The following is a 72,089-nucleotide window of genomic DNA, read 5'->3' on the forward strand; positions in this document are numbered from 1 at the left end:
AGCAAGTCCTGTCAACTTTCTCTCCCCCATACATCTTGATCTAATGGGCTTCCCCTCATCTCCTCCACCAGCCTCGTCCAGGCTGCTAATATCTCTCTCACTCCTGCTTTGGCATCAGCTTCCCTTCGTCTCTTCCCTCTCCTCCCTGGAATGGTCTCTTTTTAAAACGTACGTCATTATCATTCCTCCTTCCAATGTTTCCGTGGTTTCTCATTGTACTTAAACAGCCCAAACTTCCCCCTGGGTCTCTGAGACCTCCTGGGGTCTGGACCCCGACTCCCATACACATCTTAGGCTACCTTGCTCCCAGGTCCTCCCTCGGTTCTTTGAGCAAACGCACATCTCCCCCACGTCAGGGCTGGATTCGTATCCTGGGGCTGCTGAGACAAATTCCCGCCAACTTGGTGGTTTAAAACAAAAGAAAATATTCTCTCACAGTTCCCGGGGGCCAGAAATCCAAAATCAAGTATTTCACAGATGAGAAACTGGGGTTTAGAGCAGGGCCCGCAGCTTCAAGGATGTGCCCTAGTTCCTGCCCTCAAAACTAAGGATCCACGTAAGATACCTTTTATAACAACAAATCCCTTTACAAGGGCAAAGGCCAGAGAACATATTTGTCATCTAGAGTCATTCAGTGAAGCAGCTAGACTAGACGCAGGTCAGAAAATCTCTGTGACTGCGAATCAGGTCGTGGAAATAACTGCAATGCAACGTCTGTGTATTTGTTGCATTTACATTATAGAAAAGGAGCATTTGAGATTGAGAACGTAGGGTGATCCGTAGGTATTGTGTCACACGAGGAGGATTTCCCTAGACACGTTTGAACCTCCACTTCTGTGTTTCCTTCTGAGTTTTGTCTGTCCCTGAGGCTTTAAAGTCGACCCAAGAGAGGGATTATGACTATTTATGACTCTGCCTATAAAACACCACGGGGCTTAACCTTGCAGCAGGCGAAGGGCCACCACATTTACACTTCAGTCTCCCTGCGGCTGCTTTGAAACGCTCTGCTTTTCTTCTCAGGGGCTTGGGATCTGGGCAGACACACACTCTGGAGTTCCCTCCTCTTAAGCAGATCATGCAAGATTAATTTATCTCAGTAAACACAGGGCTCCCAGAGAGACAGCCAATCACTTCCCAGGAGAATCAGAAAACCTCAAGGGAGAGAGAGAAGCCATCCCAGGCCTCTCCAGCAGGTCGACAGCACAGCGCCGGAGCCTCCCACAGGGGTTTGGGGTTGCCTGCGTCCCCCCTCACCTGACGCCATGGTGTGGGCGTGGCCTTGGGCAGGGAAGGCTCTTCTGGAGCTGTTTCTGCTGCCCTGGGGCCGGCACTTAGCTCACGGTGTGAAGCTGCAGAACAGGATTTCATGGTTTCCCAGAGCCCTCACCCATCCCCAGCCCTTGCCCTTCCAGGGCAAAAGTGCCTCAACCAGCAGCGGCTGGCCGCCTCGCACAGATGCGGTCCCACGCCACCCTTAGGATTGCTTTACGAGCAGCTAGTGGCCAACGTCTGCATCTGCTCGGTAGATATTTAGTCTTCAAACTTCTGTTTCCTCCGACCTCCTGCCTGGCCTCCTGTGCTTGACTAGATCAAGGATTTCTACTGGTTCAGGGATGGATACATCACACACAGTAAGAGTTCAGTGGGTCTGGGGGATTTTAGTTAAAGAAAATTAAGCCTGTCTGTACTACAGGGCTTCTCCGAGCCTCCAACAGGCCAAAATGTTCATTGCAAACTCCAAGAGAAGGGTATGGTGCAGGAATTTCCCAAACATATGTGTGTACACACATTATCTTGGGTCCTAAAAGTCATGGGTAGAACACAATTTGGGGAACCCCGTCCTGGGCCACATCGGCCTCTGTGCTCAGGAGGATGGGAAGAGAGGGCAGAGTATCTACAGTGAGTCTGTACGTGCCAAGAGCCGCGGTACTTTGGGCGGGCGTTGCCTCGGCATCTGTAGTCTCTCAACGACCCAGCGGGGCGGGCACGGCCAGCTCCGCTCACTAGATCTGAGATGACGCCGTGTGCAGCCACGGTGGGGCCCCAGCACGAGAAGCCTCCGAGCAATACAACTTCCCCTGGGCTCCCCGGTGGCGCGGCGGTTGCGAGTCCGCCTGCCGATGCGGGGGACGCGGGTTCGTGCCCCGGTCCGGGAGGATCCCACGTGCCGCGGAGCGGCTGGGCCCGTGAGCCGTGGCCGCTGAGCCTGCGCGTCCGGAGCCTGTGCTCCGCAACGGGAGAGGCCACAGCAGTGAGAGGCCCGCGTACCGCGCAAAAAAAAAAAAAAAACTTCCCCTGAAGGATAGCTTTATGGTCATGCATTTACAGAATCAGGCCATTGTGCTGAGCAAGGAGCCGTATGCCGTGGTGCATGGTGAGTGGCAGTGGTGTGCTCTGCCTGCTGGGCCCGAAGGCCTAGTCAGTGAGGTCATGGCGGCCTTGGCCGTGGGATACGGACAGGATGGGGGTGGGGATGCCCATGGACGAACACAAATAGTCAGAAGACACTTTGTGCTGTGAAAACCTCAGCAATTCACCCAACAAAAGTCATTTACAGTCAAACAGGAGCTACTGCGGAGTCCAAGGCTGCAGGGGAAATTCTGGAAGGAAAGGAGTGTCCAGAGCCAGCCAGAGCTCTCAGAGGCCTGGGAACCAAGGAAAGGAGGATGCAGATGAATTTCCAGGTTTGGGAAAGAGAACTGATCAGCAGTATTCTTGCTTTTTAGTTTTTAAATAAGCTTTTCATTTTAGAACAATTTTGAATTTCCAGAAAAGGTGCAAAGATAGTCCACAGCCCCACGTGCCCATACCCGGTGTACAGAATTATTAACATTTGTCACAGTGAATGAACCAGTATCGTTACATCACTAACTGAAGTCCAGATTTTATTCAGATGTCTTCAGTTTTTACCTAACGCCCACTCTCCTTCTGCTCCAGGATCTCATCCAGGACGCCGCATCACACTTAATCCTGTCTCCTTAGATTCCTCTTGACTCATCGGACTCTCCTTGTTTTTGATGATCTTGGCAGTTTTGAGGAGCACAGGTCCAGTATTCTAAGGAATGTTCTTCTAGTTGGGTTTGTTGGATGTTCTCCTTGTGGTTAGACAGGGGTTCTGCATCTGGGGAGGAAAACCACAGAAGTCAGGTGCCCTTCTCATCACATCACATTGAGGGCAGGTACTATCAATGTGATTTATGTTGCCGTTGACCTTGAGCGCCTGGCTGAGGTAGTGGCTATCAGAGTTCTCCGTTGCAAAGTCGCTCTTGCAGGCTCCCCTTTCCATGCTGTCCTCTTGGAGGGAAGTCACTATGAAGTCACAGCCCACACTTGAGGGGCGGGAGTGATGTACCTCCTTGACAAGGCAGTATCTACAGGAGTCATTTGGAATTCTTCTGCCTGGGAACCATGTCTATTCTCCTCCATTTAAAACAATGTATTGGGATCAACAGATGAATGGATAAAGAAGATGTGGCACATATATACAATGGAATATTAGCCATAAAAAGGAACAAAATTGGGTCATTTGTAGAGACGTGGATGGACCTAGAGACTGTCATACAGAGTGAAGTAAGTCAGAAAGAGAGAAACATATTGTATGTTAACGCATATATGTGGAATCTAGAAAAATAGTACAGATGAACCGGTTTGCAGGGCAGAAATAGAGACACGGATGTAGAGAACAAATGTATGGACACCAAGGGGGGAAGGCGGGGTGAGATATAAACTGGGAGATTGGGATTGACTTATATACACTAATATGTAAAGAAGAGATAACTAATGAGAACCTGCTGCAGAGCACAGGGAACTCTACTTCACTTTGCTGTACAGTAGAAACTAACACAACATTGTAAAGCAACTACACCCCAATTAAAAAAAAAAAAGAAAATGGTGACCAAAGAAAAAGTGTTGGGGGAGGGGGTAAATTAGGGGTTTGGGATTAACATATACGCACAACTGTATATAAAATAGATGACCGACAAGGCCTTCCTGTGTAGCACAGGGAACTCTACTCCAGATTTTGTAATTACCTATAAGGGAAAAGAATCTGAAAAAAATATATATACATATATATATATAACTGAATCACTGTGCTGTACACTTGAAACTAACATGACATTATAAATCAACTATACTTCAATTTAAAAATGCATTCAATTATTAATTTATATCATGATGGACTCATGAATATTTACACTCTACTTTGTACAAATATGTGTATACAATATTACGTTATTTATTTTGTTGCTAAAATTACTCAACCTTGGTCACTGGGAACTCTTTCAGCAGTTCCTGGGTCCCTTAGATGAGCCCCCATTGGTGTGTGTGTTGGCTTATTTTGGGGGAGTTTTGTTTCTTTAGCCCATCCTTGTTTGTTAGCACTCCAAAATGCTCTAAGCTCATCTTGTATATTTCCTGCCCCAGCTCTTTCTAGAAAGAGCCGTTTCTCCAAGAAGCCCTGCTCCCTTCTATCAGAGAATGGCATTAGAAACCAAGACTAGGTCTTGTTGGGGGGCTTGTTATTCCTGGGGAGTCATTTCTTCTAGGACCTCCCAGCAAACAGAGCCAAAGAGCCTATGTGTGTGTACTCACCTGACCATGTGGCCATCTGTATCTACACTAAGCCACCCCACGTCTCCACCTCTGATCCAGCATCACATGGACTATTCTCGCCTCTGCTTCTTGCTGGTCCGTAACCGTACAACCCAACCGTGTGAAACCTGGCTCCCGCCCCCTCCTGGACATTCACCTCATGATTCAATTCCAGTTTACACATCTTGTGGCTTCAGAATTCTTAAGCCACATCCTCATGGGAGACAACTTTCCACCTAGAGTCCTGTGCTTGTGAGCAGCTCCCTTTGCCTTTGGTCTTAGAGTCTCCACTCATTCCCAAAGTTACTTGATCACCGTTCCTCCAACCCCCTCCAGGGAAGGTGTGTCATACATTCGTAGCACAGTTAGATTCTTTTGTCCCAGCCTGCCTTCCATCCTGGGATCCTCTGACCTCCTAAATGATTTTTTAAAATTTATTTTATTGAAGTATAGTTGATTTACAATGTTGTGTTAATTTCTGCTTACAGCAATGTGATTCAATTATACATATACATATTGCTTTTCATATCCTTTTCCATGAGGGTTTATCACAGGATATTGAATATAGTTCCCTGTGCTACACAGTGGGAACTTGTTGTTTATTAAATGATCTTTTAAATTTGCATATACTAAGGTTAACGCTGTGCCATGAACAGGACAGTTTCGACAAATGCATAGCGTGATGTATCCGCCATTAAAGAATAGTTTCACTGTCCTGAAAGATGCCTGTGTTTCACCTATTCCATTCTCCTCCTGTATTTTTGTTTTTCCCTCCCATTTTCAAGTAAGCAGATATTTTAGATACCAAATAATGTTACATGTCATGTAATTTTTAATTGCTTGACATCAAGTAGTTACAAGAAATAACAGGTTGTTTTAGAATCACACTATTATCAAATATGTTTGTTTTGCATTAGACCCATGTAACTTATTAGTCACAATAATTTAGAGGTGCAAACTTTTTCTTTTAGGTCACTGTGCACTTTCAGAGTTGAGAAAGCTGAATTCCAGAAATTTCACTACCCCTCAAAAGGTCAGGGTCTGGCCATGCCCAGGAAGCCATCGATACTGTAGCAAGTGCAGAGCCAGTGTTGATACATGGATTCAACTTCCCACCTGACCACGTCGTCACCTTTCAGAATTTTCATAAATCCGGGGGCTTCAAAACTTAGCGAGGACCTTCTTTTCGCCCAGCAACCAGCCCTTGCCCGACCCCATTTTCTTAAAGTCTAAATCATGTCTATTTACAAACTCCAAGTTTTGCCACAAAGGCTTTACTATGCCCACTTTGCAGCCAAGATTGGAGCAAAATGCAGAGACGGATTTCCTCACCCCGTGCTTGCAGTCAGTCGCTGCTTGTCGTTGACTACAGCTTCATGATCTCAAGAGCACATGTCGTGGAGGTAAAACTTTATGACTTCCATTAATTCCATGTCCTCGGCTGTCATGTTTCTCAGCTTGCTGTCAAACCACAGAAGTATATTTTTAGGATATTTCGAAGGGAAGCAGTGTGAGGACTTCTCAGACAAAATTTATAGCAAGGCTTCCTGAGAGACTGAAGCAGGTGGATTCTGCTAAATACACACATGCGTGCACACACGCAGAGAAACAAACGCACAGACACACGCACACACACGCAGAGACACGCGCGCACATGCTGCCTTGCACATAGAAAGGATAGGAGATGCATTCTTTGGGACCTCAGCTACATCACAAGAACGTCCTTCTTTGTGTGTTCTGATTCCTGGGGCTGCGTTTTCCCTTTCGGTGTCACCTCAGGCGCAGGGAAAAGCATGCCACAGTAGTAGGGAAGGAGGGAAACCAGGAGGGAGGGAGAGAATAGAGCGAAAGGACAGGAGGAAGGAAGGGGAGAGAGAAGGAGAGAGACACGGAGAGGCAGGAGACTGCTGAAGTCCCATCAGTGATGCCAGAAATGGGCAGAGGGAACGCTGATGGAGGGAATCGGGAAACAACTTCTCCTTTCAGTGAAGAATCCGCAACAAGCCTCTCCCCAGGTGGCCAATCGTCTCTCTCCAAGTGACTTTTTTTTTTTTTTTTTTTTTTTTTTTGCGGTACGCGGGCCTCTCACTGCTGTGGCCTCTCCCGTTGCGAAGCACAGGCTCCGGACGCGCAGGCTCAGCGGCCATGGCTCACGGGCCCAGCCGCTCCGCGGCATGTGGGATCTTCCCGGACCGGGGCACGAACCCGTGTCCCCTGCATCGGCAGGCGGACTCTCAACCACTGCGCCACCAGGGAAGCCCCCAAGTGACTTTTTTTTAAATAACGTTATCAAAATGTTCTGCCTCTAGCAAATCTTCTCCTGATCAGAGATAATAAATATGCAACTTTGTTATTGGTTTATTCATCACTAACCCAGAACAATACCGATGGCCCGGGGCTCTTTGGCCTTCAAAGGACCTTCCTTCAATAAAAAGATTATATTTTATAACTGTTTGGGTATAAAGATGAATATATTGATAATATCTATTAACTTTTCATTTGGCCTAAAATTGTGTATTTTTTTCTTCTGGTTTTAAATGAAATTAGGACATTTTTGTGGGTTCTGGGCACACAAAAGTACTACGGGCCCTGGACACCGTCCCCACTGGGTACGTTGGCCCTCACGATACCCTTTTGTCCATTGGTTGGTGCAGTTCACGTACGTCACCACGTGGTCCCCGGGTCCTGACCCCAACCTGGGGTGCGGAGTTAACGCCATATGCGATCCGGGTGTGAGTTTGTATTGCCAAGCGCCAGTGGTTGAATTCAATTGTTCTACATTCACTAAGTCTATTCTTAAAAATCAGCAGAAAATATGTGCATATCTGTACTGTAAAGTTGACAAAAGCAGCACTCATGTGATAGAGAGGGACTGAGTTTACTCAGAAAGATGAGTTTCGTCCTGCTCCACCGAGAGCTCGTTTCTGTCCTGTGGACCCACCCAGAGTGGAGGAAAGTGACCTGGAAAAGGTAAGGTGTCAGGAGGAGAGGTTGTCATTCTTTTCTGGGTAAAGATTCTGAGGGCATAGGCATTAAAAAACAGAAAAAAAGAAAGAAGATAAGATAAAAGGAAAAGCAAATTCCAAAGACTCTCCTGTTCGTCTTGAGCATTAGATACTGTCCCTCAAGTCTTTCACAATTTTTAGGATTTGTTCTTAGGACGGTTTTCAGAATGAAGTAAGGCATTTCTTTGCCAAATTGATCTATTGTCAAAATATAGTGTTTACACTTTTGTAACTCAAATCGCTAGAGAACGTCACAGAGGAACCTTAGAGGAGCTGTTTTTTAAAGTCCCAAACAGCCTCTAATGCAGCCACCACATAGGCTGTGGGAGTGAATGGGGGCCTGTACAGCGAGTTCCCCTAAATGTGGACACACCAGGCAAGTACAGCAGAACCGTCAATTCTTTTGCACTTAAATTGCATTTTTTGTAGACCATTTCTCCCAGGTCTTTGCATGATTCATGTCTTATCTTTAAGGCCACAGCTCAGCTATTCCCCACTAGAATGAGCACTTTCCCGGCCACCCTGCTGTTCCTTATGCCACTTCCGTATTTTATTTTCCTGAGAATATTGGTGATCCTCAGAAATTACTTAGATATTTGTGGACTGGTGGTTGGTTCACTTGTGTGTTGTTTATCTTCCACTGCTAGAATTTAAGCCCCATGAGCGCAGACCACTTACATGTTTTGTTCGCTGTTGTATTTCCAGTGTCTGGAATAGTGCCCGCCACACAGTTGTGGAATAAACGGTTGAATGAATGAATGAATGAATGAATTTAAAGTCTCCTCCAGAGACAATTGGAAACAGACTTCTGAATATTTCTGGGAAGTAACAAGGAGTTAGAATCGGAGGTCCTGGATGGTCCTCTGACCTCACTCACTCATTTACAGATGAAGACAGTGCTGTGACCTAAAAACGTAAGAATTGCCCTGGCGGGACCACGCTGAGGTTCAGAGGCCCCAGCTGTTTCCAATTCCTGAGGCAGCCCTCAAACCACAACTTGAAAATAAAGGCACATGAAAATCAGACCGAGAACCAACCCAAGGCATCTTCTCTAAGATAAATAACGGTCTGTCTGCTCTCACGCAGCTGATATTAATCAAGGCGAGGCCATCGGACACCAAAACCAAACATGTGTCTCTGTCTCCGAGCTTTTAGCCCAAGCTCGCGATCTCTCGTTCCCATTCCCTCTCCTGGCTCCCACGTCCCTCACTCAAGGTTAGTAAAAATGAAAAGAGCTACAGCTTAGGAAGATTTCACCATATCCTGGGCATGACACTAAGTGTTTTATATTCCTCATCTCCCGGAGGAGACACCATTATCCCCAATTCATAGGAGAAGAATTTAGGCTTAAGATGTTAGACATTTGCCTGAGGTCACACAGCTAAGAATATGGGAGCTTGAGCACAGCTCAAAAAAATTAAATAATTTTTTGAATAGAGAATACATTCATAGTGTCCAAAATTTGAAAAATACGTATAAATTTACTAAAAAAAACCCCCACCCTCCTACTCATAACTACCCAGTGTCTCGCGCCACCCACAGACACAACCATCATAAGTTTCTTGAGGCTCTTTCTAGAGATACATTATGCATATACAAGTCAATAGGGGGTGTGTGTGTGTGTGTGCGTGTGCGTGTGCGTGTGCACACACACACACACATGGACATTCTTTTGTAACTTTTTGCTGTGGAAAACCATGAACATATACAAAACCAGACAAAATCCTATAATGGAAACCCATGTTCCCATCAACCTGCTTCAAGTAGTATCGCCTCAAGAACAATCCTGTTTCAACCACACCCGACCTGCCCCCTCCCAGACATCACGGCATTTCATCTATAAATATTTCTGGGTGTCTATCTAAAGGATGAAGACTTTTAAAACATAATCAAAATACAATAATCACAACCTAAAAATTAACAATAATTCCTTAATAACCTAAAAAATCTAAGCAGTATTCAAATTTCTAATGGCTTCACAAATGTCAGCCTTTTTTATCAGTCGCTGATACATCTTTTAAGTCTCTTTTATATATATATTTTTTACTTTTTATGTTTTAATTTTCATTTTATATTGGAGTATAGTTGATTACAATGTTGTGTTAGTTTCAGGTGTACAGCAAAGTGATTCAGTTATACATACACACGTGTCTATTCTTTTTAAAATTCTTTTCCCATTTGGGTTGTTACAGAACACTGAGTAGAGTTCCCTGTGCTATACAGTAGGTCCTTGCTGGTTATCTATTTTTTATATATAGTAGTCTGTATATGCCAATCCCATCTCCCAATGTATCCCTCTCCCCTCACCTTTCCCCTTAAGTCTCTTTTAATCTATAGATTCTCCCTCTACTTTTATTCTTTTACACTCCTTGCTATTTATTTGTTGACAAAATTGTTTGTTTGTTCTGTAGGATTTCTAACAGTCTAGATTATGTAAGGGGGAAAAAAATCCCTTTTACACAAATGGTAGCATAATATTCATACTGTTTTGTACTTTTTTCACTTAACAGACCTGGCTAATCCATTTGACAAATCCTTGTTGAGCACCTAAAGCTTTTCTGGGTGCTGGAGACAGAACAGTATGTAAAGCAAAGAGGCAAAGCAAACATCCCAGGGGATGGAGACGGGCGCACCTAAATAAAGGAAGAAAGAAATGGGCACAACATTGAACACGTATCATCAGGAGAATAAAGCCGGGAAAGGACAGCAACTGCGTGACGAGAACTTCAAGCCTCAACCATCTGAGAAGACGGCATTTGAGCCAACTCTGAAAGCAGATGAGAGCCTGAGTCAGGCGCCTCTCTGTGGGAACAGCGTTTTAAGTAGAGGAACAGCAAGTACAGTGGCTCCATGTACACTAGAGAAACAAGACTTTAGTCCAGGAGTTGCAAATATTTCCCCTTCAGTGTAGTTTTTCCCTTTTGCTTTTTGTATGGCGACTCTCACCATTTAGGAAATTTTGACTTTTAAAAATGTTGTCATCTGTAAATTTTCTCTTTTATGGCCCCTGGGTTTTGGGCCAGAGTTAAAAAAGAGCTTGGATTTTGAGTCACCGTGTTGTTTCACGGCCCAAGATGGCCTGGGTGTAACTACGGTTCTAAATAACCACAGAATCTCAACGGTTGAACATCACAAAGCTAATTTCTTGCTCACACCATCCATCCATCCAGGGCAGACCAGCTCAGCCTACTTTCACTCAGGGACCCAAGCTCCAGACGCGTCCACTACCGCTGTGTCAGAGGAGCTGTAGCGAACTGCACATCAGCACAGGCAGGCTTTCGTTCACATTTCATGGGCTAAAGCTCCACCTACAGCCCACCTGAGCTCCAGGTGGTGGGCAGTGCAACTCCAGGTGTGCCCGGCAGGGGAAGGGACCACGTGTGAACAGCCCAGGAGTGTCATTAGACCACCTAGCTCAAGTCAAGGTGAATGAGTTTTCTATTAACCCCATTTCTAGGACTTTCCCTAACCCAGTCAAAAGCAAAGTAGTACAAAACAGACACAGGACTAGACCCAGCTGATTGGTTTGTGTGGCCAGTTTGAGAATCTGTACAGGACAGGTGCCTCAGAGAGCATCACCTACTCACCCACAAAGCGCCACGGCTTCCACTGTCTTCCAGGACGAAGAGACTGTATCCTTCACACTTCAGGAGCCAAGAGGGCACGGTTACCCCCGGCGAGGTTAGCTTTTCTGGGTGCGACATCTGGAACCAATGCATAAATGAATGCTGGTTACTCTTAGATAAAAATAAATAGTCTGTCCCCTACAGACCCAGAGAAAGGTGCTGTTTGTTTAGATGATGGATTTTTTGCAGATTTAGTGAAGCCCATGGGTCTTGGAACTTTCAACATAAACCATGAGGAAACCAAAATAAACACTTTTACAGAGCAGAGGAGATAGGAAGCTTTTCTTCAGCACGAATCATGAGCTAATGACTGCTCCTAAAAATGTAAACAAAATTAATTTATGCTCAGTCAGCAGCTAGAGAAGAGGAAGAACCCAGTACCTGCCTCGTGTTCAAATAGAGACTATTTGGAGACAAGAGCTGTGTCTGAGTTTTCTGCCTGCTAGGATACAATCTCCAGTAACGGGGGCTTCTTTTGAAAACATATATGAGTTGTAATAGAAACGGGCATCTCATGGGAAACTCAGCCTAGAAACCAGTGGACACCAGACTTTGATGGACATGAAACGATACCCAAAGCATCCTGAGAATCTCGCCCAGCAGCAGAAGTGGGTGGGGTTCCACGTACAAGAACCTCGGGGGAAAGGGGGGACCTGAGCGTTAGTGCTGGTGCCTTGCTGGGACGGGTAGCAGTGAATCTGCTTCATAATCTGGGACAGAATGCAGTGGTAAAGGAGCTCATCGAAGTTCAGTTGCCTTTTGGGGATCCAGGCCACGCACTCACTGAAGAGACAGGGATGGTAAGGAAAGAGATGTCACGTGACAACCTCTTACTTCATTAGAACAGGAGAGCATGAAAAAGACAAATCCCTGTTTTGGATGAGTCGGTTTAAAGAAGATTTTAAAAAAAGACTGCGCCAGATGGTATTATTGTACTATTTATTCCAAATATTTGCTTTTCCTTGCTACTAGGCACATCCCTAGAGGCTCCTGCCTGGAGAGAGAACAGACATGCTGCCCACTGAGGTTCACTGTGTGACTTTCTTTGTCAAGTGGAATTTATACAATTGTCTGAACAGATGTTTTAAGAGCCCTGGCATGCTTCTGCCATTGTTTTGTTCCCTCTGCCACAAGACTAAGATAGGGGCCCCTCCTAGCCTGTATTGCAGAAGAATGCAGGGTGAAAGTTGATGTACCGCCAACACGTACACGAGCAAGAAATAAATATCCGATGTTGTAAGGCACTAGGGTTTTGGAAGCCATTTATTATTGCAACATAACATAGCTCAGGCTGATGGATATAGATATCAGGACCAGAACCGTAGTGCTGATCTAGCAAAGACCCTGACATATATAGCATGTTGCCTGCAATAAGAAAAATGGAGCAAATGAGCTTGTGGCTTTAGTTAAGAAGTGGGGAAAACAAAACATGGGTACCATGAGTTTGCTTTTATTGCCTGCATTTGACAAGGAACTACAAGAAAGAGATAAGCTCCAAAGAGATTTCCAGTTTGAAAGGAGAACTGAAAGGGAAATACGGGAAATCCCGATATCCCAAAGTTAAGAGAGTCAGAACAGGGGGGTGGGGAGTAAAGATGGGATAAGGGAAAGTGGGTGAAAGCTGTCTCAGAAGTAATGGGTCTCTAAGTCTCCTTGTCCCTCCCTTGTTCTGGGCCACTTCTTCCTTGCCTCCCTGGAGAGGGTAGAACTGCAGGTCAGGGGACTGGGACATGGCAATCATAGTGGTGGGTACAGGTAAAGTATGTCTATTGAACGTTTGCTGCAGAGATATTCCAGCCTTTTTCTCCCATTCAACTCCCAGATCACTGGTGGCCATACCCTTCCTCTCCAGCCAGGAGATGAAAAGACTCCCGATGGAGAATCTCACCAGCCCGACAGGAAACATTCTAAGATATTGACATTAGGGTCCCCCAACAGATGGTCACAATATAGTGTGAAAATCAACAAGTCCCAGTCAGGAACTCAGAGCTTCTAATCAGCCTTTTATTTCTCAGATCTTAAACTCTGCAGCCAGGACTGACTCACACACACACACACACAGACACACACACACACACACACACACACACACACACACACACATATACACAGAGTTAATATATTCAGAGACATAAGAGAAGATTTATCATCCATGACACAAGAATGAAGTTTTTTGAAAAGGGATCATTCAGACATTCAAAGTTCAAAAAAGAGCTCTTGGAAATTCAAATCGATTGCAGAAACGACGAAATCTCCCAGAGAGTAGTCAAAAACACAAAAAGATGAAAAATACAGTGAAAATAGTAAAATTAGAGGACCAGGTGGTCCAACACTAATATTTAATAGGCGTTCCAGAAATATACTAGAAAAAAAGAGATATGAAATCATCAATTCAATGGTTTAAGAATATTCTCAGAACTGAAGGACATGAGTGACCAAAGTGTGAGAGTCATTGAGATTCATATCAAAGCTCGACATGTGAAACGTCCACTTCCAGGAACCGTCAGGAGATCCTACAAGTTTCTAGAGAGGAAACACAGATCACACAAAGGGTCAGTATTCATGGCTTTAGATTTCTTAGGAAAGGTACTAGGGACTTCTCTGGTGGCGCAGTGGTTAAGAATCTGCCTGCCAATGCAGGGGACACGGGTTCGAGCCCTGGTCCGGGAAGATCCCACATGCCGTGGAGCAACTAAGCCCGTGCGCCACAACTACTGAGCCTGCGCTCTAGAGCCCGCGAGCCACAACTACTGAGCTCACGTGCCTCGAGCCCGTGCTCCGCAACAAGAGAAGCCACCGCGTTGAGGAGCCTGCGCACAGCAATGAAGAGCCCCTGCTCACCACAGCTAGAGAAAGTCCGCGTGCAGCCATGAAGACCCAACGCAGCCAAAAAAATATATATATATATATACTAGAAGCAAGAAGATATTCTAAAGAAAAATATTATCTGAACTATTCCTCTCTATCTGGCAAAACTTGAGCTTGAGTATGAGAGTAAAATAAAGACATTCTAAGACATGCAAAGCCTCCAAAATGTATCTCGTACACACATATAATTTTGCAGGAAGCTACTAGAAGTACTCCACCAAAATGAGAGAGCATGGCAAGAAAGAAGAGGTGTGGGGTGTGCAGGAACCGCCCCCACCCCCCCAGAGAGAAACAAAGGGCATCCCGAGGATGAGAAGGGAGGCCCCGAGATGACCCGACAGAGGCAACCCCATCCGGATGGGAGCCCAGTGACGCCATGGGTCATCAGAACACCCCCTGCTGTCTCCTGAAACCAGGCGCCCAGCTGAGCACCCACCCCGTCGAGCTCATCCGGCTTCTCCCGTCCATGTACTGATAAAGCCCCTTCTTCTCCTCTACAACCTACTGCTCCTGATCAGCTGAGACCCCCCATTTCACCCCCCAGAAATGTCCTTCTCTGGCAACTCCTGGGAGGCTCTGGTGACGTTAGACCCAGAAGTTCTGAGCAGCTGACCAGATCACATAGCCCCTGGGCCCAGAACCTGTTCCACAGCCAGGTACCTCAATGGTGTGAGCCCGGGGCTCCCCACGGACTTGCGTCCCAACATTTCCAGAAGGGCCTCTTTCTTTGCATTCAGGGAATCTCGACCCAGAAATTCCGTTGAAGTTACCTTCTCCTGGGAACCTAGGGGCAGTTTTTTAAAATTTATTTAACGTTTTTATTCCAGTTAATTTTGCATTTGCTACCCAATCAAAACTGAACAATGGACCCTTTGGGGATATACACATGGGCTGGAAATCTATTTTAAAAAGAAGAGGAATCATGAACACCAAAGTTTGGGTGTCAAGGGAAGGGGCTGCCATGAAAACAAGGAGCAGGGAGGGTGTTGGAAATGTTGTCGTGATTCTCCTTCAGAGCCTGAGACAGGAGTAGGCAGGGTTCATTTCATTCCTCTTCTTCTGATGGCCCATAAATGTTTTATATTCTATGATGTACGATACATTTCACCAAAAAATTTATTTTTTTTATTTAAAAGAGTCAGGTAGCAGTGAATGGCTTAAGCAACAAAAATAAGACTGCAGGTGCTCTGTACTGACGCAGGAGGATCGCTAAGGTATAGCGTCAGGTGAACGGAAGAGGGGCAGAACAGCCCGCTTAGGAGGCAGTCACTGAGTAGAGAAGTAAGAAAAGGAGACACCTACCTGTCCACCCCTGCCTGCGTATCCATCAAAATGTCCCTGTAAGGACACATTCGGGACAGTTAACACTGAAGTGAACACCGGACGCCGGGGGACCAAAATCGCAATTATCCTCACATCCTGCCCCTTCATAGTTTTGAATTTTGAGGTGTTTGAAGGTTTTGCTTACTCAAAAAACTTTGTTTATAAAAAGAAGTCTGACAGTACCAAACGTTATTGAAGATGCGGTGGGCCCATCGGGAAACCTCCTTGGAAAGCAATCTGGAAATACCTCAGAGAGCTGGGGCCAGCGCCAGTGCTTCCAGAAAAACCTCCCTCGCGTGTGTTCAGGAACATACACAGGAACGTTCAGAGCAGCCTTGTGTACAGTGAGCTAAAAGGGAAGAAAGATAGAAAGAAGGGTAGCAACCTAAAATCTCCCCCAAGAGGAAAATACATTTAAAGAAATTCCCACTGATCCGTACAACAGACCATCATCCCAGAGCAGAAATGAATCCACGAGGATCAAAACCCCCAATTAAATGTGGAAAGGAAGCAAGTGTGAAGATGATACACGCTCTGTGATACTGCTTATGTGGTGGTGTTCACACACATGAAAAAATTCTAGGGCTCCCCTGGTGGCGCAGTGGTTGAGAGTCCGCCTGCCGATGCAGGGGACACGGGTTCGTGCCCCGGTCTGGGAAGATCCCACATGCCGCGGAGCGGCTGGGGCCGTGAGCCATGGCCGCTGAGCCTGCGCGTCCGGAGCCTGTGCTCCGCAACGGGAGAGGCCACAACGGTGAGAGGCCTGCGTACCGCAAAAAAAAAAAAAAAAAAAAAGATTCTATGTATTTGTATGTAAAGTGCATGAGGAGGACCCAGGTGAATTTCCGGATAGATACTACCTCCAGGAAAAGATGGGAAATAAACTAAGGGAAAGGTATAGAGAGGCTTCACCTGGCTGGGTCGTGCCTTCTTCCTGAAGCTGTGGGTGGGCGCACGCCCTTTATTGTATTACCTGTTCTAACTTCTCGATTCTACGTTATACTTCATTTAAGTCAACAAAATACCTCACTCAGCGTACATTAGATTATAATAACACAAGATGAACAGAAAAGATCAATTCCAACAAGTCTGACCCTGCAGGGGTACTTTCACCATGTTGCGTCCAGCCAGATTCATTTGAACAGAAAAAAAAAGGTAGGAATAAAAAGGTCCTGGAGTTTTGCTATGAAATCATCAGATATTTGGAGCTGTGAGGAATTTTACCCATTGCATAGTCCAAGCCCCTCATTTTTATAGAAGAAACTGGGGCCCAGAAAGGGAAGTGACCTGCCCACGGGCATGAGACAGAGAAAGTCCATGATGGGACCTCGTCCAGGTCCCCGTCTCCTGGCCCCTGGCCCGGGGCTTTGTCCTGGACGCCGCATTCTTATCAGGGAAAGAGCAGTGATTTCCCAAGAAGGCGTGTAGTTCCTGGACCCAAACATTGGCCAGGCTGTCGCTTGGGTACCACACCAGTGAGCCTCTGCCCGGCAAATCCTGAGAACGGGATTTCCTAGAGGGAGCAAAGCAAACAGCCCAGTGCGTGAGTCAGATGTGAGTGCAGCAACCTTCCCAGGAGGTGGACTGGGTGACTCGCCTGCTAGCCTGCCCCTTGCACACGTGTTACAGAGTTATAGACGGTGGACTGTGTGCGTGTGTGCCCGTGCGTGTGTGTGACATCTAATATATAGTAAGTGCGCGGTGGTTGGTACCATTAGTATCATCCTTTTAGGAGAAGTCACAAGTTTTCAGGGCCTGAAAACAAGGCTACTTTGGTTCAGAGAAGAGAAAAAAACCCCACAAAACTGCCCTGGACCTAGTCCATCTGTCTCATGTTTGAAGTTTAAGGTGAACTAGTCTTTCCCAGCTTGCCGAAGCAATGCACGTGGACCTGGACGTGTGTTCTCCCATCCCCTCGGAGCGCCTCCACGGACACCCCAGGGAGGAGGGTGATGGCAAGAAAATAAGACAGTTGTCCTTTAACCACAGACACATCCCCTTGAACGTCTGGGGACCTCATGGGCGGGTCAACGGCTCTCAGACGATGCTCAGACCAGCCAGTGAGGCCACACCTCTCCTTGCTGGGCTGTGTAGCCACGTCACTGGCTGTATAAAGAAGCACGTCTGAATGACAAGTGACAGAGGACTTCAGAAGAGGAAAGGATCAGCAAAGCCTCCAGAGGGAGGGAGAGAGGTCCCAGCCTTTGAGAACACGGGTGGTCAAGGGCTCTGCGTCCAGTTCCGGTGTGTGTGTGTTAGGGGTCCTCACACCACCAGGCAGATCCGTGACGCCCGCTGGGTGTCCTACACTTCAACTCGGTTCTCAGGCTGTCCACCTGGAGGCAGGGTCGGGTCCCTCAGCGCAGGGGCTCGGCCCCAAAGACCACCCCCCAACCTCAGACGCCAGGCACAGGTGCAGACCGTGCCCTGGGCTTCTGACAAATGGCGGTAAACGGGAGGCTCCCAGGACCGGCCTCCTTGGGTACAGAGCTCAGAGAAGCAGCGTGTTGACTAGATCTCCACTTGATTATAAAAGGGTGTAAGGAGGACGGGCCAGATGGAGGAGACGCAGAGGACGGGCTCCGCGCCGTCCCGGGGCACAGCACCCTCCCAGACCTCCGTTGTCCACCGCCCCGCAGCTCTCCAAGGCCCAGACCACCGTTGTCCACCGCCCCGCAGCTCTCCAAGGCCCAGACCTCCGTGGTCCACCGCCCCGCAGCTCTCCAAGGCCCAGACCTCCGTGGTCCACCCCCCGCAGCTCTCCAAGGCCCAGACCGTGGTCCATGTACCCACAGCCCCTGCCCCCGGGAGACTCGGCCGTGAGCCCACAGGGAGCTGGACTCAGGAAACCCGGCTGCAGACAGCAAGCTGAACTCACACCCTCCCCGCTCACGTGCCCACCTTCCCCTCGCCTTTGTTGCCAACCCCCTGTTCTCATGTGAGGCTCCCTTGGTCCTCAGGATGTCTCCCCCTGGGAAGTGCCTTGACCGCTCACTAAAAAATAAGTCTGGGGAAGACCTGCCTTACCTGCTCATCCCTGGACGGTCTAAACCCCGCACACGTTAGCTCAAGCCGGGCGCCCGCAGACGTGCACGACCCCAGCCCGGGTCGGGGGACCAGGGCTCTCTCACTGTAGACAGCTGTGTCGCTGTTTGGAGTCAGGACTAAGGTGGTGCGTGTGCCCCCGCTGCCGGCCGGGCCGGGCGGTGGCACCTCTGTCCCGAGCGCCCAGCGCGTCTGCAGCCATTGTGGTTTCTGACGGTCAGGTCACCGCAGGGCCCCCGGTGGGAGCAGAGATGAGAAGTGAGCTCTGGACCCCACGGGCTGGGCCACCGCAGGGGCCTTTGAACAACGCAACGCTGTCCCGAGGGCCGGGGCTCTGCGCAGGGCCCCACTGGTGACAGTTTCTGTTGGGCCGCAGCAGGCCCTCCCTGTGCCTTTTGTGGAGACAGGGAAATGGGGTTTCTGCTTTGGGGAAAGATGCAGCGGAGAATATGCTTCTCATTACACTGCACGGAGACACGTGAGGAGGGTCAGGCCCGGGTCCCGGCGGCTGCGGCTTGAGCACCAATTTCCTCCCGCGGGTCAGCTGCCTGACTCACGCACTTTCCCGAGAATCTGACACTGTAAGACTCAGGGCATGGGAATGAGAGGCCAGGGGAGGCCAGAGTTTATCTCACTGGCTTGTTTCTTTCCTTCTCTCTCCATCTCCACCCTCCCTCGAGGCCCCTACGTCCCTGATTGTCTTCCTGCCTTCCAGCCGTGGAGACTCGCCCCGTCGCTGCCCCGCTTCCCACTCTGTCTCCGCGGCTCCGGCTTCCAGGCCCTCACCCCATCCATCCCGTCCGTGGCAGGGCTGCCCAGCGGGCAGACACATCAGAGGCGTCCCGGCCCGGCGTCTCCCCTTGCCCGTCGCGAGGCGCGGTCGCCATCTGCTTTCAATGAAGTGTGGGTTTTGGTACGTATTATGGAAACAGAAACGGAAAAACCATCGAGGTCCCTCCTGCAAAAACCATCATTATCCACCGAAAGGAGCTCTTAGCAACTTCCGGGTGGAGAGCACATCACTGTGAACGAAGAGGAATTCAGACAGGGATTCTGGCGGGGCTACACAGACGGGAGAGGGAGACGTGGAATGTTCTCACTCACCCAGCAGTCGGGGGAGAGCGCCTTAGCCCGGCAAACAGAGCGGTCCTGCAGCCACGGCTGCGCAATCCGACACCGGCCCGGCCGCCCGGTTCCTCTGTGACTCAGGAATGTGGGCTGGCAGGGCCGCCGCGGCCGGCTGAGTGGTGAGAGGAACACCCGCACCCCATCGAGGGCCAGCTCTAGCAGAGAGCAAATGCCATGTGCCCTAGGGCCCCGTGCACGGGACAGCGGCCCGGCTGCCCTTCCAGGAGGAAGTCACCCTCCTCCCCTCAGCCCACGTGCTGAGGGACTGCTGTGTGTCAGGCATCAACCTCAGCAAGTCTCCAGCTGAGCACGTGAGGACAGTGCCTGCCTGTGCCAGGCACTCGGGAAGCATCTGGAAGGAATGCAGTCACGACAGATGGGGCTGGACAACGTCCTCTGTCTTTTCTCTGACATGAGGAGAGCCAGCACGCCCCTGCCAGAGAGTGGCACAGATTTACGTCCTGCGTGAGATCCTGTGTGCGTGTGTTCGTGTGTGTTTCAGAACCCCGCCATCCCTCCACTCAGGGATGCCTGAAATTCCAGGCTTACAGACCTCTTTCCTTCTTCCGTCCTAAGATACCATTATCTCAGAGAGAATAACACTTCGAGCTTTATCAGTAATTGGCATCTTAGGGGAAATTAGTTCATCAGACTTTCCTCAAGGGAAAGTCTTAATGGAGGGAAAAGGGAAGAAAATGAGTGCTAAGTACCGATGTGGGGGCAGAGCACACAGAGCTAGATGGTCCCAGGGGTCCCGGCGGAGGAGGGCTGGGCTGGGCTGGGCGCGGAGTGCGGAGTGCGGAGTGCGTAGGTCTGACCTGCCCGCCCTCGGGGAGAGACACGCCCAGGGACCAGCGTCCACGCAGCACTACTCAGGGAAGAGTCTCTGCTGAGAGGGGCCGATCGCCGACCGAGGGGACCCGCTCTTCGGGATATCGTACTTCTCATCTGTCCACATCTCCACCGTGAGTTTCACTGGTTGGTAAAAGGAAGCAAGTGGGGCACAGCTGTCAGTCTGGGAACGTGGTCCCTCGAAGCCCAGCCCTGGCTCGGTTTCCTGAGCACCGCTGATGGGTGCACAGCTGACACACGTGCTCACGTGCACACACGCCTGGCTGCCACCACGTCTCAAAACCCAGGATGAGCTATTCACAACAGCCAAGACATGGAAGCCACCTACGTGTCCACCAGCAGAGGAATGGATACAGAAGATGCGGTACATACATAACAATGGAATGCTACTCGGCGGTAAAAAAAGAACGAAATAACGCCATTTGAAGCCACACGGATGGACCTAGAGATTATCATACTAAGCGAAGTAAGTCAGACAGAGAAAGACAAATACCATATGATATCACTTATATGTGGAATTAAAAAAAAATAATACAAATGAACCTATTTACAAAACAGAAACAGACTCACAAACATAGAAAACAAACTTATGGTTACCAAAGGGGAAAGGGGAGGAGAGAGGGATAAATTGGGAATTTGGGAGTAACATATACACACTACTATATATAAAATAGATAACAAACAAGGGCCTACTGTATAGCATGGGGAACTCTACTCAATATTCTGTAATAACCTATATGGAAAAGAATCTGAAAAAGAATGTATATATATATATATGTATAACTGAATCACCCTGCTGTACACCTGAAACTGACACTACATTGTAAATCAACTATACTTCAATTAAAAAAAATTAAAATAAACAAACCCCAGAGTGCAGCTTCCTGGGAATGAGTACCCAGATAGAGCCCTGGAGCAACAGTGACTATTGTCTACGAGACCGAGGCTTACAGCAGGGGTCCCAAACCCCCAGGCCGAGGACCAGTACCGGTCCGCGGTCTGTTAGGAAGCAGGCCGCACAGCAGGAGGTGAGTGGTGGGAGGACGAACGAACCTTCATCTGCCGCTCCCCATGGCTCCCCAGGGCTCGCGTGACCGCCTAAGCGATCCGCTCCCTCCCCGTCCGTGGAAAAATTGTCTTCCACGAAACCAGTCCCTGGTGCCCAAAAGGTTGGGGAGCGCTGGCTTACAGGACAGACAGTAACCTCAGAAAGTTCAAGGTCAGCTTGCGGCGGGCAGTGTCTTGGTGTGCGTGTACACGTTAGCTTAGCAGTTCCATTACAGTACCGCTCTCCTTAATTTTTCCAGCTAAGAGAAGGCACTGAGGCTGAGAAGGGGTGCCACTCCCCTACTCCCCCCAGCACTGCAGAGGGACAGGGGCTTCTCGTCGTCCTGGTGGGCGGGCTGTTTATTTACTCAGCTCTCTGGCAGCTTATGGACAGCATCCCAGTGTGGGCTTAAGCAAACCAGAGCAGGGTGGTGGCATGGGCTGGACCCATCACACCAGGTCTTTCCTGAGCTCAGAGCCACTATGTAGATCCCACGGCAGGAGGGCCAGGGTTCCAGGACCCCGTGTTGCCACACGCAGATCCAACCCAACAAAGACAAGAGGTGCTCCAAACCGAAGGATGGGCTCCAGCCGGTGGCAACCGGGCATCAGAGGTCCACCTCGTCTGTCATACAAAGTTAGTGACGTAGTTACTCATCACACGTCGGTCATCCTTCAGTCTATACTACTGACTGCTCGCCTTGGAGTTCTCTGTTATTTTGTGGTCTACACACCAGAAGGTTTCAAGCAGGGATTATTCTTTCTCATTTTTAATAGACATTCACATGCGTTGAAAGTGCTGGCCACTCATTGAAGCCATCTGGATATGAGGATCTGGGTGGGTGAAAGGATTGTGTGATGTGTCCAAAGCTACATGGGGAATTTTAGGAATTTAAAAGGCCAGAGCTACCTCTATACTCAAAATTCCTTCCCACGTCTGGAGGTACATTTAACTAGTCCAACCCCTGGACATGGTCTAGTAACTCTGGGTCAACTGGAACGAAGGGGCTAACCAATCATCTGGAGCTAAATGACCACATGGTGTGAATCTGATGGGTCGTTAGCATGGCTGGAACTAGTAGGGCTGAGTCAGTTTACAGGCAGAGCCTGGAGATGCTGTGGGTTCGGTTCCAGACCACCGCAATAGAGCGAATGTCTCAGTAGAGCAAGTCACACAAATGTTTTGGTCTCCCAGTGCATATAAAAGTTATGTTTGCACTAAGTGTGTAATAGCACTGTGTCTAAAAAAAACGATGTACATGCCTTAATTAAAAATCCTTTACTGCTGAAAAACGCTGTAACCATCACCTGAGGCTTCAGCGAGTCATGGCCTTTTTGCGGGTCGGGGGGTCTTGTCTTGCTGTTGACGGCTGCTGACTGGCCGGGGGGGACAGTCACTGAAGGCTGGGTGGGGTGACAATTCCTTAAAATAAGACAGCGGTGAAGTGTCCGCACCCATTGACCCTTCGTGTCACTGAGCACTTAGAGGCCGTTGCAGGATGATTAACGGGCCTCATTTCAATATTTTTGTGTCTCGGGCAAGAGGGAGGCCCGAGGAGAGGACGAGACTGCGGGGTGGCAGTCGGAACACACACAGCATTTATGTTTGCCGTGTTCTATGGGCGCAGGTGGCAGCACCTCAGAACAGCTACAATAGCAGCTGCAATCAGTAGTCAAAGCTCACCGGTCACAGATCACCGTAACAAACATGATAATAAGGAAAAGTGTGAAATACTGTGAGAATTACCAAAAGGTAACAAAACGCTGGGACAACAGCACCGACAGACTTGCTTGACGCGGGGCTGTCACAAACCTTCAATTTGTTAAAAGCACGGTATCTGCGAAACGCCATAGAACGAAATGCGACAACACAAGGGACGCCTGTACTTCGGTCTGAGGCTCTGACCGTCCTCTGCTTAATGACCGCAAGCCAGGAGTTCTGAGGAAGTGAGGTAACCTCCGTACCACAGTCCGAACAGATAACACACAGACAGGGCCTGCCCTGCGCCGGACGTTGTTCCGAGCGCCTCGCGAGTGTTCACTCACTCAGTCCTCAGATCAGCTTCCTGACGTCAGCTCTATTATTGTCCCCAGCATGCGGATGAGGAAATGGAAGCGCGGGGAGGTGATTCTCCCAAAGTCACCAACGGTGAACTGGGCCACGTACACACCAGGTCCCCGGCTCACCTCCTACACTGGGAATTGCCAACCAGGATCACTCATGAACCCTGGACAGCTAATGCCGTGGACCTGCCCTGGCTGGATCTGTGCTGCCACCATGATTGGGAGAACTCACGCTCCAGCCAGGGCGGGGAGGAACTCAGGCACCAGGCCGATGTAGGCGGAGCTGGGGTCCAGGTCTCTGCTCCAGACCACTCCTCCCAGCAGGGGCCCTGGCGAGCCAGGTGGAGAAGCAGAGTCGGCCTTGCCTGTGGGCTGCAGGGCATGAAACTGGGGTGCAGGGCCCAGGTTCAGAGGCCGGGGCCAAAGCGACACGAAAAGCCAGGAGACCGTCCAGCTTGGTCATGTGTCCGAAGGATTAGACAGATTGGAGAGATGCAGGTGTGAGTCAGCGAGGTGCAGAGCACGGGCCCAGCGTGGAGGCGGAACTCGAGAGAGGTGGGGACAGATACGGGACCAAGCCCAGGGCTGACCGCACGCTCCCAGCTGCTTCACACCGGCAACTGCAGGCCGCGGTGGCTCCCGGGAGGGGGTGGGGGAAGGTTCTGGGCCTCCTGCCCTCCCTGGCTCGATCCGCTCGGTACTGAAGCTGGGATACTGGCCAGTTTCTGGTAAGTTCTGGAAGGACAAGGCCAGGAGTCCCTGCTCACCCCATGCCCACCACGCTGGATCCAGAGAAGCAAGACGGGAGAGTGGGCAGGGGCAAGGCTTTGGAGTCAGTGACCCCTGGGCTCAGACCTCTGCTCAGCTGTGGCCTTGGCCTCTAAGCCTCCGTCTCCACGCTGTAAAATAAGGCTCACGATAAAACACGCACCTCCCCAGGTGGGTGGGTACGAACAGGGTTGCGCAGGGACCACGGCATTGATGTGCGTTCAGCGGTCCCTCTCAGCGCTGATGGATCGGGGCTCCATTTTCTCCCCTAACTTCTAACTAAGTGGGTATCTGCCCTTCCAAAGGATCCCCCCCTTCCCCTGCCCCTCAGAACCCTGGGCGTTTACCGGGACCTAAGGGTGGTGGGGTGGAAGGTAGAGGAAGGGCCAGGCTGGGGGTAAGGCGTTGACCCACATAGTCAGCAAAGCTAAGCCATCTCTGGTTTTAAGACCATGTTCTCAGAAGAGTCCTTCTGGCCCTTTCTCTGCTCGATCCTGTATGCTTTCAAGGCCCCGGGAGCATCACGCTCCACGAGGCAAAGCCTGCTGGTCCACGGTTGTTTCCATCCTGGCCCTTCTGGCCGCATCTCAGTCTTAACAGCCTCCCCGGCCGTGAACACCCCGTCAGCTACACGCATCAGCCACTGCGTCTCCAGCCTTTTTGCAAAGCACTGCTTAAGCTTCCATCTTCTAAACCACGAGGTCAAAATCTGTCTTCATAGGTGGGGACAAAGCAGTCGTCCTCTTCCATAGATGTCGTACCGCCAGTTGAATGATAGGACGTGGGTCCCACACTCACCCACTGAGACCTTGAGCCCCAGGTGGGAAAAGCTCCTCCCCCAGACACCTCCCCCTCCCCCCAGGATGGCCTTCCACCCGTCGAGGGACAGCTGGGATGTCCAGGAGAGCTGGCCGCCGGGCCCGTGGCTCACATCGCCCCTGCCTGGCCGGGCCCGAATGACTTCAGGATACAGCAGTTAACAAAGGAAAATACGAAGGGAGCCGGATTTTCCCAGCTGCCTAAGAGGGGAAAGGAAGCTGGCCTCGGTGACTCATACAATGGCATCGAAACAATTCAAGGAACTGTCCGGAGGAAGTGACCATGACCAGAATAGCCGGGCGATGGCTGCGTGCTGGTGGGGTGGGGGAGGTGGAAGCCGGGATCTCTGCAGCACAAGAGGGAGGTTCAAAGAAGAGGAGGAAATTTCCCGGGGCGGGGGAACTGCCCTCCGGAGGCATTTACTGAAATGAAGCTGTCTGCCGACTCCCAGGCCCAGGAGGAGAAGGTCCACGGGGGAGCGCAGAGGAGAAGGCTGCAATGCTGGGGTCTCCCCAGCTCAGGGGCCGCGCGGGACGGGGCAGCTCGCCACGGAAAGCGCGCCCCTGCCGTGGGAGCCAGGAAGGGACCCAGCGGGTGTCACGCAGGGAAAGAAGGGCCCTGGGCGCAGGCTGTGTGGTCCCCGGGGAGAGGGCCTTGTCTGCAGAGAAGCTTGGATATAGATGCTACGTCCCGAGGTCGTCCTCCCCTCCCCCTGCTCTAAGCGTCAACTCCGAAAGCCTCTCTCAAGGGTGAAAGAGGTTCAAAGTTCTCTAGAGCCAGCTAACTAAACACGGAGCCCAGGAGAGGGTCAACAGCTGTCCGCGGCCACACTCAGGATCCTTGGCTTCAAAGGACTCCGACGTGATTACAAAAAGAACACGAGAGTTCTCTGTGTTTATTTTAAAGTAAGGCCTTTAATAAACAGTCTTTTTTTTAAAAAAAAAACAACAACCCCAAATAACACACAGGGGAAGCAACCTTCTTTCTCTCTTTCATGCATCAGTCAGAGCATCACACTCCCCTTGGCTTTGGCTTAAATGAGTTTGGTTTCTTCGCAGAAGTTCACCGTTTATAAAATACATACATTTTATGGACTTTGTTCTCCCCACTGGTGCAGCTTGGGGTTGGTTCAAAGTTCTACAGAGTTAAACAAAACCACATGGGACCGGGCAGCTCACGTTGGCCAGTGTCCACAGAGGCAGTGTCAGCGAGGTGGGCGAGGCCCGGGGGGGAGGGAGGGGGACCCACACAGGGGATCTCAGTGATGCTCTCGCCTCCCCTCTCCTGTCTCCCGCCCAGGGCGCGCTGGCCCCAGGAGAGAGAGGTGAGCAAACTTGGCCCAGGGTCACCCGGCGGCGCGCGGAGGTGAGGGGAGAGCCAGCCAAGCTGGCTCTGGTCAGGGCCCCTGTTTCTAATCCTCCCAGGCCTGGGACACTCTGATGAAAATGCACATCGTGGAAGTTTTGTTTGTTTGATGTGTCTCCTTTCTTTTTTTTTTAAGTTAAATTAAATTTATTTATTCTTATACAGCAGGTTCTTATTAGTTATCTATTTTATACCTATTAGTGTATACATGTCAATCCCAGTCTCCCAGTTCATCCCACCACCAGCCCCACTTCCCCGCTTGGTGACCATATACATTTGTTCTCTACATCTGTGTCTCTATTTCTGCCCTGCAAACCAGTTCATCTGTACCGTTTTTCTAGATTCCACATATATGCGTTAATATACGATATTTGTTGGTTTTTTTTTTTAGAAAAGGTAAAAACCACACCCCTTAATTACAGGAAGTCAAAAGTACAGGCATTTAAAGTCTGTGCATGTGTTTAGGTAGGTAGGTATGTAGGTAAGTAGGTTGAAGAGAGACAGATGATAGATAGATGATAGATAGATAAGCAGATAGATGGTAGATAGGTTTGTATCTATCCATACATAGATAGATAGATAAATGATAGATAGATAGATAGATGGGCAGATAGATGATAGATAGATGATAGATAGGCAGATAGATAGATGGTAGATAGATAGATAGGCAGATAGATAAATAATAGATAGATAAATAGATGGGCAGATAGATAGATAGGCGGATAGATAGATAGAGCAGGCATGACTGTTACAGTAAGGTAGAGACTTATGATAGTGAGTTTAGTTAGGAAAACAGAAATCACACCAGATATTCCAGAGATGTTTTAACAACACAGGGAATTGGTGACACAGGTGATAGGAAGCTGAAACTGCAACATGAGATGTTAGAGGAGCCCAGAGACCAAGAATTACAGAAGCTGTCCTGGAAAGTAACATGGAAGAGGTGGTGTCACCAGCTGTGAGCTGGGATGAGGGGCCTCGTGGAGCTGTTGGCCTCCAGAGCAAAGTGTTGTCCCACTGCTGTCCAGACACGTGGAGACAGGCAGCCACCACAAGTCTCTTCTGCCCCCTCTTCCACCTTCCAGATCCCCTCTAGTGCTGACGACTAACACACCTGGTAGGAAGCTGGCGAGGGAGCCTGGGAAATGTGGCTGGCAGTCTCAGCCCCCGAATCTCAGAGCAGCACAGAGAAGCATGGTCGCAGCGCTAATGGACAATAGGTAAAAATCAATACCTGTTTGGCCAGCAACTACCATACACAGCCCTCTACCTTACTGGAGATTTCCTGCAACGATGACGACTTGCCTCTGTCCTATCAGATGCATCAATCTGTCCTACAAATGATGACCCTCTCCCCTTCTCCCCCAGAAGGTGAAACATCGGGTCCTAGGGACTTCCCTGGTGGCACAGTGGTTAAGAATCCGCCTGCCAATGCAGGGGACACGGGTTCGAGCCCTGGTCTGGGAAGATCCCACATGTCATGGAGCAACTAAGCCCGTGCACCACAACTACTGAAGTCCGCATGCCTAGAGCCCATGCTCTGCAACAAGAGAAGCCACCACAAGGAGAAGCCCGTGCACTGCAACGAAGAGTAGCTCCCGCTCGCAGCAACTAGAGAAAGCCCACGCGCAGCAGGGAAGACCCAACACAGCCATAAATAAATAAATTTATCTATTTAAAAAAAAAAAAGTTGGGTCTTACCTGTCCTCTCCCTATCTCAGATTTTCATGAACTCTTCTAGCTCAGTCACAATCCCACTTGAACTTCTGTAACCTGGAGATGAAATGAAAAAGCTATCCATCAACAGCAAGGCTGATGTGAAATGATGTGATGACAAGCAAAGAGGACAAAGCATCGCTGCTACAGTCTTCATTTCTATACAAGACACAGGTCATTGCTGATTTCTGTAACTTCCTTCTTCCCCTTCCTCACAGACAGACAGCCACTAGGTCAGTCCGAGTTCTCTACTTTGCTTCTCCTACTTTCATTCCTAAGGGACTGAATCTTCTACAGTCCTACTGTTCTTAGGTTACTAGAATTTTCCATCAACATTTGTTACAGGACTTCATGGGACCAAGAGCTGCCCCCAGAGGATCCCCCAACCTCCAGACACAGTCCTCCCAGCCCCTGTTGTGTAGCGGCAGCCTCATCTTCTGCTACGTAATCAGGATCAATCATCCCAGCCAGAGGGCAAACGCTTCTTTGCCTATTGGTTCGGTGGCGTGAAAGCCCAAATGTCCAGGTAGAAGTCCCAGCTTTCAATTTGATGGAAGCATTGTGTGCCCTGCTGGAAGCACTTGTTGTCACTAAGAGCTCTAAACCCAAAGTTGCTGAGATGTGAAGGCAGTTTCTCCAGGGGATTTACTAGTGATAGGAGCCAAGTTCATCTTCAACCCTTGATTTCTAGACCCTTCAGCTCCGGTTATGGGGGCAACCGCACCACGTTTCCATTACCACACACTGCAGAGCGGCGTCCAGCATCTCAGGTGTTGTCCCTCACCTTGCAGTATAACTACTTCCTCTGAGGGCCACTCTTCGGTTCTCTGAAGCCACATGCTTCTGGGTGATGGGACACATGGCAAGACGAAGCAGTCCACCAGCCTAAGCCCACGGCTGCATTTCTTTGGCTATGAAATGAGTTCTTTGGCCAGAAGTGAGGTTGTGAGGGACCCCATGACAGTAAATAACGTAGTCTCTATGCCCATGGATGGTGATGGTGCAGAAGTATTTCAGGTGAAAGGAAAGCCCCCATCTAGAATAAGGGCTTATTCCCATAGTATAAATTGCTTCTCCCTCCTTAATAGAATAGAAGGGACCCAGTGGGATCACTCTACCTGCAGGTGGCCTTCAGGAGTGATGTCACGTCCAGGGCTCCACATGTTTCTGCTGTTGGCAGGTCAGGCACTCGCCACCAGGTCACCCGCAGGGAGGAGAAGTCCGTGTCACCACGTGGAGGAGATGCAGGACTTCCATCGCTGCCACTACGGCCGCGCCGTACATGGACCCACTGACGGAGCACCAGTGTATTGATAGTTGTGGGGAAAGCTGGCCGACACTGCAGAGGGTCATGGGATTCATCGGATTAGTGCGAGCCTCTTGCAAATACCCCTCGGTGAGAACTCATATAGGACAGAAGTATCCTCGCACTTGGCACCATTCTAGGATGTCACCCTATTCCTCTTCTCTAGTTTCTAGGGTGTTCAGCGCTCAAGAGCAAAGGGAAAGAGAAGTTGCTGCATTTTGCACCTCCTAAAAGTAGGAGTAGCTTCTATGACCATTTGTACCCTACACACTGTGTGTGCTTCTACCAGGCAATAGAGCTCAAAGCCTAAAGGTCTGAGCCTGTCATTTTCCCTCTGTAAGTTCTCTTGTGTAGGTAGATGTGGCCATCTGGTTTCTTCAATGGCCACTTTGCTGCAAGCACCACAGCTAATATGAATTGGACTGGTGATTGGACTGGTGATTTGGGTTGGCTTAGCCCTTCTACCAAACTGCTTGCTATAAAGCTGTCCTTATAACTTACACCACGGCAGCAGATGACGACTGAAAAATAGGCTCATGGCTTCAGATGGCTCCTAGTCTGTGCCACCGACAAAGAGTAAAGATCTCTTCCAGATCCCCTAGAGGGAGCGTGTACATTATCAGGCCAGCTGGAAATTTAGTTCTACCACATTATCTCTTTAAGAGAATGGAGGAATTTTTAAGACAGGCACTGGTCACAGGTCACGTCTTTTCCTAACCAAAACTAACATCCATTATTTTTAGTTAGAAACCCTAAGCTCAGATGAGAGTGTTCCAGGTAGAAGAAAACTGCATGAGTGCAGGCAGAGAAGTTGGAAAGAATGGTGGAGGGAACTTCAAGTTTAAGATCATAGACCGAGTGTGAATTAACTTGCTGTCTCTTCCCAAAATCCCATTGAAATGATAAGAAATGACACTTTTAAAGAAGAATAAACCCATTACAATGTTGAGAAACAAGAAGGGATGTCATAGGCAGACCAGAGTTTATCATAAGGTTTTTTAAAAATAAAATTCCATTGTAATTCACACTAATTATAATAAGTGAAATGATACACAGATATTTAAAGAAAAAAGTTAATCTCCCACCTACCTCTCTAAGACAACCAACGTTTACAACCTGATGTGTACCTTTCCTGCTCTAACTCTCTTTTCCATATATACACATACACACGTACATATGTAGATAGATGATAGAGGATAGATAGATAGAGGATAGGTAGATAGATAGATGATAGGTATTTAGATAGAGGGTATGTTTTGTTTTGATACAAATATTGCCTTATACAAGGTGAATTTATACTATACTTTTATTCTACAACTGTTTTCTTACTTAACAATATACCATGCATATCCCTTCAATTCAATGCAGAGAGATCTAACTCATTATCTGCAGTTGCTGTGTGGTAGTCCGTGGCATGGATGTGCCATAATTTCTTTATCATATTCTCTTGCTGGTGTTTCCAATTATTTGTCACAATAAACAATGAAACAACAAACAGCCTTATACTTTCATTCTTATGTGTTAATATATTTATTTTGTAGTATAAGTTTGCAAAGATGAACTTGCTAGGCGAAAATGTCTGCATACGCTTTATCTCTATTTATAAGTATAATTTCCGTGTTTGCTCTACTACTTGGCAATTCTCCCCTGAATATCATGACCATTCACCCCTAAATATTTTAGCATGCCTCTCTAGGAGTAGAGAGCATCTTCTAGATAGCTACAAAACCACTGTCCTACCTCAGATAATTAGGAATAATTTCATCATGTCAGCTAATGTTCAGTCCACATTCAAATATCCCCCCAGCTGTCCTAAGAATGTCCTTTATACTTTCTTTCTTAGCCAGAAGTCGATCTGAGCTAATGTACTGCATTTAGTTTTTGTACCTCTTTGGTCTCTTTTAGTGAAGAAGAGTTTGTCACTTTTTTCTTGAGACATTGGTGTTTAAGGTGTCTGGCTAAGTTATCTTGTAGAGTGTCCCACATCCTGGATTTCTGACTATTTCCCTCTATGGTATTATTTAACTTTTCCTCTATTTCTGGTATTTCTGAAACTGGAAGTTAGGTCTAGAGGCTTGGCTAGATTCAGGTTACACATTTCTGGCAAGAAAAACAAGAACAAACGTATATCACATGTGATGTTGTATAACAAATATATATTTTAACTTTAATAAATTTTGTCAGATTACATCTCCCAAAGATTGTAGCACTGTACACTTCCACCAGCAGTGGCTGCCCTTGCATTTTAGCTGCTCTAAATATTATTGCTTTTTTAATGTTCGCAAATCTGATGGATTTTTAAAATGGTATATTTGTGGTTTAATTTGCATTTTCTTGACTGCTAGGGAGGTTAAAATTTTAGTCATATGTTCAGTGGGTATTGCGCCATTCCCTCCTGTGAATTTTATGTTCATATCCTGTATTTGTTAGGGTAGTGCTAGCCTTAATAAAAAAGAAACCTCAGAGTTTCAGAAGCATAAGATAATACACTTATTTCTCGTTCATGTAACTGTCCAGTGAGTCTGGAAGGCAGCCTTCCAGATGATTCAGGGACGTGGACTTCTTCCATCTTCTGGCGCCACCATTCCTTAGAGCTGTAGGAAGAGAAGATGGAAAACTGACGCCTTTCCTTCACTTCCTTGACCCTAGCAATGACACAATCACTTTCATCAGTGAGAACTAGTCACATGATGTCATTAGATGCAAGTGGGGAGGGGCTAGGAAATCTGGTTCCTGATTGGACAGCTGCTTTCCAGAAACAACTCTAAACTAGGACCTGAGAATATGTGGCCATCTCTGTTGGGTTGTTTGTCTTTTATTTGTATGATTTCTCTATATAGAAGGGATTACCGTATATATGTTTATATATTGCACAGGATCACCATATGTGTATATTATATTTTCCCTGGTACATTAGTAATTGTCTTTGGATTCTATTCAGTGTGTCTCTGGAAACTATTTAGTGTGTATTTTGCTTTATAATTATTTTTAAAAATAAACAAACAGCTCATGCAGCTCAACATCAAAAAAACAAACAACCCAATCCAAAAATGGGCAGAAGACCTAAACAGACATTTCTTCAAAGAAGATATACAGATTGCCAACTAACACATGAAAAGATGCTCAACATCACTAATCGTAAGAGAAATGCAAAGCAAAACTACAATGAGGTGTCACCTCACACAGGTCAGAATGGCCATCATCAAAAAATCTACAAACAATAAATGCTGGAGAGGGTGTGGAGAAAAGGGAACCCTCCTGCACTGTTGGTGGGAATGTAAATTGATACAGCCACTATGGAGAACAGTATGGAGGTTCCTTAAAATAATAAAAATAGAGCTATAATATGATCCAGCAATCCCACTCCTGGGCATATATCTGGAGAAAACCATAATTCAAAAAGATACATGCAGGCTTCCCTGGTGGCGCAGTGGTTGAGAGCCCGCCTGGTGATGCAGGGGACGCGGGTTCGGGCCCCGGTCTGGGAAGATCCCACATGCCATGGAGCGGCTGGGCCCATGAGCCATGGCTGCTGAGCCTGCACGTCCGGAACCTGTACTCCGCAATGGGAGAGGCCACAACAGTGAGAGGCCCACGTACTGCAAAAAAAAAAAAAAAAAGATACATGCACCCCAAAGTTCACTGTAGCACTATTTACAATAGCCAGAACATGGAAGCAACCTAAGTGTCCATCATCAGAGGAATAGATAAAGAAGATGTGGTACATATATACAATGGAATATTACTCAGCCATAAAAAATGAATGAAATAATGCCATTTGCAGCAACATGGATGGACCTAAAGATTGTCATACTGAGTGAAGTAAGTCAGACACAGAAAGACAAATATCATATAATATCACTTATATGTGGAATCTAAAAAAATAGTACAAATGAACCTATTTACAAATCAGAAATAGAGTGATAGATATAGAAAACAAAATTATGGTTATAAAGGGGGAAGGGGGGAGGGATAAATTGGAAGATTGGGATTGACATATACACACTACCGTCTATAAAACAGATAATTAATAAGAACCTACTGTATATACAGGGAACTCTACTCAATACTCTGCAATGACCTACATGGGAATAGAATCTAAAAAAGAGTGGATATATGTATATGCATGAGTGATTCCCTTTGCTGTCCAGCAGAAACTAACACAACATTGTAAATCAACTATAATCCAATAAAACTTTAAAATAAATAAAAAGATACATCTCAAAAAATTGTTTGTAGTCAAGTATATATGTATTTACATTCATGTATGTATAATTATATAATTATAGGTATTTTCTATCATGTTATATATTTTTGCTTTCATTCATTGCTTCAGTATTTACTGTCTTACTAAGAATATGGCTTACTTTCTAATATGGCTTGGAATCCCACCTTTGTGTATATTGTTTCCATATATTCATGAATCCAATATCAAACTCTATTTTCTTCCACTATTTTTAGACATGTATTCTTATATATGAACTATGTAATAATTTTATTTATTTCCAAAAAATGGAGAATCCGTTGAAATTACATTAAAATAACTTGGAATGACAGATCATATTTTTGTAATTATATCTTCCCATCTAAGAATATGAACTGCCTCTCTGTTTATTCAGGCTTTGTTTCATGTTCTTCAATAATATCTAACAGTTACATTCATAAGCATGCTGAGCCTTTTAAAAATTTATTTCTAAATATGTTATAGTTTTTTCTATATATGGATGGTACTTATAAAAAAATATAACTTCCAACTTTTTATTGTTATCATAAAGAAAAGGTTTTGATTTTGTAAACTTATATTGTATCTGGTTATATTATAAAATTCTTTTATTAATTCTAATATTAAGACTTCTTTAATTTTCTGGATCTACAGACCTATCATCTGAAATAAAAGTACAGTTGTTTCTTTTGCCTACACAACCATGGGGTCGGCTGTGCCCCTCCTCCTTCCAGTATATTCCCAATCACAAGTGACTAGGGCAATTTCTCCTGAGATAAAACTCAAGAATGAATCTGTAAGCAGAGTAAGCATCTTTCTTGGAAAAGAAGGAAGTTTCCAGCATGGACAATACGGTCATTGAGTGAAGGCTAATAGGGACCAGTTAGAAAACAAGGAGGCCAGGAGCAGTGGAATGACATCTTTAAAGACTGGAAGGGAAAAAGATGTCAACATTGAATTCTTTATCAAACTCAAGTATCCTTCCAGAGTGAAGGCAAAATAAAGACACTTCAGATTAAAAAAAAGAAAAGGAGAGTGAGAGAGAATTTTTTTGTCAGCAGACCTGGACAACAGTAAATGCTAAAGTAAGTTCTTTAGGATGAAAGGAAATGACAACAAATGGAAATTTGCATCTACAGTGGAGAAGACTGGAAATGGTAAATATGTTAAATAAACATAAGGCTAGTTTTCCCTCTTAATTTCATAAAAATGCATATGATTGTTCAAAGCTAAAAGAAAAACGTAGTTTGCAGTGCATAAAATATACAGACATATTACATATAACAACTGTAGCATAACAGATGGGGCTGGAAAGTGGGCTTCACACTTGCAAAGTTCTTACATTTTATGTGAATTGGTACAACGTTAACTCTCAATAGACCATAGAAAGTAAATGACCTATACTATAATCCCAACATAAACTCCTAAAAAGTAAATCAGAAAGCAGGGTTCTTTGTACAACCTTGAAGGGTGTAGGGGAAATAGACTATATTTCTCCTTCCCATAACCTTCATCCACTAATGTTGGGCTTGACCGCGCGACTTTCTTTGGTCAATGGAATCAGAGCAGAAGAACTAGTTCTGAACTTAGACCTTAAGACACATCACACTTCCACTTACTCCTCTGGGAGTTTCTGACCTTCGCCATGAGAATAACATGCTCCAGGCTGCTTACAGCCTCTCCAAAAGAATGAAACATCGTTGAACCTCAGCCTGAAAGATCTCTGCCCAGGTCCACCAACATACACATGAGTGAGAAACAAATACTTGTTGTTTTAGGACACTGAGGTTTTATGGTTGTTTGTTATGCAGCCAAAGTTGACTCCAATACAGTAGAACTTGGAAACGGGAATAGAAGTAAGTAATAAACACAACTGATACCACAAACATACAAAGAATCACAAGAGACTACTATGAACAGTTCTAAGCCAACAAATTGGATAACCTAGAAGAAATTGGTAAAATCATAGAAACATACAACTTAACAAGAATGAATCATGAAGAAATAGAAAATATAACCAGAACAATAATGAGTAAGGAGACTGAATGAGTCATCAAAAACCTCCCAGCAAAGAAAAGTCTTGGACCAGATGGTTTCACCAGTGAATTTTACCGAACATTTAAATAAAACTTAATACCAATTCTTCCCAAACTCTTTCAAAAAACTGAAGAAGAAGGAACACTTCCTAACTCATCTTATGAGGCCACTGTTACCCTGATACCAAAGCCAGACATGGACACTGAAGACAAGAAAATTACATATCAGTATCCCTAATGAGCATAGATGCAAAAATCCTCAGCAAAATACCCCAAACAAAATTCAACAACATATTAAAAGGATCATACACCATGATCAAGTGAGATTTGTCCTGAGATTCAAGTATGTTTTTACATATGAAAAATCAGTAAATGTGACGCACCACATTCATGGAAAGAAGGATAAAAAACAAACACAACATCGAAGTGGGCAGTGGGTACCAGGGACCTAGATGACCACTCTTAGCTGATTTGTCCCAGATTTGAAGTCATGAAAGAGGATGACATCGCCAAGGGACAAATGAGTGTAACAAGAGAAAAAGATCAAAAAGAGAAGCTTGAAAAATGTCATTTCCATTTATGTCATCTTAACAAGAGGGGACTAATTGGACCCTCCCTCCAAAAAAAAAAAGAAAGAAAAGAAATGAAAACCAGGACGGCACTCAGGTGCAGAAAGCAAAGGAGGTAGGGTGTCAAAATGCTGCTGAAGAGACTGGATGGAAAAGCGTCCAGTGGGTTTGGTAACTGGAGGCCACTCTTAACTGACTGTGAAGTCAAGGGACAGGTAAGGAAACGAGATGACAAAGAGCAGAGCAAAGTGCACCTGGAGAAACGTCTAGGGCAGCATGTGAGACTGTGGAAGCCAGTGAAGGGCAGGTACAGGACAGGTGTCGAGAGTGGAAGCTGACCTAGGAAAGGTTTTGTTGAGGATGGGGAGACTGGAGCCATTTGTAGACAAGAGGAAAGCCACTGGAGAGAGAGCAGCTATGAAAAAAAACAAGATGGGAAGAAAGAGCTGATGAAGTGAAGGGGTCAAAAAATCAGAAAGGGATGGAAATGAGAGCCAGCTGCAGCCTTAACAGCCTTGGAAAGGGAGCCACTAGTAACTGTGGTTTGTCCTGTCCACACGTCACAGTGTAGCCTCAAGAGTGGGGGCAACCTCGCCCCAGACCCCCAGCTTCCCTGGCTATAGTGTCTAGCCTTATAGCTGGAACAAAGGAGGGAAGCTATTGTGAAAACCCTGATGATAGTGATGGTATCTGTTCCTACCCTCCAGACATTCTGTTCGTTCCAACATGATCTTTGAGCAGAATATGGCACAGGTATTATTGTTCTCAGCAGAAATGGGAGTGCAGAGCTGGGTGCTGAAATCAAAGTCAAACAGCCAGGAGAGGTGGCCGCGCTTCCTGTTTGTCCCCTGGATAGCCCCACATTGCTCTGCAAAACCTCAATATTCACCGAACATCCACCCCACACTCAAACCAGAGAAAGCTTTCACAGAATGCCAGCAGTTCCAACAAAAATACTTGAACTTTCTTCAGTTCCTTTCATCTGATCCCGATATCCTTCCTTGAATATAGTGGCTCCATTGAATCCAGTGGTTCCTAGGAGCATGGAGAAAGGGAACAGATGGACGATGAGATAAAGGAGTTTGAATTTGCCTCAAGATGATAAAATCTTGAGGTATCCAAGCTTTCCATCTGTGTAAAAATCTGCCAAGAATCTCCCTAAATATTAGGAATTGCACTTAAGTAGCCATTCCTCTGGATGATGGTAACAATAAGGGTTTACTCTGGACCAGGCACTGTTTCAATCACTTTACATGTATCATCTCATTTAATCCTAACGAGAGTTCTGTGAGGGAGCTAGAACCACCTTCCTCCTCATTTATAGATGAGGAAACGCTGGCTTGGAGTAAGTGAGAGACTGGCCAAGCTCGTAAGTAGTGAGATGGGGATTTGAACTCTGGACTCTCATGGCGGAGCCTGCATCTCGGCCGCCATGAGGCCATCGCTCAGGGATATGTCCACGTCACTTTTCTTCATTATACTGGAAAAACACAAAACTCAATTTGAATTGTATAAAGCCATCTTTACTATGGGTTAGGAGCTACTTGTGGCATAAACGACCTGTTACCACGTCTTTCCTACTCAGTGAAGAATAGCATAGATGAGTAAGCCATTGAGGTTAAAAACACTAACTCAGTGGCTTACCTGGCACGCCACCACCATTCTTGTCCTCAGTCTGTATGAAGGCAACTAAGAAGAGGCATGAAACTTGTGAGTGGGAGGAACAGCATGCAGTCGCAACTCCTCGTGCCTGTCACGGCAGCTCTTGGTCACCGCACAAGGCAGTGCATTCTCACACCTCAGAGCACTGTGAGTCTAGAGAAGCACACTCTCACATGAGGCCTCCAGAACCCTGGCAACACACTCACGTGGGGCACTTGCTTAAAACGCAGATCCCTGGAGCCTGCCTAGGCCTGCGGTCTGATCCATTTACATTGGGCGGGGAAGGGAACGCAATCAGAGAACAGGAACCTCTGCAGGCCAGGGGGTCCTAGGCACCCAGCGTCTGGGATCCACTACACCACAGGTTTGTCCTGAGCACGTCACGACTGAAGAGACATTGAGGTCCGTGTCACAAAAGTCAATGCCAGAATGAACAACAATGGGGGGTGGGGGGGCGTAGGACTCTCGGGCGGAAGTGCACGTTTGCTAGTTTCTCATCTTGTCCTGGCAGCCTAAAGTGGGTAAAGACAAAATACCAGCTGAAGTTTACTCTTTCTAGCAAAAAGGGCCCCCAAGATGAGAGAAAAAAAAAAGGATATAATGACCAGGCATGACAGTTAAAAGAAGGAGGAGGGGAACAATGGGTTGAAAAAGTAGAATATAATAGATATTGACAGTGAGAACATTATAAAATCAATAATAAGGGGTTAGACAGACTAAAGCATTATAAGGGGAACCAATAGGAAAAATGAGCAACATTGAGATGCTACTGATAGGCTGGGTGTTTTCAGTCCTTCCCTCCTCTAGGGAGTTGGCTGTCAGACTACATCCTGGCATGTGGAGATGAGCACTTCCTCCCGTGAATCGGGGCGGGGCTGAGGTGGAGGTCTTTCCTGGCGTTACTAGTACAACTGAAGCCTCTTCTCTGTTAAGCAGACAAAGAAAGTACCTCATGACTTCCTGTGTTCTATTCTCCAGGGTCTCATCCTTGTCAGGAAATACTGAATTTAGAGAGGAAATGTGTTTGCTAAAATAGAAATAATAATTAAATCATGTAAATCAAAATAACAAGATATGTATGGGGTTTATAAAAAACTGAAGAAAATTCCAGTGAACCAAATCTAAATATAATCATATGAATATCTGACTAAGGTCAGTTAACTAACAAGAAGTTAGCAAACAACCTGTGTCCAGATGTTTTTGTGCTACCTAAGCGCTGCTCTGCCTTTTGTGAAATGTCTGCAGTGGACTTGTGATACTTTACTGATCAAGAATAGAGATGGTTCTATTGGAAAAGGATCCCAGTCAATATCAATATTATGTAGCGTATTTGCAAAAAGAAACACAAGAATGATGAATTTGATGAGTGGGTAGAAACAGGAAGGGAGGTAGGGGTGGAAGTGAGAAATCTGGGAGTATACTTCTTTATATCTTTTTGATTTTGAACCATATAAACATTTTATATACTCAAAAAACCCCAAATTAAATCCAAATGGATTTTTTAAACTCCAAAACTGAAGACAAACAGAAGCGAATAAACTTAAATACATATCAAGTTGATAAGATAGCCACCCTTGGAAAAATAACTATTTCAAGTAACTTTTGATTTTAAGGAGCTTCTAATTCTGACTAATCCAAGTCACTTTTATCTCTCACATCTGTAATGGAATACATTCTAAGGTCAAAACGAATGGAAAGAAAGCTGAAAGTTGCTAGGTTTGTGGATAGTTGTAATACTGGTATTTGTGATTAATTTTGTGTGTCACCTTTCACTGGTGACTTGTTGAGAATGTTTTTGGATGAGATTAACATTTGATTGGTAGATTGAGTCAAGCAGATGGCTTTCCCTGATGTGGGTGTGTCTCATCCAACCCATCAAGGGCCTGAATAGAACAAAAAGGCTGATTCTTTCTCAAGTAGGAGGGAACTCCTCTTGTCTGGTGGTCTACCAGCGGGGCCGGCCAGCCTTTGAACTGAAACTACACCATTGGCTGTCTGTGGGTCTCCTGCTTGTCAAGTCACCCTGCAGATCCTGGAACTTATCAGCTTCCATAGTCATGTGAGTCAATTCCTTACAGCAAATCTCATACAGAGAAAGAGAGAGAGAAAGAGAAAGAGAAAGAGAAAGATATATGTATATATATATGCCTCCTACCGGTTCTGTTTCTCTAGAGGAACTCTGACCGATACAGTACTATAATTCTAAAACAATTTTATTTTTACTCTGGATAAGGCAAAAGGTAAATATATTAATCTTCTTAAGAAACAAAAGTTTCTCTGTAAGAAAAAAAAGAAATGAAAATAGAAAAGGTAAGGAAAAGCCTTATACTCTGACATTTGTGTGGGAAATTCATTAAGAACTCATGATTATTTTGAAAATATATCTGCCAGCTTTGTTCAGTGAAATGGCTAGTAGCCATGAGCACACATGGCACCCAGATTTTGGTTTCTAAATGCTTCTCCCCATTACAAGAAACCAGGGTGTCCTGGAGCAACGGCTGATTCCAGATCTTGGTCAGAGAAAGCACGAGATGAGTCTGGGACAACTTGCGCTGGAAAACAAAGTGGTGATCAAAGACTCATGGGGTCACATAAATGGTTATGGGGCCCAAATAAAGGGGCTCCCACTGGTGAAATTTAGGACAACGTGGGCATTAGAAAAATGATGGTCACTGTTTATAACAAATTAAACTGCAAAAATCATGAATTTATAATGATATGCAAAGAGGGGTATGGGGAGGGAGTGAGAGGGAGAGAGAGAAACGGAGGTGGAGAGAGAAAGCTCTTCTTTTACAGAAGGCCAGCTAATAAATATAAAATAGACTGCACAATTAAAAAAATCATCAACCTGCAGCCACAATATAATAACTCATACAGGCAGGGATCATCATGGATTCTTAAATTGTTGGACAAAATATTGCTAGTGACATTCTCTTCACACAGTCCCAAAGTATTCACCGCCCCCAATTATTTACCAATTTGAAAAAGAAAATCTATCTATATAGTGGAGGGGTCTGGTGGCCACAACCTTAGCCAAAAACATGAAATTTCATCACAAATGTTAGGACAATCTAACATCCTGTTACTCTTATAATGAAATACAAGTTCTCAACACCACCTGTGTAACATTCTTCAGAGAATTATTTAACCGTCATCTAACTATACATTTCGTCTTACTCCAAGTTACGGCAAAAACACAGGCACTACCAAAAAAAAGCAAACACCACCATGAGGACACAGTCAGATCAGTCTACAAGGTAGAATGTTGTACAAGGCAATGGGCCTGCACTCTTCAAAAAATACAATGTCACAAAGACATAAAAGCAAGTGGACTGTTGTATCATAAAGAAACTTAATAGGATCCTGAATTGAACAAAAGAGTATAGACTGCATATGAGATGATATAATGAAATGTTGTTCATTTTGTCAGGTAGGATAATGACATCAGAGTTATGTAAGTGAATATTCTAATTCTAAGGAGATTCATGCCGAAGTATTTAGAAGTGAACCGGCGTAGTGACTACAATTTACTTTCAAATAGTTCAGCGAAAAAAGCTAATATATGTATATAAACTCAGAGAAAAAAGAGGGAGGGAGAGAGAGACAGAGCCAAAGAAAGCAAGCAAATGAGGCAGAATTGGTGAATCTAGTCCAAGAGCACATGGGTTTCATTTTTTAATTATTTCCATTTTTCTGTATGCTTGAAAATCTTCAAAATAAGGAGTTGAAGGGAAAGTATTGGTGCTAATACCTTTGAAAAATACAATTAAGTTACTGCAGGAAAGAGAAAGGATTGATCTGTGTTTTTAGATAAGAATAGAAACTTCCCCCAGAGCTGGGGAGGAGCACTGCACCACGGTCAAGTTCACTCTGATTCTGAGCGCGTCTCATTAACTCAAAAGGGCAAACCTGACCTACATCCTCCCAAGCACTCGTTACAAAAGCAAGGAGCCCTTTTCCAGGGCAGCCAAGTGTCCATGGAGGCAAAGCTTGCAGGATGAGAGGACCTTTTCTTCAGAACAAAGAGCTGGGAGGGAGGTAAGTAGGACTTGCCTTTGAGAGACGGAGCAGGCGTATGTCAATGGCACAACCAGGACGAGAAGGCAGCAAAACGAGTGAAGGGATAGGAATCTGGAGCTGAGATATGGGCTCTGAGATGGAAGCTTAAAATAATTTAACGCAAGCGAGTAAAATGCTTCCCAGTTTCCGGGAGAGTGCTTTGGCTTTTTTTGGCTATTGTTAAGGAAAGCCTTTCTGTGGCCTCTCGTTTCACCTGCCTACACCCCTTGCCCCCGTGTACCCGGTTACCTGCACGACCTCTGCCCCCCTCACTCTCCCACAGCGCTCAGAGAAGCGCTAGCCAGCTGGTGTCCTGACACCCATTTGGGTCCTCCAGGCTCAGCCTCTCCCCAGGGAGCCTCTTCTTTTACCCGGGATTCGAAAGCACCACATGTGACCCTAAGAGAGTCCCAAACAGCCACAGAGAATCATGGTCTCACAGCATGGACTGGAATCACATTTCAAGTTCCTGCTAAACTGACAATTTTTAGGACTTCCCCGGCAGCGCAGTGGTTAAGACTCCACGCTCCCAATGCAGGGGGCCCGGGTTCGATCCCTGGTCAGGGAACAAGATCCCACATGCCTGCCGCGACTAAGAGTTCGAATGCCACAACTAAGAGTTCACGTGCCACAACTAAGAGGTCACATGCCACAACTAAAGAGCCCACATGCCGCAACTAAGACCCGGGGCAACCAAATAAATAAATATATATATATATATATTTTTAAAAAAAGAACGGCTAACTATTAAAAAAAAAAGAAAAGAAACAGGAGGCCACAGGAAACTGTAACACATCGCAGTGTCTCTCACCCCTCCTTCCCCCCACCCCCCACCAAGGGGACAGCATAGAAGAACTCAGCGGTCCTGCAAACAAGACATTCCCTTTAAAAATAATAATAAAATAAAAAATAATAAATTGACAATTTTTAACTTACTACTGGCAAAAACCTCAATAACTTTGAAAGGGTGTGGTCAGAGCTGGTTGCATTAAAATATATACATATGCTGGCTTTCCTCTTTTTGGGTGAGAGTCCTTAGATTTTTATTTCTGTGCAATGAAGGGTAGATAAGACTTGTCGATGCTGGTTGAAGGGCCCTCCAGAGTGGAGAACAGGCCAGGACATGCCGATACCTCATTTCTTCCCATGAAATTTGTTTAAAGTATCTTCTATTGCAACTTCACATAAACTTATTTCCTTGAAAAATCAGATTATAGATGTATTGAGCTCAAGCATAAGATAGTTGCTGTTTTTTCCTTATTATCTATTTTATTTTTTTAATTAATTTTTATTGGCGTATAGTTGATTTACAATGTTGTATTAGTTTCCGGTATACAGCAAAGTGATTCAGTTATATATATACATATATCCACTCTTGTTTAGATTCTTTTCCCATATAGGTCATTAGAAAATATCGAGTAGAGTTCCCTGTGCTATACAGCAGGTTCTTATTAGTTACCTATTTTATATATAGTATTGTGCCTATGTCAATCCCAATCAAAGATGGTTGCTTTTGCATAACCCAACAAGTACCCATTTCCACAGAATGCCCAAGTGCCTGGCAGCTACTAACTTCATATACACGTAATACAACTGAAAACACTTCGTGCTCCTTTTCATCCTGGGGACTTGGCTTTGCGGGACGGGTATTTGCTGGATGGTTCCACAAGCCGGCTAAATCTGCTTTCCTTTTCACACTGACTGCAAAGTTGTTCAGAGCCATATTTGAAACCCACTTCGACCAGTGTGATCGAAATCTTACACTCTGCCTTTGAGGCAATATTTTTACAGCCTCATGATGTGTTACCGTAACTGGTTGCCTTGAATCTTTCCTGGCTGAAGAGGCACTTACGGGATGAAGAGAACGCTGGCCGAATCCAGACCCCAGCAGAGGCTGCTCAGGCTCCAGGACGCTCTCAATGTGTAGTGGACCCTAAGATGCCTGGACGATAGTCAGGGATCATTTACCTAAGAGCACCAGGCCTGGAAGAACAGCAGATCCCTGGAGAGCAGCTCTCAGTTGGCAAAGCCAATACATGAAGCCGCCATTTTGGTTTCTTAGGAAGCACAGAGTGCATCAGGGAAGGAGGCGGGGCTGCGGCCCATCCACCCACCCCCACCTCCACAGGTGCACCTGCAGACGTTTCCAGGATGTACGGACTAGGAAGCTGAAAACAGTAGGAGCTCATTTTGCTGAACACTTGATATACACTCTGTAACAAGCCTGCAATGGGACATTATTATCCTACTTACACACAAGGAAACTGAGGCTCATAGAAAACGTTGCCCAAGGTCGTGTAGCTGCAAGAAAATGGCAAAGCAGGATTTAAGTCCCTGGTGGGCCTGATTCAAAGTCCTGGGTCATTGCAGCACGCCTGCAGGGCCAACTGCCTGCCCTCACCTCTGTTTCCCCAAATGCCACGTGTGTGAATATCACGTCTTTGATCCCTGATGAGGCTACTACATGAAGTCTATAAAATATTTTAATTCTTCGGAGGAAAAGAACCTTAAAAACATAAAGCCATGTGAAATGAGGCCAAAGAACTCCTGGATGACTGCCTGGTTTGATCTTGGGTCCCTGTGAAAGTTAGGGAGCAAATGTCAAAGAGCAGATCTTGCCCTCTGGCATCCACAGACGTCACAAAAAATTCATGGAACCTCTGGAGAAGTCCTGCAGACTTCTACAGCGTTTAAATGCTGCAGCGGGACTCATCAGTGGGGTGGCCCCAGCACCAGCACCCTGCCCCATCAGCCCCGTCAACACACCCTGAGCACGGGCAGAAGCAGGGCACGGAGGGCCCTCTCTTCCTCCTCGGAAGCTGTGGTTCCCAGCCTGAGCTGTTGACACTGCACCAACCAGTGGCTGCAGCACTCAGAGCTCCCTGGGAACCCCAGTGAACCCGCTTCAGAGCCTGTGCTTTACATTGTTCAGATCCCTCAGAGCAGTCCCAGGAGGTGTGTCCTGAAACACTTATCATCCCCTCCAAAGAGAATTTGTATGCGCCTCATTTTTTAATAAAGTTCTAGTCGTTTCTTTTCGATCCCTTTTCTTCTTCTATTCTGATATTATTGACACTGGTCTCTTTAAGTTCTTCTCTATGCCATGCTCTCTCCCATCACCAGCCTTTGCACAGTTCTCTCTGCCTGGAACATTGGGATACCTGCATGCTCCCGGGCCCCTTCCCTGGCTTTGACTTCCAGGTAGTTCTAGTTTAGTTAAGTCATCACTTCTGAGGAGGCCTCCTGACTTCCCTAGAAAGTCGGGCCTCTGCTCTGGAGCCCTGCTGTAGCACCCTGTGGTTCTTTAGCTTTTATCCCTGTATAATGGCCATTGTCTCTCTCTTCCATAAGACCGCAAGGTCCATGGAGGGCAGATGCCCCAGCTTTACTGGTTGCTGCTAAAAGTTACACAAATGCCTGGCACAGAGCAGATGCCCAATAAATGTCTAATGAATGAATGAATGAATCTCTTTTAAAGAATGAAGATCTAACTCGGACTAGTGCCATAACAATAGTAACAAAATGTCCTCAGATTTATGTAGCTCTTTGTAGTTTAAAAAGTGCTTTCAATAACTCTATGACAATAAATTTGATAACCTGAGTCAAATGGATCAATTCCTTGAAAGACATAAGTTGCCAAAACTCACCGAAGAAGAAATAGGCAATCTGAATAGACCCGTGTCTATTAAAGAAATGGAATCAATAATTCACAACCTTTCCAAACAGAAAGCACCAGGCCCAGGTGGATTGAATTCTACAGAACATTTAAGGAAGAAATCATACCAATTCTCTACAATCTCATTCAGAGGATAGAAGTAGAGGAAATGCTTCCTAACTCATTCTGTGGAGCTGGCATTACTCTAGTACCAAAACCAGAAGAAGACATTATGAGGGAAGAAAACTACAAACCAATATCTTTCATGAACAGAGATGAAAAGTTCTCAACAGAGTACTAGCAAATTGAGTTCAACAGTGTATAAAAATAATTGTACACCATGACCAAGTGGGATGTATCCAAGACATGCAAGGCTGATTCAACATTTGAAAATCAAATAGTGAATTCCAGCACATCAAAAGGCTAAAAAAGAAAAATTACATGATCATATCAATGGATGTAGAAAAAGCATTTGACAAAAATCCAACACCCATTCATGATTAAAACTCTCAGGAAACTAGGAATAGAGGGGAACCTCCTCAAACTGATAGAAGCCTACAAAAGCCCTACAGCTAACATCATACTTAATGATCAGGAACAAAAAGCTTTTCCTCTAAGATCAGGAACAAGAAAGGATTTCCCTCTTACCACATCTTTGTGATATCATAGTGGACGTCCTAGCTAATGCAGTAAGACAAGAAAATGAAATAAAAGGCATACAGATTGGGAAGGAAGAAATAAAACTATTTTTGTTTGCACATAACATAATCATCCATCTGAAAAAGTCAACAAAAAAACTCCTGAAAATAATAAGCAATTATAGCAAGGTTGCAGGATACGTGATTAATACAAAAAAAGGCAATTTCTTTCCTATATGTCAGCAATAAATGAATGGAATTTGAAAGTAAAAACACAGTATCATCTACATTAGCACTCCAAAAAAGAAATGATTAGGTATAAATCTAACAAAAATATGTATGATGTTTATATGAGGAAAACCACAAAATTTTGATGAAAGAAATCAAAGAAATACTAAATAAATGGAGAAATATTCCATGTTCATGGATAGGAAGATTCAGTATTGTCAAGATGTCAGTTCTTCCAACTTGACTCAATGCAATCCCAGTCAAAATCCTAGTAAATTATTTCATGAATATCAACGAAATGATTCTAAAGTTTATATGGAAAAGCAAAATATGCAGAATAACCAACACAATATTGAAGGAAATAAACAAAGTTGGACAACTAACACTATCCAACTTCAAGACTTACTACAAAGCTACAGTCATCAAGTCAGTGTGTTATTGGTAAAAGAACAGACAAATAAATCAGTGCCCAGAAATAGAACCACATAAATATAGTCAAATGATCTTTGACAAAGGAGCAAAGGCAATACAATGGAGCAAATGTAGTCTTCAACCAATGGTACTGGAACAACTGAACATCCACATGCAAAAACATGAATCTAAACACATACCTCACAGCTTTCTCAAACATTAACTCAAAAATGGACTATAGACCTCAACGTAAAATGCAAAACTATAAAACACCTAGAAGATAACATAATAGAAAGCCTAAATAATCTGTGGTATGGCGATGACATTTTAGATACAATACCAAAGCATAATCTATAAGAGAAAGGATGCATAAGCTGGACTTCATTAAAATTTAAAACTTCTGCACGGCAAAAGACAATGTCAAAAGAATAAGAAGACTAGCCACAAATGGGGAAAAGATATTTGCTCAAGATACATCTGATAAAAAACTGTTATCCAAAATACAGAAAGAACTCTTAAAAGTCAACAAGAAAATAAGCAACTTGATTAAAAATGGGTAAAATATCTTGCGACACTTCATCAAAGAATAGATACAGTTGGCAAATAAGCCTGTGAAGAGATGCTCTACATCATATGTCATCAGGGAAATGCAAATTAAAATAACCATGAGCTATCACTACACACACATTATAATGGCCAAAATCTAAAATACTGACAATACCAAATGTTGGCAAGGATGCACAATAATAAGAATTCTCATTCAGTGCTGGTGGGAATGCAAAATGGTACAGCTGCTTTGAAAGACATTTTGGCAGCTTCTTACAAAACTAAACATACTCTTACCACATATGATCCAGAAATTGTGCTCCTTGGTATTTATCCAAAGGGGTTGAAAACTTATGTCCACACAAAAACCTTTACACAGATGTTTATAGCAGCTTTATTCATAACTTTCAAAACTTGGAGGCAAACAAGATGTCCTTCAGTGGGTGAATGGATAAACAAACTGTGGTCCATCCAGATGATGGATTATTATTCAACAGTGAAAAGAAATGAGCTCTCAAGCCATGAAAAGACATTGAGGAAACTTAAATGCATATGACTAAGTGAAAGAAGGCAATCTGAAAAGGGTACATGCTGTATGGTTTTGACTACATGACATTCTGGAAAAGGCAAAACTATGGAGGCAGTAAAACGGTCAGTGGTTGCCAGGGGCTGAAGTGGAAAGGGATGAATAGGCAGAGTGCAGAGGACTTTTAGGACAGTGAAAGTACTCTGTTTAACACTATAATGATGGATACATGTGGCTATACATTTTCCACACCCACAGAACACCAAGAGTGAACCCTAATGTAAACTGTGAGCTTTGGGTAACAATGATGATTCAGTGTAAGTTCGTGAGTTGTAACAAACGTCCCACTCTGGTGGGGGATGTTGATGATGGGGTGACTGGGTGTGTGCGGGAGGAGACGGTACATGGGAAGTCTCTGTAGCTTCTCCTCAATTTTGCTGTGACCCTAAAATTGCTCTAAAGTCTCTTAAGAGAAGTGCTTTCACATACGTTATTCTTATAACACTGTAAATTATGTTTCTTATAAAAGGCTTCCTCTTTCCTCCCAATCTTTCATTATTAGTAGTATATTTTTGCTTGGAAGTGGTAGCAGGTCTACACCCCCGCCCCTCTATAATTTTTCATTCAGATAACTAACATTTATTTAGCTTTCATTATATACTAGGCACTTTACCTAAGATTTCTTATTGAAAACTCAGAAGAGGTCTTATGATCCCATATTTACCGTCTGGCTGACCTCCGCCTGGGCCATGCATCTCCTACTCCTGTCACTCCAGCCCCTCCTACCGTGGCCTCTACTGCTGCCCCTCATCCTGATACCCCCTCTCCTGCCTCCTGGTTTTGTCTCCTGTCCAAGCGAAACTCTCACACCGCAGGGTGTGGCACAGGAGACGGGTCCCAGCTCCTCTGATACTGGCCATGCTCACCCCTCAGACCTCCCCGTCCTCAGGGAGCTCGAGGCAGGCGCTGCCTCCTGGACCCCTCCACCAGCTTCATCCTGGCCCTTTCTGAAAGCAAAACGAATCTGACCCTGGGAGTACTTTCCTCACCAGAGTCAAGTAAATACATGCCCAGCAATTCAAGAGGATGCCACAGGCAGGGCTGTGAATTCAGCAAGAGAAATGTGGTTGGTGACCCCGAAATGAGTTGCTGGTGGAGGGTCCACTCCCAGAAAACGAGAAGGTCTTTGCTAATCTGCCACCAGATCCAGAGGTTGTTTTCTTCCCAAGTGGACGCTAACTGCAGATACACTGGCTATCAGAAGAGGACACGCACTTTTGGAAAAACAAAAGGATGCCCACTTTGAAAGTTAAACACAAGACCGCTCAGGGCAGAAGCTGGCCCTTCTGTGTTAGATGGCTAGATCACATGCAGCTCCAAGTCACAAACTTGGGACTGGTCTGGGTTGAGGGTAAAGAAACGCAGTGGGGCCTGGGCCTGAGAACTACTCCCACCTTCATGAAAAAGTGGGGGGAGGAGGTTCCCGAGGTCACAGGCTGCATGGGAGCCTGGCCCTTTCCAGGGTTCAGCTGGGAGACTCACGTTATAGCCTACGTCATAGTCTGTAAGCTTGGGTGGTAAATTTATCTCTTTTTTTTTTTTCGGGGGGAGGAGAGGGGATGGGAAGAGAAGGGAGGCCAAGAACAAATCGTCTGACAACCTTTGAATTAGGTGTCTTCCCTGTATTGGAAGAAAATATTTGGCTACTGGATTAAAACCTAAAACCCTGAGAATAACAATAAATAAATAAATCACAGTGGATGAGCACCCAGGGGAGGGCTAAGTACTTAACCCAGAACCGTAAATGCAAACTTGAACTCTCTTTGAAGTCTTAGGCTTGGTCTTTGAAATTCATCCACTTTTGCATTCTGCCCATTCATGTTTATTTTAATATGAAATAATATTCTTTCTCCTCCAAAATCTTCAAACAAAGCCCAGTGCTTCAGGAAGGTGTGGCAGGGGAACGCACAGCCCAGTTTCATGTGTCCGGGGGTTTGAATAAGCACGTATCCAAAATGTCTGTGCATTTAGAGCAACTGCTGGTCGACGATCTGGCTGCCGTGGGTGACAGAGATAGGAGTGCAGACCCTGGGCGCTGGGTGACAAAGGGATGCAGAGGCCCTCTTTCCAGGGGAGGATGGCCAGCGACACTGCTGAGCACCTTGCGTAAGTCACACTAGGAACAAGCATTCCATCTTGGGGCAGGCACGCAGGGGTTGCACAGGCTGCCAACACCCTGGTGTCCTTGTTAGGGTCTGCGTTCATTCAGGTGGGCAAGGCTGTAATAAAAGAACAGACACGAGCACGCAATGCTTCAGCACAAGGGAACTAGCACCATCCACGGAGGTCCAGGGAAGCAGCTCTGCCCAGCGTAGACGTACAGGAACCCAGGCTGAAGGTGGTGTGCCGTCTTTAACATGAGGCTTCCTGGGTCGCCTGGGGGTTGCCACCCCAATCACCGGGAGAAGGAAAAGAGCATATCGGAGAGTGGGTGTAAAGTTTTCAGGCCTGGGAGTGACGCACACGTTCTCCTACTCATGTCCCACCCACTGTCAGTCATGTGATCACACCGAATTGCAAGGGAGTCTGGGAAAGGGACTCCATCTGGGTGTTCAGGAGGAAAAGGGAAACAGATTATGTAGAATAGCACTTTTCGCCACAACACCTAAGGCCAGGAAATCCCACAAAGCTGTGCATATTAATTTCAGACAGATTAAATGATGAGATAGTTGCTACACGGGTCACAAACACATCTCTAGGTGATTCTAGGCCCTCTTCAATATTCCAGGTACGTTACAGAGGTTCAGCCAAAATCAATGAGCTATTGGAAAGTTTACTGGAGCTTTTTCTGAACATCCATTTTTCTAAAAGTTTGATCTGATTCAGTTAATTCCAGGCCCTCTGTGATGCAATTAATAAAAAATACTTGTCGCTCTAAGACGTACATTTTCTTCCTAAAACTCCCTCTTTATTCCTAAAACTGTCTTCCATTTCAACCTTTTAAATTTAAGTAATAACGAGTGTCTCTCTGGAGCACAGAGAGTTCCAGTGAGACTAATTCAAAAGAGCGAATGATCCAATGGTCCTGCGCATAGATTGTCTCCCATAGTAAGTTCGCTTCCTGGCTTCATTGGTTGGGCTGGTGCAGACATGGTTTGTAGCTTTGTGAGTCAGAATGACCATTACCAGCGTGACACCTGTGACAGCTCTTCCTCTGAACTGGAACACTTTGTTCTCAGATTCAGAGCCAGGGCTGCTGTGAACTGCTTTTCTGGCAGCGGGAAGGTGCTATCTGCATCTCTCAACCAGTGTTCTCCACCACGCAGATTATGTGAGCTCCCGTGTCCGAGGCCAGGAGACAACTTGGATTTGTTCAGTTTCCTCACCGGACTCTTGTTTCCAGAAGGATGGCACTCATTTCAAGGCACTGGGGCTCAGGCACGTCTGGCTGCCCTTGCTTTCTCCTTCCTCTTGGGGATGTGGCTGCAACACATCGTCTTGTGTGCAGGATGCCCTGAGTTGTGCCTTTCACCTTCACCCCAAGGCACGTCGCCCCGCTCCAGAGCACACAGCTGTGCCCTCTGTGCATCATGAAGGCCTCCCTCTATCGTAAGAATCAGGAAGACTGCATCTGAAGGGGGGCTTTCGTGTCTCCTCAAGTCCCCGTTAGAGCCTACAGGAAAAACTACATCAGCTGCAATTGAACAAAAAGCGGGGACTTCCATTTTTAGAGATACGGTTTGGAAACCAAACCATTGCAAGTATTTGGTAATGCAAGATAAAATAGGACAAATATGACATTAAGTACAGCTTGAAGGAAAGGAAAGGAAAGCCCAGAGTAAGGAATAAAGAGTAAGCTAAGGACCAAAGCAGTGAGCATGTGAGCTGATACGGCGATTGTCCCAGAGGTAGGGCTGTCAGCCTACGTAATCTTGAGGCTTGAATTTTAATACTCCTGCCAAGACGGAAGGAAGAGTTTTGGTCCCATATGAGTAAAAGGGAGATCAAGACGCCCGCAGCAAGTGGGGGCCCTTAAAGAACGCACCCTCAAGGAAAGGTTACACTAGATAAATATCCACGTAAGATCACAGAGACGTGACAAGAAAGCTTGTGTACTGCTTATCACACTGGGAGTCGGAAAAAAAAATCCTTCCTGGGAATTGGTAACGACTCTTCATGCAGATTTTGGTTCAATTTCACACTAACAGCATGGTTCAGGAAAACCCAATTTAAGAAAAGAATATGAAATTTGTTCTGGACAATGAAAATCCCCAGGGCACTAAACTCAGGCTACACAATATTTTTACAGAGGATGAGCTCACAAAAACTCTTGTTTGTGAAATGCCTGAGGAAATAATCTGCTAGGATTAAGAGCCCTCAGACATAAAAAAAGAGTATTAGAACCTGAGAACTTCAGATAACTGTTTAATCTTATAGACTATAAAATGAAAATACATGACATGATTAATGTCAAAAAGGAAGGAACTCAAAAAGTAAGAAAAGAATAAATCATTATCAAAAATGAAACCAGGCAAAAATGAAGAGTAACCAAATACAAGTTTTAGAAATAAAAAATCTAGTAATTGAAGTTAAAAACTGAATGGATAGGTTTTATCTGATTAGATACAGCTGATCAGAGACTCAGTGAACAGGAAAGAAAATATGAGGGAGTTTTACAACAATGCAATACCCAGATCAAGAGGTAGAAATTATGCAAGAGGAGTTAAGAGATATTCGAATAGAATGAAAACATCCAAATATATCTAATTAAAGTTGCAGACAGAAAGAGTCAAGAGACGGAGGAGAGTCAGTATTCATAAAGAGAATGGCTGAATATTTTCCGGAGTTTATAAAAAATATGAATCTGTGGATTCAGGATGTGCAACACATTGTAAGCAAAATAAATAAAACACGAGTATACCTGAACACATGTTGGTAAAACTGCAAATCAGAAGCAAAGAGAAAAAGCTTGAAAGCAACCAGCAAGAGCATTCTTGCTGTATCTGTAGATATGCTATAGCAGCAGCCATAAAAGCCAAAATACAGTGGAATAATATCTTTAAAGTGCTGGAAGAATACAACTCACAATTTAGATTTTTATATCCACTGATTCAGAAGTGAGGAAAAATTTAAAATATTTTCAGACAGACCAAGACTGAGACCACCTAGCCCAGTAACTCTCACTGAAGGAACTACTAAAGGATTTTCTTCAAGAAGAAGTAATCAAATTCAAAAGAACAAATATAATGTGAGCAGCAATGAAATAGGTAAGCATTCAGGTAAATCTAAATAAGAATCAGTTGTATAGGGGCTTCCCTGGTGGCGCAGTGGTTGAGAGTCCGCCTGCCGATGCAGGGGACGCGGGTTCGTGCCCCGGTCCGGGAAGATCCCACGTGCCGTGGAGCGGCTGGGCCCGTGAGCCATGGCCGCTGAGCCTGCGCGTCCGGAGCCTGTGCTCCACAACGGGAGAGGCCGCTACAGTGAGAGGCCCGAGAACCGCAAAAAAAAAAAAAGAATCAGTTGTATAAAAATCAATGACAGTGTATATAATGTCCACTCTACCAAACGTAAAATAGATAGCTAGCGGGAAGCAGCCGCATAGCACAGGGAGATCAGCTCGGTGCTCTGTGACCACCTAGAGGGGTGGGGTAGGGAGGGGGGGAGGGAGACGCAAGAGGGAGGAGATATGGGAACATATGTATATGTATAACTGATTCACTTTGTAATAAAGCAGAAACTAACACACCATTGTAAAGCAATTATACTCCAATAAAGATGTTAAAAAGAAATCAATGACAGATTTCAGGAAAGAAGTGCAAAAAGTGGAATAAAATACCAGATAGCAATAATTGATTGAGGAGAGACAGGAGGGGCATAAAGTAAGGCAACCCAGGCTCTGTACATTATAAAGTGGAAGGGAGAAAGGCTGAATGAGTACAGACTTGTTAATTCAGGTACGAGATAAAAATTGGAAGGCGACCGCTAGGAGAATAGAAATAGAATGTATAATTTCCAAAGTGACAGCAGCAAAAATAAGAAAAGGAAATTAAGAAAACTCCATCATTCTAGCAGAAAGCAGAAAAGGAGAAACGAAATCTACATACAACATGTATACATACTGTGAACAGAAAACACAAAATAATACGGCAGGAATAAAGTTTTTAAATCACAATAAATATGGGATATATAAAATATGTATTAAAATATAAGTATACTATAAATGCCTTAAACTTTGTTAGATAGATTGAATTCAATTCATGGAGAAGGATGCAACCCACGAAAGATTTAATACAGCTCACTACAAACGTGGAAAGAGTTCTCAGCCTCCCTAGTAATTAAAGAAACAATGAGTTCACATATGGATTTTAAAATGACAACCCTTAGTGCTGAAGAGAGTGGGTCAATTGGCATTCTTTGAAAATGTTGACTGTAAGGTGAATTGGAACACATTTTCTGGAGTAGAGTTTGCAACATGTATCAAAAGCCTTAAAATATACACATGTAGCAATTACACTTTGAGGAAATAATCAGATAACATGGGCAAAAATCTGCCTGCAAGGATGCTCTAATAAATTATTTATAATATCAAAAACCTGAGATCTAAATTTCCAGCAATTAATTATATTACTGTTACAGCTACCACCACTACTACTAATAGTGATGAAATAAAATATTTATTAAGAGTTTATTACGTGGTAGGCATTGTTCTAAGTGCTTTGCTGGCGAGCACATTTTGACCTCCATTATAACGATATGAGATGGGCATTACAATCATCCCCATCTTACAGATAAGGAAACGCAGGCACGGAGAAGTCAGTAATTTGCTTAAAGTTACCCAGTGATCAAAGGGAAGCGCCCCCCTCACTTTTTTCTTAGGAAGGTTCTGTTTTCAGTGGCTTGTCCCTTCCCACTTCAGAATGCTTTTTGGGGACACTCATCATAGCCGAGAGCCGAAGGCCAAGGGTGCAGACAGCTGATGCTGAGAGTCTGGTAATAATCACCATGGCAAGTACTGAACCCCCTGAAATCCCCTCCCTCGGTCTGACCCAGGCTGTTCTATTTTTGTCACCTCTGTTTAATCTTATGTCATTCCAGTGATTAAGCTCTTGCAGGAGGCAGAAGAACACGGGGGAACAGGTAAGATTATGTAGCAGGTGTGACGGCCAATCCAAGCAGTGAACACTGGGGCAGATTTTTCATAAATGCACAGTGTCTTCCCAGGTCACAGGCTACTCCAGAACCTTGCCACTGCCCCATTAGGAGGGAGAACCTATGTTCCCTCCCCTCGAACCTGAGCGGGTTCTCCAGAACGACCACGACACTTCCTTTTAGGAGATTATGCAGCCGATAAAAAACATGTTCTAGGCAATACCGTGTTTTAATAACGCAAAGCACAGGAAACAACCTGTACTGTAAATCCTCATACTGTAAACACACATGCGTATGTTAGTATAAAGTGATACTTACACGGGGGCATATTTAGTTGCAGAAACAAGTATGGCTGCATCGTACACTGAAATACGAACAATCCTTGCTCTGGGTACCAGGATCACAGGGAACTTTTGTCCTTGTGCTTACTTTTCACATTTCTACGAGGAACATACATCACTCATGCGATCTGAAACACAGAACTTGTAATTCCAAAGACTGAAAACATCCATGTGGTTGGTGGGGTGGGTGAGGATATGGGAGTCAGAGGAGGGAGAAGCCTCCCCTGCCTGCCCAGCTGGGTGCTTACTTGCTTCTGAGGCCTCTTGGACCCACAGAGTCCAATGTCACAGGTCACCAGCACCCGACCAGCCAGGGTCTTTTCCTTCAACGCCCAGCATCTCCAGCTGCGTCTTTCGTCAGCTATCTGTCCAGGGTCAACTGCTTAGACTTCGTCCTCTTGGCCCAATCCAAGAAGACGCTCAATTACGTGGGGAGCCATATAGGCGTTTCCTTCCTGTCATCTGAGGAAATGAAGCCAGGTGTACAGTCCACAGTGGGAGACAGTGGCGATGCATTAAATTTATTCAGCAATTGTTAACTGGACGGACGTCTGCCACGTGACGGACACCATCTTTCAGGCCGAGCAACCTTGCATTCAAGGACAGTAAACTAGGCCTCTTCCAATGCACTCCTCTAGTATATTTTTATTTTTTTAGATAAAGATCACAACAAGTTACCTTTGATACAGGTGTAAACCATAAACTCCTCTTGTGGCAAGATTATAAAAGTTCTTCGTCTGGGAATAAGTCTTCCCTGATAAGCTCATAGGTTCCAACAGACGTCTAAGTAATTATTTGATCGTGACTAATTCCTTAATTGAGCTAATCATGCTCTATAGCACTCGTGCCCATCCCCCAAATGAAATCAAGGCTGCAGCATAGAAACTGCTCAGCTGCGATGCTACTGTGTAGCCGCACTTTTTTTTCTTTTTCTTTTGCGATACGCGGGCCTCTCACTATTGCGGCCTCTCCCGTTGCGGAGCACAGGCTCCGGACGCGCAGGCTCAGCGGCCATGGCTCACGGGCCCAGCCGCTCCGCGGCATGTGGGATCCGGACCGGGGCACAAACCCATGTTCCCTGCGTCGGCAGGCGGACTCTCAACCACCGCGCCACCAGGGAGGCCCTAGCCGCACTTTTTAAGCAGTGAACCCTTAGTCTCTTTTGGATGGAAACGTCCTGCCTAATGGAAGTTTAGAGAAAGCTTCCTGCCGTTGGTACATCTTTCATCTCAGGCTTGCCCAAGTCTGAACCGGCAGTCTGACGAGGCTGGCAGTCCTTCAGATTCAAACCTGCCCTCAGGAAATACCCTCAGTCATTTGGGGTGCAAACCTGGAGAGATTCTTCCTCGGGATCCCACTTCTTACCTTTGCTGGCTCATCCTGGACCTTCTAACCCTTCTTACAAAGCTGTGTGTAGATGGACAGAACCCTTTTCAATAGGTGCGCTTCTCCTTGAATTAAAATGCTGATGAGGGCAGCCTTTTATCTCTTACAAATTCTATTCCTCTTCATTGTTGAGAATGCTGATGACACCTCAGTTGAGCAGGGAAACATTTCATCCACAAAAAATCAACCTGAGAAAACGCAAATAAAAATTTCTTAGTTTTTCTTTTTCCCTTGGCCTGTGTTCCACATTTATTATTTTTAAATGTTATTTATTTATTTAATGACACTTCATTTAATTAATTTAGAAAGCATCTACTTATCATAAACTTTATTTCCTTAGAATCCCTACACTGGTCTAAACTAAACTAACCTGAGCTCTAAGTAGATTATTGCTTGACTGTTTGGGTTTGTTTTTTTTTTTTAACCCTGTAGTTGTTCAAGGTTTACACAAACTAATTTTAACTAACAAAAAAATTATTTTTCTTACACAGCAAAGACTGAAAGAAGGAAATATGTCTCATACCCCATAAAGAAACATCCCTATAATATTTAACTGGACCAAGGAATCAAGAAGCACGACCATTCTTGATCCCTGTCTCTCTCTGTCTACTTTTCTCCCTCCTTTAAAGAAACTGATAAGCATCTGGAAATCAGACTCCGCCATTTTGCTCACCGTGGTCTGAAGCATCCATTCAATTCAAAGGTAGACAAAGAATAGATATCAGGTCACAACTGTAAAGACTCGAGGGGATTCTGTATGTATTTGAATTCTCACTCGGGGGTCTTGAAGCTCCATTCTTTTCTATCTCTTCTGGTTTCCTTGAAGCAAACAAATACCTCCTCTCTGAGAGAAGCACGGGCAACAAGTTTCTTAAAAACTCACATTTTTCTCTCTGTGGACAGTAGCCAGCACCAGAGCTGCGGTCTCCACCCTCTTTGCTTCTTCCAAACGCTCAAGGGCAGACAGGCTGCGGTGTGCGGAGCAGACTCACTGCCTTGTGTCTGATGTGCCGCTCCCAATAAAACATTTGTTCTGTGACAAGTTAAATGTGTGCTGCCATGTCACACGGCATCTCAGAGTTCTCTGCCATCACGTGGACAGCAAAGGGTCATGAACTAGCCGTTTAATGTCTGGGTCGGATGGGCTGAGAAAACGAGCCACAAGCAGCCCTAGGACAAGCCACTCGTCCTCAGATCATCAGCGGAATTCAGGACATGTAGGAAGAAGGGTTTTCTCTTCAGTCAAGCTGAGTTGCCATCGCAGAACCTTCTGTGGATGTCAGGCCGTTCCTGCTCTGATCTTCTCCAGCGCAGGAAGCTGTCCTGACACGGATTTTGCAAGTGTCGATCGCAGAGCATGAAGGCTTTAGGCAGTACGGAGCCTATGAGACCAGAAGGAGATACAGCCATGGTGGGCAGCTCTGTGTCGCAGGTTCTGAGCAACTCTTTTCTTAATGTGTTTTCAATTTTCAGAATGGTCTGTAATGAGTATGTCTACGTTTATAATTTTTAAAATGAATTTAAACAGTAACTGGCAAACTATACGGAAGAGGAAATGGTTCTTTGTAGAAAGCCCAAGGGTGCTGGGTTCTCAGGACCACAGAAGACTTCTTGAGGCCTATCCCTAGAAGGGAGATTTTCCAGAGCCTTTCAGAGCGCTGTGGAGCACGTGTGAGTAAAACCCTCTGTGCACTGACCCCGATTCCTGGCGTGGAGATCCATTACATAGCAGAGCAGTAGGGAAAGGAAAAGCTAAGTTGACTCTCTAATACTATATAGTCCATAAGTCACTCTCCTACACTAACCAATGGGCCAGATGTGCACTGGAGCAAAAGAAAACCACAGAGCTCCCTCTGCAGGCCAATGACAGTATTAACTGACCACCTCTCCACCCTCGGCTTCCTTGGAAGAATCCAAGCCCCTGTCAACCAGGATGTGGTCATTTTAAAATGAAATGAAATGTGCTGACATCAAAAAAAAACACCCTTTCTCCTGTGCATTCTAGGGTGGCAGAGCAAAACAGTATTTTAAACAAGTATAGAAAATAGAAGCAGCCCTTATAATTTCAGTTCTGTGAAAAAACTCAGCAGGGGGTGATTAAAATAACATTACCAGCTTGAAAGCCAAAACCAAGGCTGCAAGGCAGTATTTCCAGCTGCAATGGACAAAGACCGCCCTCATGTCCTCAAGCTGCTTCACGGAACGGGAATTGATAAAACAAAGGTGACAGGGTCAGACGGGATCTCTCTTTCCTTCTTTCCCCTGTAAACGTTGGACAGCTTCTTGATAGCCCTGTACCATTCTCCCCATCAATAAAATGAGAGTGGGCTGGGTCATGTCTCAAGATTCCTTTAAGTTCCAACAGAAAAGAAACAAATATGCGATAGTAATGATACACATTTGTCACCAAGGTATATATTAAACACTGGATGGTTTCTATCCACAAGTTGGTATCGGGGTAGAATCAGATCTGAGGCCAAGTTCCATCTCAGCTGCTTGCCACTGGTGAGACTTCGGAAGGTCACTTCTCTTAGTGTCAGTTTACTCACTGCTAAGAGTGGAAACAGTAACAACAACAGTCAGTCGTAAGACGCAATGAAAGAAAAGTCTCCCTTTTCATAGTAGCAGTAATAAGGATAAACCAGCTAGGAATACACCCAAGAAGAAATGGGCGTGATTGATGTGATGAAAACTGGAAGCACACTCCTGAGGCAAACGAAAGAAAAGATACACAAATGGAAAAGTTACCATGTTCCTGGGAGGGAGACTCAACATCACGTAGCTGTTAACTCTTCCTAAGTTAATCTATTAATTTAATACGATCCCAATTTTAAAAACCAACCAGGTTTTTTTTTTGGAACTTGGCAAGCTGATTCTAAAGTTTATATAGAAAGGTAAATAAACAAAAAAGTAATGGGAGGGATATAAGCCCTTCAGATGCTGAAACAAATTATAAAGCTATAATTTAAACATTTTGCTTAAACAGTTTGTTAAAACCACTTGGAATGGACACTGGAATAGACAAATCAGTAGAAGAACACAGAAGGTCAGAAAGAGACCCCAATACAAACTGGAATTTATTATATAATAAAAGTAGGATTTAAAATCCAGGAGAGAAACATGTATTATTTGATAAATGGTATTGGGACAATTAGGTAGCCATCTAAAAAATAATGGACACCTATTTCACGTGTCATAGTAGGATAAATTCTAGCTACATCTAACATTGCAAGCACTGTAATTGCAAAAACATTAGACGAAAGCATGAGATAATTTTAAAAATACTCCTGAAATGGAAAAGGCTTTCTTGACTCTAAACAAAAAATGGATATACTTTTACCATGTAAAAATAAAACATTTCTACATGGCAAAAACCACAACAGTAAAGTCAAGAGACAAATGGCAAGCGAGAGAAAAATACAACCACTCCATGGTCGAGGAGCCAATTTCCCTAATATATAAAATGTTCTTACAAAATAGTAGAAAAGACAAGAAAGTTTTTTATGAAGTAAATAGTTTGCAGAATAGCAAATTCAAAAAACTTACTCATAATAAAGAAAATGCAAAGTAAAAGCATGACACCATTTTTGAACTGATATTAGTAAAGATTTAAAAACACCGATGCACTCTTGGTGAGGGTATAAAGTAACAGGCACTATCATACATTGGTGCGAGGGCAGTTTGCAGTACTCTCAAAATTACAAATTCATGAAACTTTTGACCCAGAAACACCACTTCTAGGAATTCATCCTACAGATACATTAATACATAAAACAAATGATAATACAAAATATTATTAGCAGCATTGTTTGTAATTGCAAAAGATTGGGAAAAAATGTCTGAAGATAGGAGACTGGTTAAACAAATTCTAATTTATCCGTTCAATGGAAATTTATGCAGCATAAAAATGGACGAGGAAACACTTGCTATCTGATACAGAACAGTTACTAAGAACTAATGACAAATGGAAGGAGGGAGGTAAAAAAGTGGAAAAGAAAACACAGGCAAACGTTTTTGCTTAAGCATAAAACTGGTGGCAGTGGCATGAAAACCTGGGTGGAGTGGGGCAAGGTAAGAGGAAGACCTTTCACTGTGTTTCATGGTATGTCCTTTTGTAAATTCTGAATTTTGGACAATGCAAAAGTTTTACCTCCGAAGAAATAAATTATAGTATAAGGGGTATGCCTTCAAGCTCGTTCCAGAGGGAGGGTTAAATGTGATAGATGATCTATATAAACTCCACAGCACATAGCAGGTACTCAACAAGTAGTTCCTGAAGAATGACTGAGCACTGCCACCTGGGGTGCGAACTGTGTCTTGTCACAGTGGCCGGTCCCAACGCCACTGGTCCACTCTCTCCCTGGAAGTGTCCTTCAGGCATTCAAGGAAGCCTCTGACTGGCCTTCCCCACGATTCTTTCAGTATATTTGAATCCTACGTGAAACATGACTGGCTCAAACTCTAAGTCCCAGCTATCACTTTTTTTTTAGAGAGAGAAAATTGAAACCCTACTCTCATGGAGTTCATGCAAAGAAGACTGAGAAGCGAAACTGCCTTCGCAAGACTATCTTTAAGGTTTGGAGAACAAAAGCAAAAACAGAATAGATTGACCTAGACTCTGAGAGGCACTGCAGATGGTGCAGACAGAATCTGTGGTGCACATGCAAGGATTTGTTTACCGGAACAAGTGATGACAGCACTGCTCCATTATTTTCAGGCGGAAGCACTGCTAAAGCCTAGCTGGGCTTCTTAGTATCAAATCGTCAGAAGCATACTATCTTGTGAGTCAACGAGAAACGAGGCATTTCCCTTTACAGCGACACGATTGGTGGGGAGATAAGCGAGCCCCACCATATTCTAGTGCAGGGTTCCTGCAGGCTGGCCTCGACCTGTGAACCGTGTACGATTGGCCCCGACTGAGATAAGCACAGAAATGGAAAGAGAGAGCCTAGAATAGTATGTCTACTGAATCCGATATTTTAAAATTAAGCTTGCATTTTACTTTTCACTTTCTATTTCATTTTTATTTTTTCCATTCTTTTTTTTTTTTTAATTTCATTTTACAAAAACGTCAGTCCAAAATAGATTGAACATTTAAAAAACACAAGCACCGGTCCTACACCAGAGCTAGTTTGAGATGCACTGTTCTGGTCTACATTTTCTTCCAGCAAGAATGACTTCGAAGTTCCTGTAGAAACTGTGGTGTCCTACATGGCAGCCACTGACCACACACAGCTATTGAGCACTTGAAATGTGGCTGGTCTGAATTGGGATATGCTGTACGGGTAAAACACACGCTGGATTTCAAATCCTGGTGCAAAAAAATGTACATTATGTCAATGTTTTAATAGAGGTTAAGTGTTGATATATAGTGCTAACCAAAATATACTATTAAGATTAATTTAATAGTTTTCTTTTTACATTTTAACGTGGCTTCTAAAAACTGTAAATTCCATGTGTGGCTTATATTTGTGGCTCACACTACACTTCTGCTGCACGTGCTGAGTGCTGCTTTAGACTTAGCCTGCTACATCTGACACAGTGTTGTGGTGCCCAGTCTTTTCGCTACATATTCATCCCAAATATCACCTCTTCAGTTAACTGTCATGAACCATGACTATAAATAAAGCTGCTTTTTATGTGACTCTTTAAACATTCACATAAAGATTTTTGTGTGAACATGGTTTATATCTCTCTTGGGTAACTACATAGGAATGGAATTGCTGGCAAGTATATGATTAACTTTATAAGAAACTCCCAAATTGATTTTCAAAGTCGTTGTACCATTTTGCATCCCCACCAGCAATGTACGAGGGTTCCACTTCCTCCTACCTTGGCCAGCACTGGGTGCTGTCTGATTTTTAAAAAGAAGTCATTTTAATCAATGAGTAGTGGTACCTCATTTATGTTTTCTTTTGCATTTCCCTAAAGACTAACGATGTTGAGCACCTCATCTGGCAACTGTGTCTTCTTTCATGAAGTGCCCATTCAAATCTTTTGTCGATTTGGTTTTTATTGAGTTGTTTTCTTATGGTTGAGTTTTGAGAATTTTTCATATATTCTGGATACAATTCTTCCACCAGATATGTGATGTGCAAATATTTTGTCCTAGTCTGTGGCTTGTCTCTTTATCCTCTTAATACTGTCATTGCAGATCAAAAAGTTTTCAATTTTGATAACATCTGATTTACCTATTTTTTTAACGGAGCATGTTTTTTGTGACATATCTAAGAATTATTTGCCTAACTCAAGGTCATAAAGGTTTTCTAACATGCTTTCTTCTAGAAGTTTTCTACTTCTGTGTTTTACATTTAGATCGATAACCCATCCTGAGTTAATTTTCATATGAGGTAGGCATTATGGGTCAAGACTCATTTTTTTGTATATGAACCTTCAATTTTCCGAGGATCCTTTGTTGAAAAGACTATAACTGCCTTTGCACTTTTTCAAAGATGGATCTGTATCTAGGCTCTCTATTCTGTTCCATTGACCTTGTTTTTCTATCCTTTCACCAATTCAGCACTGTTTAAATGACAGTAGTTTTAAATGTCTTGAAATTAAGTAATGTGAATCCTCCAACTTTTCCTTCTATTTCAGAACTGTTTTGACTCCTCTAGCTCCTTTGTCTTTCTATATAAATTAAATGTCAGTTTTTCAATATCTATAAAAAAATTCCTGTTGGGATTTTGACTGTGATTGCACTGGATTTACAGATCAATTTGAGGAGAATGGACAATGTAACTCTATTGATTCTTCCAATCCATGAACAAGGTATATGACTCCATTTACTTGTTTTCCTTGGTTTCTTTCATCAGTGATTGTAGTTTTCAGCACACATACCCTGCACATACTTTGTTGGATTTATACCTAAATGTGTGTGTGTGTGTGTGAGCACATGCACACTTTTTAAACTGTTGAATTCCCATTGCTAGGGTAGAGAAATACAATTGATTTTTATATATTAACCTTGTATCCTGTGTTCTTGGTAAACTCACTTATTAGTTCTAGGAATTTTTTTTAAAATAGCTTTTTTGGTATTTTGCTTATAGACAGTCATGTTGTCTGTGAATAGAGAGTTGTATTACTTTCTTTTTAATCTGTATGCCTTTTATTTCCTTTTCTTGCCTTATTGTACTGGAGAGGACTTCCAGTTAATGATGAAAGGGGATATCCTTGCCTCATTCCAGGTCTTATAAAGAAAGCATTCAGTCCTTGACAATCAAGTGTGGTATTAGCTATAAGACTTTGTAGATGCCCTTCATCAGGTTAAGGAAATTCCACGCTATTTCTGATTTACTAGGAGTTTTTATTATAAATCAATGTTGATTTTTGGCAAATGCTTTTTCTGCATCTACTGAGATGATCATATGGTTTTCTTCTTTAGTCTGTTAATAACAATGAATAATACTGATCGAGTTTAAAAACATTGAACCAACCCTGGCATTCCAAGGACAGACTGCACCTTGGTTACACTGGGTTCTTTTTTGTCGAGTGATTTTACATCTCTGTTCATAAAAGATGTTGGTCTGTAACTTTCTTTACTTATAATGACTTTGATTTTGGTATCAGGGTAATGCTGGTTGTATAAACTGAATGCGAAGTGTTCTCTTTTCTGGAATAGGATGCATAGAAATGGTATTATTTCTTAAATGTTTGAAAGGATTCATCAGCTAAGCCATTTTGACCTGGAATTTTCTTTGTTGGGAGGTTTTAAACTATGAATTCCACTTCTTTGATAGGATATTCAGGTTATCTATTTCTTCTTCAGTAAGTTTTATTAGATTGTGTCTTTCAAGGAATTGGTCCATTTCATCTAAATTGTCAAAATTGTGGGCATAAAGTTGTCAGTAGAATTCCCTTATTAGGATGCAAATGTCTCTTCTTTCATTCATGATATTGGTGATTTGTGTCTTCTATCCTTTCATGGTTTATACGTTTATCAAGTTTAATGATCTTTTTAAGGAATCACATTTTTTTAAAAGTGTTTTATGAGGTATATGACTTTGAGTTAGCAGGCTTTTTCTTCTTTCAGCACTTTAAAAATACCACTCAATTGTCTTCTAGCTTAGGTGATGATAAGTGCTGTGATTCACAGCACTGGTTCTCTGTACTATTGCATTTGTTTTTCTCTAGTCGCCTTCAAGATTTTATCTTTGTCTCTGGTTTTCAACAGTTTCAATAGGAAATCAGTTGAGGCTGGGTGTGCTTTGGTTTTATCCTGCTTGATGTTCTCTGAGCTTCTCGGTCTGGTGTTTGTGTCTATCATTAATTTTAGAAAATTCTCAACCAAATATTTCTGCCCTATTCTTTCTCTTCTCTTTCTTGGGTTCCAATTACACGTATGTTACACTATTTGTTATTGTCCCACAGCTCTTGAATGCTTTATTTCCCACTCTTTTTGCTTTAGTTTGAATAATTTCTATTTTTTATTGAAGTATAGTTGATTTACAATATTATTAGTTTCAGGTGTATGGCATAGTGACTTAGAATTTTGCAGATTATACTCCATTATAGGTTATTACAAAGTAATGGCTATAGTTTGGATAATTCCTATCAACCTATCTTCAAGTTCACTAATTCCCTCCCTAGCTACATAAGTCTACTGATGAGCCCATTGAAGAATAGTTTCTTCATCTGTTACTGTGGTTATTTTACCTTTAGCATTTTCACTTGATTCTTTTTTATTGTATCCATCTGTGCTGAAATTGTCCATCTGATCTTGCATGGTGCTAATCTTTTCCTATGAACCATTAGCATATTAATTATGGTTATTTTAAATTATCTGTCTGCTGATGCCAACATCTGTGTCATATCTGAATCTGGTCTATTGTTTGCTTTTTTTAAATTGACAGTGTGTTGTTTTTCTTGTTTTTCCATATGCCTTATAGTTTTTTCTAGCATTAGTCAGTAGTGACTCATGCCTGGAGGTGGACATGCCTTTCCTTCTACTTTTAGTTTGGGGCTTTGAGTCCATCAATAGGGTTGAGCTGGGTTTAGGATTTGTTGTACACCCCTCTTCAAATTCTTCTATAAATACTTGTGTTTAGGGTGGGGCTCATTTACCAGAGGATTTTTCTCAGTGTCTGCTCCTCCTTCAACTTTAGGCTATCCTTTTGTGCTATACCTCTTTTTTTTTTTTTTACATCTTTATTGGGTGTGCTATACCTCTTGATTCACGTTCTTACAATTCTTGCAAGCAATGTTCCACTGTTACTTGACACAGTCATGCGGCAGAGGTCTAAGGGGAAGCACCCACTGTCGTTCTGATTAAGCGTCAGTCTAAAGCAGGCCTTGTGTCCCTGAGTCTAAGGATGTGGTCCTCTTAGTGCTTCTGTTCCCACAGTTCTGGGCCCTCCATGTATTGCTATCCTTCCTCAGGGAAGAGGTTTTTTTCCTTTTCCCTTTCTTCAGCTGCAGTGGTGTTTTACCAGTGCCCTCAGAATGAGCACTTGTTGCCCCTTCCTCCGCAGCTTAAGGTTTTTAAGGGGAGGGATCTGGGTAGGGTTTCATGCCTTTCCCTCCAGGCTGGCACAGCGAGAGCCCATTTCTCAGAATTTTCATGTATCATTTCTGTGGGCACCTGGTGAGGTTTGTGAAGAAAAGTATACACCTGGATGTAATTTTCCCTTGTATCTGCAGTCCCCACAGGCTCCAAATTCTGTCACCAATCCAACTTGGCTTTTACCTATTTTCTAAGAATCCTAGCTAAATTCTTCTTCCTGATGTTCAGCTGCATCTTTCCCAGGTAAGCTTGCATCTTGTCTCTCCCTGCATGTGCTTGCCTCTCCTTAGATTTGGGGCTAGCTTGTAGCACTTCAACCTCCGCTCTCTCATGAGTTCAAGAAAGTTGTGAACTTGAGGTTTGCTCAAGTTTCTTCTTCTTGTGGTTGTAATGGTGACAGTGATGATCATTCCAGCTCACTGCATCCTCCGTGGAAGTTGGTCCTAGATTAAGCATGTCTAGCCTTAGGAAATACTGCTAACTAGATTCCCCAAATGGCTACAGTATATCATTTTACATTCAAACCAGCAAAGTATGAGAATTTTAGTTGCTCTACCTCCTTGTAAACACATGGTAATATCAATCATTTTTAGGCAGCATCTGATAACCTCTTTCTGCTTTCTGTCTCTATAAATTTGCCTATTTTAGATGCCTCATATAGGTGGAATCATACACTATTTGATTTTTTGTGTCTGGTTTCTATCACTTAGCATGTTTTTTAAGACTCATCCACATTGTAGCATGGGTCAGAATTTCCTTCCTTTTTAAGGCTGAATAATACTTCATTTTATTTATAAACCATATTTGGCTTATTCATTTAGCTATTCACCTGGATCATTTCCACCTTTGTACTATTGTGAATAATGCTTCTATGAACATTGGTATACAAGTATCTGTTTGAGTCTCTGCTTTCAGTTCTTTTGTGTATTTCCCAAAGAATGGAATTGCTGATCATATGGTTTGATCATTCTATGTTTACTTTTTGAGGAACCACTAAATGTTTTCCACAGTGTGCTGCTCCTTTTTACATTCCCACAGACACTGTACCAGGGTTCCCATTTCTCCACATTTTTGCCAATGTGTGTTATTTTCCATTGTTTTCATATAATAGCCATCTTAATGAGGGTTTGAAGTGGTATCTTACTGTGGTTTTGATTTGCACTTCTCTAATGACTAATGATGTTGAGCAACTTTTTAGGTACCTATTGGCCATTTGTATAGCTTCTTTGGAGAAATGTCTATTCAAATCTTTTGCCTATTATATTAACTGGGTTGTCTTTTTGTTGTTGAGCTGTAGGAGTTCTTTACACATTCTGCATATTAATTCTTTATGGGATACATGGTTGGCAAATATTTTCTCCCGTTTTGTGAGTTGCCTTTTTACTCTACTGATACTGTCCTATGATGCACAAAAGTTTTTTTAAAATTTTTATAAAGTCCAATTTATCTATTGTTTCTTTTTTTGCCTATTCTTTTGGTGTCTTCCCTGAGATCATTAGTAAATCTAGAGTTATGAAGCTTTTCACCTATGTTTTCTTCTCAGAGTTTTATAATTGTGGTCTTACATTTAGGTCTTTATTCATTTTGAGTTAATGTTTATTGTAAGGGTTCAACTTCATTCTTTTGCATGAAAAGACTGTCCTTTTATCGTTGACTAGTCTTGGCACTCTTGTCAAAAATAGACAATATTTATGTGAGGATTTATTTTCAGATTCTTTATTTTATTCCATTGCTGTATATGTCTGTCTTTATGCCACTGTTTTGAGTATTGTAGCTTTGTAATAAGTTTTTGAAATCAGGAGGTGTGAATTCCCCAATTTTGTTCTTTTTAAAGATGTTTTGTCTACTCAGGGTCACTTGAGATTTCCTATGATATTGAAGACCTAACCCCCAGGGTGACAGTATTTGGAGATAGGGTCTTTAGGCAGGTAACTAAGGTTAAATGATGTCATAAGGGTGGGACCCTAATCTGAAATGATTGTTTTGGTTTTTCGTTTGTTTGCTTGTTTTTTTGGCCATGCTGCACAGCTTGCAGAATCTTACTTTCCCGACCAGAGATTGAACCTGGGATCCCTGCAGTGGAAGTGCCGAGTCCTAACCATTGGACCGCCAGGGAATTCCCAATACTGTTGTTCTTAAAAGAAGAGGAAGAAACACCAGTGATCTCTCTCTTCACAATGTGAGGACCCAGTGATGTGAGAAGCAGCCTTCTACAAGCTAGGAGGTGAACTCTCACCAGAGACCAGCCCTGGTGGCAACTTGATCTTGGACTTCAGAACTGTGAGAAAATAGATTTCTGTTGTCTAAGCCACCTGGTATGTGGTATTTTGTCATGGCAGCCCTCACACACCACTACCCAACTAGTGTGTGTAAATGGAGAGGGGAAAATCAATACTGGAAGTGAGAACAGTTAGGAGTGACAGCAGCTTGAGCTAGGGCGTTTATAGTGGAGATGGTGGAAAGCAGACACAGCTGGGCTGTGCTCTGGAGAGTAGCCCACAGGACATGCCAATGGACTGGAACCTGAGGATGTGGGAAACAAAGGTATCAAATTCCAGATATATAGGGAGGTAACTAAATCAGGCCAACTTTCCATTTTTAGTTTGGACTTTAAGAAGAACCATTTGGCTAAAAATGAGAAATAAGCTTGAAGATGAATCAGAAGATATTTTCAGACAGAAAGAACAGTGAAGTTGTATAGGTCCTGATTATCATTTAATACTATGGTGCAATTTATGTTTTTTTCATATAACAGGCTCCTGCAATCTGAGTAAATGGAGGCAACACCATCTGAGAGAGACATAAACCACTTCCCCCGACTCATCTACATTTCTCCCACACAGTAACGAATAACTTCTTCCCTCAGTGGAGGAAGAATGTACATTTTGACGAAGGTCTATATTGCCCCCAAATCATTTGGGCACATATGAGAATAAATATCATTTTAATTCTGGAAATCTCTGGGAAGCCACTACTTTGGAGCCAAGTTGCAGCCCTCATTTTGCTTTCACATTTCCAGAGAGCACCAGCCCTTTTAAGAATAAGGTTTCCAGTCCACAACAGCAGCACAATCTGCTTTAGTAGCAGAGAAAAAGGGAAGTAATTAGTTTCTAATACACACATTTTTTCTTGTTACCAAAAGTTTGCTTTTGTTTTTTTGGTCATCTTCAATAGCTTTTGTGATGTGACACCACACCACTAACCTTCCAGAGTAGCTGACTGGCCTTCTCTACCCAGAATGTGTTCTTCTGAGTACAGTTTCTCCTGGATATGAGGAATAAAGAAGAGACAGGAGAGTACTGGGGGCAGAGACGTGCGAGGATCCTCTTAATTGGAGCAAACTGCCATTCTTTGTTACATGTCTGATTTGCCCCATTCTAAAGCCACCCAATCAGAATTGGAATAATAGCTTTAATTTATCCAGCGCTGACATTGTGATTCTGATCTACTGACCGATATCCAGCCTTACTGCCAGCTACGATGGTAAGCTGTCAAAAAGCACAAAATGCCACTTCTCTGCTGCATGGAAACGCTATGTGGCAACTCTTATTAGCAAAATTACTATTAAATTCATTTCTAAAGTTTTTCCTATCCAAGACTAACTATGGAATTTTCTCTTAGTCACAGCTATAAACTCCTTGAAGATTAATATTTATGTTAAGAAACACGCATCATAATGAATATTATATCCAAAAAGGTATCATGGCTTATTGATGTATTTCAGGACCAAGTATTATTACTGTATGTTTGAAGGATTATTTTTTCTGGCGTTACATCTAGAGTATATATAATCTTGGTATTCATCACTTGTTAACTACAACTTGTACTGGCAAAATTAAAACAATAGCCATCACTATTCTTGTATTCTTTTTTCATATCAATGTGAGTCATGAAACTTCTACTTTTTCATCACTTAAGGCTAAATTCCCCTTTCATTTAAATGAGCAGGGCGTTCTAATCTAAAGCAGCTTTCAGAGGAAGAGACCAAACACAGACACAGACCCACAAAATTATTTTCATTAAACCTAAAAAAAAGATATAAATATACAAATTTACGAGTTTCTTGCTATCTAAATTAATGTTTTTAGATCAAAAGGCATTATTTCTTAAAGAAAACTTAGAACCACATTCCCAGTTGTTCTGTTTCCAGATCAGTAGTTAGAATGCCTACTCAAGCTTTCTTTCTTTACCCCTGTAACTGCTGTAATTAATATAAGTCCACAATGACCTAGTGCATAAAATAACTATTTTCCTGAGACATGAAAAATAGCTTACTGGCAATGGATACTTGTCAACACATTCAAAATTTATTTTTTTTCCTCTTACTCTAAGGGGGGAAGAAAAGCCAAAAGATTAAGATCAGTATAAAGCACTTTTATAGTATGCTTAAAAGAAACTAGGATGCTTTTTTGAATTAGCATATTTATCATCATTAAAATGATTTTTAAAAGGTCAAAGAAATACCTTTTTAATGGATAATTGTAAGGTTATCAATGTAAATCTAGTTTACAGAGTAATTGGTAAAACCAAAGATTACTAATAAAAGCCAAGTTTAAAAAATTATAAAACTTTTTATAAAACTTTTATAGATTAAAAAAATTAATCAATACTGTCTTCTGCTTCTGCCCAAGATGGAGTAACTAGAGTAACTAGATTTACTATCCCACTTAAAACAACTAAAATGTTAAACTACGAAAAAACAGCTTTCATGACTTTGGACATAAAGGAAAAAAGAAGTGAGCCCTGAGAGAGGGTTCTCCCAGCTCACTGCCTTGAGTTTCCCAAATACATCCCTGGGAAGGGGACCCAGGCAGAGACAAGAGGACTTCCTGAATCAAGAGGATGGAGACCAAGGCACTATAGTTTGCAATGCAGAACGTTGGAGAGGAGAGAGGGGCACAAACAGTGTACAGTTGGATCTTGTTTTTTTATCCTTTCTGCCATCTCTGCCTTTTAGTTGGAGAGTTTAATCTATTTTCATTTAAAGCAATTGCTGGTAAAGGTCTTACTTCTGCCATTTTGCTATTTGCTTTTTTATATATCATATTTTTTGGTTCCTCAATTCCTCCATTACTGTCTTGTTTAGTGTTTATTTGTTCTAGGATACTATTATGATTCTCTAATTTACATTTCTGTATATTTTTTACTTATAGGGATTAACATTAACATCTTAAATCTATAACAATCCAGTTTGAATACCAATTTAGCTTCAATACCAATAGCTTCAATAGCTCTGCTTTTACACAGCTCTGTCCCCCCTTTATGTTGTAATTGTCACAAAGTACATCTTTATACATTGTGTGTCCATTACATAGATTTATAATCACTGTTTTATGCATTTGTCCCTTAAATCATATACAAAGTAAAAATTACCAGAAAAATACAGTAATGCTGGCTTTTCTATTTACCTACATAGTTGACCTCATTCTCGTACTTCATTCTTTCGTATGGCTTTGAGTTATGTCTAATGCCCTTCATTTAAGCCTGAAGGTTCCCTTTAGCATTTCTTGTAGGGCACGTCTCCAGGTGACTGGTTGCCTCAGCTTTTGTTCATCCAGCAAAATCCTATTCTCCTTCAGTTTTGAAGGATAATTTTGCCAGATACAGTATTCTTGTTTGACAGGTTTTTTCCTT

At 43.9% G+C, this 72,089-nt stretch overlaps 3 long non-coding RNA genes across 5 annotated transcripts; 1 reads left to right on the forward strand and 2 right to left on the reverse strand.

Moving 5' to 3' along the window:
• Positions 1 to 2,532: 2,532 nt before the first annotated feature.
• On the reverse strand, positions 2,533 to 29,552 carry LOC132504415 (uncharacterized). Of its 3 annotated transcripts, none has more exons than XR_009534880.1 (7): positions 29,338 to 29,552; positions 28,205 to 28,276; positions 15,663 to 15,764; positions 15,395 to 15,430; positions 11,186 to 11,302; positions 5,926 to 6,054; positions 2,533 to 3,121 (listed from the first exon to the last, which is right to left on the reverse strand). It is a non-coding gene; the product is annotated as an uncharacterized LOC132504415 (long non-coding RNA). The 3 variants fall into 3 exon arrangements; XR_009534877.1 differs by having other exon boundaries at positions 15,599 to 15,764; XR_009534879.1 differs by lacking the exons at positions 28,205 to 28,276; positions 29,338 to 29,552 and adding an exon at positions 19,565 to 19,801 and having other exon boundaries at positions 15,599 to 15,764.
• LOC132504410 (uncharacterized) lies at positions 25,993 to 27,910 on the forward strand. The gene is made up of 3 exons (XR_009534875.1): positions 25,993 to 26,043; positions 27,589 to 27,723; positions 27,872 to 27,910. It is a non-coding gene; the product is annotated as an uncharacterized LOC132504410 (long non-coding RNA).
• An 18,418-nt stretch (positions 29,553 to 47,970) lies between the features above and the next one.
• On the reverse strand, positions 47,971 to 58,473 carry LOC132504420 (uncharacterized). Its single transcript, XR_009534881.1, has 5 exons — positions 57,837 to 58,473; positions 56,933 to 57,141; positions 55,816 to 56,029; positions 55,545 to 55,695; positions 47,971 to 51,750 (listed from the first exon to the last, which is right to left on the reverse strand). It is a non-coding gene; the product is annotated as an uncharacterized LOC132504420 (long non-coding RNA).
• Positions 58,474 to 72,089: the final 13,616 nt, after the last annotated feature.

Source organism: Lagenorhynchus albirostris, chromosome 1 (assembly GCF_949774975.1).
Source record: "Lagenorhynchus albirostris chromosome 1, mLagAlb1.1, whole genome shotgun sequence".
In the NCBI taxonomy this organism is placed as follows: Eukaryota; Metazoa; Chordata; class Mammalia; order Artiodactyla; family Delphinidae; genus Lagenorhynchus; species Lagenorhynchus albirostris.